The sequence below is a fragment of the Rattus norvegicus genome, chromosome 5, assembly GCF_036323735.1.
Source record: "Rattus norvegicus strain BN/NHsdMcwi chromosome 5, GRCr8, whole genome shotgun sequence".
Taxonomy (NCBI): domain Eukaryota; kingdom Metazoa; phylum Chordata; class Mammalia; order Rodentia; family Muridae; genus Rattus; species Rattus norvegicus.
The window spans coordinates 121,895,686-121,967,774 of record NC_086023.1 but is presented as its reverse complement, the minus strand read 5'-3'; the positions used below and the strand labels follow the sequence as shown (position 1 = coordinate 121,967,774).

The window sequence follows — 72,089 nt, the reverse complement described above, 5'->3', positions numbered from 1 at the left end:
TTGATGGAGAAACCAAGATATTCCATGACAAAACCAAATTTACACAATATCTTTCTACAAATCCAGCACTACAAAGGATAATAAATGGTAAAGCCCAACATAAGGAGGCAAGCTATACCCTAGAAGAAGCAAGAAACTAATCGTCTTGGCAACAAAACAAAGAGAATGAAAGCACACAAACATAACCTCACATCCAAATATGAATATAAAGGGAAGCAATAATCACTATTCCTTAATATCTCTCAATATCAATGGCCTCAACTCCCCAATAAAAAGACATAGATTAACAAACTGGATACGCAATGAGGACCCTGCATTCTGCTGCCTACAGGAAACACACCTCAGAGACAAAGACAGACACTACCTCAGAGTGAAAGGCTGGAAAACAACTTTCCAAGCAAATGGTCAGAAGAAGCAAGCTGGAGTAGCCATTCTAATATCAAATAAAATCAATTTCTAACTAAAAGTCATCAAAAAAGATAAGGAAGGACACTTCATATTCATCAAAGGAAAAATCCACCAAGATGAACTCTCAATCCTAAATATCTATGCCCCAAATACAAGGGCACCTACATACGTAAAAGAAACCTTACTAAAGCTCAAAACACACATTGCACCTCACACAATAATAGTGGGAGACTTCAACACCCCACTCTCATCAATGGACAGATCATGGAAACAGAAATTAAACAGTGATGTCGACAGACTAAGAGAAGTCATGAGCCAAATGGACTTAACGGATATTTATAGAACATTCTATCCTAAAGCAAAAGGATATACCTTCTTCTCAGCTCCTCATGGTACTTTCTCCAAAATTGACCATATAATTGGTCAAAAAACGGGCCTCAACAGGTACAGAAAGATAGAGATAATCCCATGCATGCTATCGGACCACCACGGCCTAAAACTGGTCTTCAATAACAATAAGGGAAGAATGCCCACATATACGTGGAAATTGAACAATGCTCTACTCAATGATAACCTGGTCAAGGAAGAAATAAAGAAAGAAATTAAAAACTTTTTAGAATTTAATGAAAATGAAGATACAACATACCCAAACTTATGGGACACAATGAAAGCTGTGCTAAGAGGAAAACTCATAGCGCTGAGTGCCTGCAGAAAGAAACAGGAAAGAGCATATGTCAGCAGCTTGACAGCACACCTAAAAGCTCTAGAACAAAAAGAAGCAAATACACCCAGGAGGAGTAGAAGGCAGGAAATAATCAAACTCAGAGCTGAAATCAACCAAGTAGAAACAAAAAGGACCATAGAAAGAATCAACAGAACCAAAAGTTGGTTCTTTGAGAAAATCAACAAGATAGATAAACCCTTAGCCAAACTAACGAGAGGACACAGAGAGTGCGTCCAAATTAACAAAATCAGAAATGAAAAGGGAGACATAACTACAGATTCAGAGGAAATTCAAAAAATCATCAGATCTTACTATAAAAACCTATATTCAACAAAATTTGAAAATCTTCAGGAAATGGACAATTTCCTAGACAGATACCAGGTATCGAAGTTAAATCAGGAATATAAACCAGTTAAACAACCCCATAACTCCTAAGGAAATAGAAGCAGTCATTAAAGGTCTTCCAACCAAAAAGAGCCCAGGTCCAGACGGGTTTAGTGCAGAATTCTATCAAACCTTCATAGAAGACCTCATACCAATATTATCCAAACTATTCCACAAAATTGAAACAGATGGAGCACTACCGAATTCCTTCTACGAAGCCACAATTACTCTTATACCTAAACCACACAAAGACACAACAAAGAAAGAGAACTTCAGACCAATTTCCCTTATGAATATCGACGCAAAAATACTCAATAAAATTCTGGCAAACCGAATTCAAGAGCACATCAAAACAATCATCCACCATGATCAAGTAGGCTTCATGCCAGGCATGCAGGGATGGTTTAATATACGGAAAACCATCAACGTGATCCATCATATAAACAAACTGAAAGAACAAAACCACATGATCATTTCATTAGATGCTGAGAAAGCATTTGACAAAATTCAACACCACTTCATGATAAAAGTCCTGGAAAGAATAGGAATTCAAGGCCCATACCTAAACATAGTAAAAGCCATATACAGCAAACCAGTTGCTAACATTAAACTAAATGGAGAGAAACTTGAAGCAATCCCACTAAAATCAGGGACTAGACAAGGCTGCCCACTCTCTCCCTACTTATTCAATATAGTTCTTGAAGTTCTAGCCAGAGCAATCAGACAACAAAAGGAGATCAAGGGGATACAGATCGGAAAAGAAGAAGTCAAAATATCACTATTTGCAGATGACATGATAGTATATTTAAGTGATCCCAAAAGTTCCACCAGAGAACTACTAAATCTGATAAACAACTTCAGCAAAGTGGCTGGGTATAAAATTAACTCAAATAAATCAGTTGCCTTCCTCTATACAAAAGAGAAACAAGCCGAGAAAGAAATTAGGGAAACGACACCCTTCATAATAGACCCAAATAATATAAAGTACCTCGGTGTGACTTTAACCAAGCAAGTAAAAGATCTGTACAATAAGAACTTCAAGACACTGAGGAAAGAAATTGAAGAAGACCTCAGAAGATGGAAAGATCTCCCATGCTCATGGATTGGCAGGATTAATATAGTAAAAATGGCCATTTTACCAAAAGCAATCTACAGATTCAATGCAATCCCCATCAAAATACCAATCCAATTCTTCAAAGAGTTAGACAGAACAATTTGCAAATTCATCTGGAATAACAAAAAACCCAGGATAGCTAAAGCTATCCTCAACAATAAAAGGACCTCAGGGGGAATCACTATCCCTGAACTCAAGCAGTATTACAGAGCAATAGTGATAAAAACTGCATGGTATTGGTACAGAGACAGACAGATAGACCAATGGAATAGAATTGAAGACCCAGAAATGAACCCACACACCTATGGTCACTTGATTTTTGACAAAGGAGCCAAAACCATCCAATGGAAAAAAGATAGCATTTTCAGCAAATGGTGCTGGTTCAACTGGAGGGCAACATGTAGAAGAATGCAGATCGATCCATGCTTATCACCCTGTACAAAGCTTAAGTCCAAGTGGATCAAGGACCTCCACATCAAACCAGACACACTCAAACTAATAGAAGAAAAACTAGGGAAGCATCTGGAACACATGAGCACTGGAAAAAATTTCCTGAACAAAACACCAATGGCTTATGCTCTAAGATCAAGAATCGACAAATGGGATCTCATAAAACTGCAAAGCTTCTGTAAGGCAAAGGACACTGTGGTTAGGACAAAACGACAACCAACAGATTGGGAAAAGATCTTTACCAATCCTACAACAGATAGAGGCCTTATATCCAAAATATACAAAGAACTCAAGAAGTTAGACCGCAGGGAAACAAATAACCCTATTAAAAAATGGGGTTCAAAAACACCAATGGCTTATGCTCTAAGATCAAGAATTGACAAATGGGATCTCATAAAACTGCAAAGCTTCTGTAAGGCAAAGGACACTGTGGTTAGGACAAAACGGCAACCAACAGATTGGGAAAAGATCTTTACCAACCCTACAACAGATAGAGGCCTTATATCCAAAATATACAAAGAACTCAAGAAGTTAGACCGCAGGGAAACAAATAACCCTATTAAAAAATGGGGTTCAGAGCTAAACAAAGAATTCACAGCTGAGGAATGCCGAATGGCTGAGAAACACCTAAAGAAATGTTCAACATCTTTAGTCATAAGGGAAATGCAAATCAAAACAACCCTGAGATTTCACCTCACACCAGTGCGATTGGCTAAGATCAAAAACTCAGGTGACAGCAGATGCTGGCGAGGTTGTGGAGAAAGAGGAACACTCCTCCATTGTTGGTGGGATTGCAGACTGGTAAAACCATTCTGGAAATCAGTCTGGAGGTTCCTCAGAAAATTGGACATTGAACTGCCTGAGGATCCAGCTATACCTCTCTTGGGCATATACCCAAAAGATGCCTCAACATATAAAAGAGACACGTGCTCCACTATGTTCATCGCAGCCTTATTTATAATAGCCAGAAAATGGAAAGAACCCAGATGCCCTTCAACAGAGGAATGGATACAGAAAATGTGGTACATCTACACAATGGAATACTACTCAGCTATCAAAAACAACGAGTTTATGAAATTCGTAGGCAAATGGTTGGAACTGGAAAATATCATCCTGAGTGAACTAACCCAATCACAGAAAGACATACATGGTATGCACTCATTGATAAGTGGCTATTAGCCCAAATGCTTGAATTACCCTAGATCCCTAGAACAAACGAAACTCAAGACGGATGATCAAAATGTGAATGCTTCACTCCTTCTTTAAATGAGGAAAAAGAATACCCTTGGCAGGGAAGGGAGAGGCAAAGATCAAAACAGAGACTGAAGGAACACCCATTCAGAGCCTGTCCCACATTTGGCCCATACATATACAGCCACCCAATTGGACTAGATGGATGAAGCAAAGAAGTGCAGACCGACAGGAGCCGGATGTAGATCGCTCCTGAGAGACACAGCCAGAATACAGCAAATATAGAGGCGAATGCCAGCAGCAAACCACTGAACTGAGAATAGGTCCCCTATTGAAGGAATCAGAGAAAGAACTGGAAGAGCTTGAAGGGGCTCGAGACCCCAAAAGTACAACAATGCCAAGCAACCAGAGCTTCCAGGGACTAAGCCACTACCTAAAGACTATACATGGACTGACCCTGGACTCTGACCCCATAGGTAGCAATGAATATCCTAGTAAGAGCACCAGTGGAAGGGGAAGCCCTGGGTCCTGCTAAGACTGAACCCCCAGTGAACTAGTCTATGGGGGGAGGGCGGCAATGGTGGGAGGGTTGGGAGGGGAACACCCATAAGGAAGGGGAGGTGGGAGGGGGATGTTTGCCCGGAAACCGGGAAAGGGAATAACACTCGAAATGTATATAAGAAATACTCAAGTTAATAAAAAAAAAAAAAAAATGGGGTTCAGAGCTAAACAAAGAATTCACAGCTGAGGAATGCCGAATGGCTGAGAAACACCTAAAGAAATGTTCCACATCTTTAGTCATAAGGGAAATGCAAATCAAAACAACCCTGAGATTTCACCTCACACCAGTGAGAATGGCTAAGATCAAAAACTCAGGTGACAGCAGATGCTGGCGAGGATGTGGAGAAAGAGGAACACTCCTCCATTGTTGGTGGGATTGCAGACTGGTAAAACCATTCTGGAAATCAGTCTGGAGGTTCCTCAGAAAATTGGACATTGAACTGCCTGAGGATCCAGCTATACCTCTCTTGGGCATATACCCAAAAGATGCCTCAACATATAAAAGAGACACGTGCTCCACTATGTTCATCGCAGCCTTATTTATAATAGCCAGAAAATGGAAAGAACCGAGATGCCCTTCAACAGAGGAATGGATACAGAAAATGTGGTACATCTACACAATGGAATATTACTCAGCTATCAAAAACAACGAGTTTATGAAATTCGTAGGCAAATGGTTGGAACTGGAAAATATCATCCTGAGTGAGCTAACCCAATCACAGAAAGACATACATGGTATGCACTCATTGATAAGTGGCTATTAGCCCAAATGCTTGAATTACCCTAGATCCCTAGAACAAATGAAACTCAAGACGGATGATCAAAATGTGAATGCTTCACTCCTTCTTTAAATGAGGAAAAAGAATACCCGTGGCTGGGAAGGGAGAGGCAAAGATTAAAACAGAGACTGAAGGAACACCCATTCAGAGCCTGCCCCACAGGTGGCCCATACATATACAGCCACCCAATTGGACAAGATGGATGAAGCAAAGAAGTGCAGACCGACAGGAGCCGGATGTAGATCGCTCCTGAGAGACACAGCCAGAATACAGCAAATACAGAGGCGAATGCCAGCAGCAAACCACTGAACTGAGAATAGGTCCCCCGTTGAAGGAATCAGAGAAAGAACTGGAAGAGCTTGAAGGGGCTCGAGACCCCAAAAGTACAACAATGTCAAGCAACCAGAGCTTCCAGGGACTAAGCCACTACCTAAAGACTATATATGGACTGACCCTGGATTCTGACCCCATAGGTAGCAATGAATATCCTAGTAAGAGCACCAGTGGAAGGGGAAGCCCTGGGTCCTGCTAAGACTGAACCCCCAGTGAACTAGACTATGGGGGGAGGGCGGCAATGGGGGGAGGGTTGGGAGGGGAACACCCATACGGAAGGGGAGGGGGGAGGGGGATTTTGCCCGGAAACCGGGAAAGGGAATAACACTTGAAATGTATATAAGAAATACTCAAGTTAATTAAAAAAAAAAAAAAAGAAAGCAAACTCCACTTCCCTCTTCTTCACAGTTCACACTTCCTGATGTGTAGACCTGTGTGTCTATGAACCAGAGTTAAAGCCACAACCAACTTTCTGGTCCCATACTTAGATTAGGTCACTTGCTTAACCATGGGAAGGACACCGTGACTTTGAGACATAAAAGACTGCAGTTGTCTGGTCTTCCTCCCTAGCTATAATGTTTAATGGTAAAACCCTTTTTGTAGAAGTAGTTTGGGCTACACTGCTTTGTGCTCCCTGGATGTGAATCTTGTATCACAAAAATGAAACACACACACACACACACACACACACACACACACACACACACACACATATTAGCTTATTTTTGAAATGTTTTGACTAGCTCTGGGCAGTTCTAATCTTCTACCCACCTATTATAGATTTCCCTTTGGTACTTGTGACTCAACACCCTCTAAATCTATGATCTATCTTTGCTGTCCTGTTCCTTCTGCGTGATCCCCTAGTCTTTGCTGCCTAAGATGCTTCTGGGCAGCCCTTCCCTTCTTCTTCTTCTTAAAGATTATTTACTGTATATAAATACACTGTAGCTATCAGACACACCAGAAGAGGGCATCAGATGGTTGTGAGCCACCATATGGTTGTGGGATTTGAACTCAGGACCTCTGGAAGAGTAGTTAGTTCTCTTAACCACTGAGCCATCGCTCCAGCACCTGGCCCTTCTGAGGGCCACATTCCTTCTCACCTACATTTCAGATGATTTTCCTTCTGCAGTTCTACATCTGATCTGTTTTCCTCTGAAATCTGGCAATTCTCTACCCTCCTTCTCTCTCCTGTGTCCTACCCTGTGAAAATTTAAGGGTGCTAACCTGTCTCCCCTTGCCCAACCATTGGATACTGGCATCTTTAGTGATCAATCTAAAAACAATTGGGGACAAGGACCTTCAGCATTTGGCATGCAGTTTTCTAATTAAATCAAAGCATTAGAATCAATCCCCAAAACCTTCTCAAGTTGATGGTAGCTGCCATACAGCATCAGCCAGGAAGCTACAAGCTGGAAGGACTTTTCCCTAAGGTTTGCTTTCTGCATACATCTCAGTCCTCTCACCTTAAACTAAATCATGTCTGATTATTGGAATCAGAGCTCATGGTGTTCTGTCTCTCCTTTGGAGATTTTACTCTTTCTGTATTGTATTAATTACTTTTCTGTTGATGTGATTAAACACCATGACAAAGGCAATATATAGAGAGAGCTTTATTTGGGCCTCCTAGATCTATAGTGATGGGAGCCTATCACCATCACAGTGGAAGCATGGCAGTAGGCAGGCATTACACCGAGAGAGAGAGCTAACACAAAATAACAGGAGTTTTTTGAAACCTCAAAGCCCACTCCCAGTTGCCCAGTGGCATATTTGCAGCTGGGCCATACCTCCCAATCTCCCTCAGAAAGGCACCAAGTGAGGATTGAGTTTTCAAATGCCTAGGACTTACAGAAGGCATTTCATTCCAACCACTACACCTACCACATGGCCAAGTGTCCAATGTTAGAACCCTTTGCTTCTGGACTGTGCCCATTGTTTTTCCTCTGCATTTCACCTCTCCCTAAAGTAATGCACCTACATGCTCTGTTTAGTTTGATTGAGCTGTAGGCAACCAGTGGACATTTTAAATCACATTATTTCTTGCTCTTTAAGCATGCCTTGGGCAGGGGTTATGGGTGGGGATGGTTGGTTTTGGTTTTTTGAGACAGGGTTTCTCGTATAATAATCCTGGCTGTCCTGGAACTCACTTTGTAAATCAGGCTGACCTTGAAGTCACAGAGATCACCTACCTCTGCCTCCTGAGTGCTGGAATTTAAAGGCATGTGCCACCACTCCCCAACTAGAGTATGTTTTTTATGAAAGAGTATTTCCCATTTGGATACTAACATCTTTGGGAGTTACTGTGATTTCTTATACATTATTCTTTCTTTAGGTGTTCTTTAGATGTCCATTCTTATCTCTGTGGAAACAAAAATAGACAAAAACAATGGTTTCTGAATTTGTTCATGGCCATTTTGTGCTATTGATTCTGGGTCTGTGAATTGAGAAGCAGGAAGCATGAAAGAAGAGAGAAAGAGACCCAGAGAGAGATGGAGAGACAGAGAGACAGAGACACAGAGAGATCTACTTCCTCCAAAAAGGCTGTATCTCATAGTCCCCACCATCTTCCAGTACTATCATCAAGTTATGAAAGAATAATAGGTCAACCTGTTGGTCATTCACCATCTTCATAATCCAACTTTATATGCGAGGAAGGAGCATGTCATATCAAAATCACAAGAGGTTTCACAAGAACCCATATTTTCTGTCTTTCATAGGTGACTTCTAGTATTCACGAACAGAAAGCAAGTTTAATTTCTCTGTCAGTCCTCTGTGGTAGAACATAGTCAGATTCCGTGTCTTCTCTCCCTTGGAGTCAACAGCAAACAAACAAACAAACAAACAAAGATTCTACCCAAGGCTGGCTTGAACCAATGAACTTTACTGGGGAAACATAGACATGTGGGTGAGGACTGACTTACAGGAAAATGAGTAACTTTTGGACAACTTATCACTGAAGAAGAATATTCTTCCTCTCAGCAATTGGTAGTTCTTTCACCTTGGAGAGGGGCCCTATGAGTCTTAAATGGTTTATGAGCTTCCTGGGTCTTGTGAACCTCTGTTCCTCTTTCAGGGGAGAATGTTTCAATTCAAAGCAAACATCTCCACAATCAAGAGAGGTGCTATGGATGTTCAACCTGATATTCTATTAGTCATTAAACAGCAGAAAGCATTTTTTAGGAGTTTTATTATAATGCTGTTAGAAGGTGGCACTTATGCAAAACTACATTCACCAAATAATGTTTGTAAAAAAAGTGTTTCTTTGAATTTTAGCAAACAGACTTTTAATCTCAAAATGCTTCGTTATCTCCTGGCAAAACAGTAGCTAAATCCCTAATTAGCAGTAACAAGTGGTCTCGTTATTTCTAATGAGAAGAAACACACACAACAAGGCACTGTAGAAACCAGTTAGAAAAGCATCCAGCAGTTTGGGTTTCTAGTTAATTGCAAGTGTTCAGGTGCAGTTATGGGAGTCCTACTGCCGCCTTAATGCCTCAGATCCCAAACTAAATGAAACAGAAAGTCATGGCCATTGGAATTGTGGTAATGTCATTTTTTTATTTTAGGTTGCCTTCTGAACTCTGTCACAGTCTGAAAATAATGATTTTTTAAAAACTAGAATATTTACTTAGATTCAGAATAAAGCAGGATAATAAGAAAACACTAATCCAGGGCCCAGAGAAATGGCTCAATGATAAAAACACTTGCTGCTCTTCCAATGGACCAGGGCTTTTGGCTCACAACAGTTCATAACTCTAGTTCCAGAGGGATCTGATGCCCTTTCCTAGTCTCTCTGGGCACTGCACATATCTGTTACACAAATATACATGCAAGCAAATACTTGTACATATAAAATAAAATAGTTTGTATATCCTATTACACCTAAGAACCTATTTTTATATATTTTTAAACCAATCATTTTATTTTCTTTTACACACTATTTAAGATTTGGCCTTTAAAATAAAATAAATGACAACTTCCTAGCTTGTCCTCTATAGTATTATAAAGACCAATTGTTTTGTTATTATTGATGATTATATACCTCTTAACAAGATATTACATGTTCCAAATACTATATGAATTACTCATTTCTGTATACCTACAATACTAATTAACTTACTTTCCTGTTCATCCACTACAACTTTACTATTGACCAAAGTGATCCCATTGCCCTAGCTGATCTTCACTCAACTAAGGTCATGTATCTAACTAACCCTTAAAACAGATTGATCATTGGTAGTCACAAAGGAACCAATTTTCAGGTTCCAAACTTCTACATTTACTTCTTCCTATCACTCTATATTAGTGATTCTCAACCTGTAGGTCATGATACCTTTTGGGAGATGTCTAACTATTTCACAGAAGTATATGTATAAAACATTACAATTCCTAACAGCAAAATTACAGTTGGGAAGTAGCAACAAAAGTAGTTGTTATGGTAGAGGGGGGTCAGCACAACATGAGGAAGTGTATTAAAGGGTTATAGCATTAGGCAGGTTGCTCTGTAGGTTCTCTTCCCATTTTTCTTTCCATGGTAACCTTACTTCCCCTCTTCCCTGAAAGGAGTATTAAACTACAACGTTCTTATTGATCCAAAATCCTACCTTGAAAATACTACCTATTAAAACTCAAGGGCAACTTCATTAATACAAAATCAGGGCACCATGAGTTGACAAGAGGAAGCAACATAAAAATCGCCTAGCACTATATATTTGCTAGGCACTCTTCTATGAGACCTGCTTTCTTAATGACTATGAAACAGTAATAGAAAGTTGCTGCAGAGTACATGCTGTAGAGGAAATTCACCTCTTTGAAACCATCTTCCTGTGACACTCATCAAAAGATTCCTTCTGACTGTAGGGCACATTTCCTCTCAGGCTCCCTGATCTATAAAGGACCTTTCTCCTCCATGGTTCTGAAAAGCATACCATCTAATCCATCGAGATGTAGAAGATAGCAATTCATACAAATAACAAATTCAAGATACTGACCCAGCACTCACCCATGATTTTCACTTATAGTACATTCATTCATTTTAATTAGAAGCTTTTTCTTGCTTGCATTTAAAAATGCTGTTTAAAATGAACATAATTATTAGCTAACCAGGATTCTACAGAAAGGTTTCTAAGAATTTAATCATAAATTGCAGTTAATTTACAGCTACTGTGCAATTGGACTTTAACAATGTTCCTCTAATTGCCTCACTAGTGTGTAATACATAAAACGTGGAAAAGCAAAAATGGATAATATATTTCACAATCAAAATGTAACTGATATAAATTGTGTTCTGCAGGATTTTATTTGTATAAATTTTTATAAATATGTCATAAAATTGATATATCCCATATATTTCTGTATCTTATTTTTCAAATTTAAGTACTTATGAAGAACTATTTCCCATGCCCAAAATACTCCTCCACAGTAAAATTTCAGCAATGGGATGATGCACAGGTGTGTACCACCTTTCTTGTAATCATACTGTGTAGTTGGGCAGTTGGCATGATTTTTTTTCTATATCAAGCAGAATAAACAGACATACCTAGGTGATCTTCTAGTGGCTATCCTTGCCTGGATTCATAGAAAATGATGTCCTGGGACAGAAAGCAGCATTATCACAGGACATTATGTCTGCCCTGGTGACAAGGAGCCTATGTTTCTCTCTTCTTGTGGTTTTTGGAGAAAGTGACACAGAATTCAAGTTATGGAATTTGGAAAGGTTCTTTTGATTGCTGGCTTTAAAAATATAAATTAGATGTATAGTCAACTGGCTTGCAAATAAACTGACTTCTAAACCAACCAAGGCCATAGACACCTCTGATACCACTGAGCTTTCATAGGCGTCCCAACCTTTCCTCCTCGTGAAGCAGTTTCATGGAAGAGCAGAGCTTGCTTTCATTAGGCAGGCCTGCTCAGGATTAGAACTGACTGAGCTTACAGGAATATGGCTACTGTCTTGCCAAGTCGTTCTTTCTATGAAAAGTTTTATGTGGTTGAAAAATAAAGTCTGGAGAGGGTATTATTTCAGCTAAAATCTGTCTCTGTGTAAAACAAAGAATAACTGTAAACCTAGTTTCTGCCAAAGCACTCGCCAGATTAGTACCGAATGGTTCAGGTTACAAAACCACTGGCTACATCGACAAGGAGAAATGGATCAAATGTTATTGTATTACTTTGATTTCTAGCAGGCTTGATTTTTTAAAAAAATTATTCTAGGTTTATTTACTTTATGCATATGAGTGTTTTGCATGCGTGTAGGTCTGTGTCCACAGAGGTTAGAAAAGGGCAGCAGATCTCCTGGAACTGGAGTGACAGGTGGTTGTGAGCCACTATGTGATGCTATGGACTAAACTTGGGTCCCCTGCAAAAACAGTCAGCGCCCTCAAGTACTGAGCCATTTCTCTAGCCCAAGCATGCTCAACAGTTTTTATTTTTAGTGACTCTTCTTTGTGACTCTGGACTGTGTTGAACTGAAGGTTCATCTTTTTTGAGATTGATTTATATAATGCAGAGAATAGAAGATTAACTTTTTTTATCTATTAGGGTTTTTTTTTACAGTTCCAATTGTCCCTCTGCCTTTTATTTCTAATGAAAGTAATGTTTACTTTAGATTTTGAAATTTTGGAACAATTTTATTAAAGTTTAAAAAGAAAAATCCTAGCTAGGGCAGGCAGACTGTAAATCTCAGCAGCTGCTGAGAAAGAAGGAAGATACAGAAATAGAAGAGAGACAGCTGTGCCACTTGAGTGAGGCATAGAGGTCAGTAACATGATAGATAAGCTGCCACATGGTCAAAAATGAGCAGGAGGAGTCAGAGAAAGAATGAGGAAGCCCAAAGCACCAGAAAAAAAATGCTTTGGTTTTGGCTAGCATCCAAAGAAAAATATAGACAAGAAAAAGAGAAAGTTGTGTCTTTCTAAATCAGGGCTCAGAAAGTTTAATAGACCTGCTAGGACCTCATGGTGGCCCTGTGCCAAGTGCACTTGGTGGCAGGAATACTGGGAAGAAAAATTATATCATTTCATTAATGTGATAATTATTTATCCTAGCTCTTTAGCACAGCTTACAGTAGATCTGTCTTCCTGAGCGGTGGTCTTACCTTAATTTTCCATTTGCCTCTTATTTCTAATAAAAATGTTGCTGGTATTGCTATTTATTATTATTATTATTATTATTATTATTATTATTATTATATTTACATTTCAAATGTTGTCCCCCTTCCCAGTCTTTCCTCTGCAAACCTTCTTCCCCTTTGCCTCTAAGAGGGTGCATGTGTGACTGTAGTACCAGAATCCCTTGGAGCTGGCTCTTGTGAACCGTCCAATGTGGGTGCTCAGAAGTTGAACGAACCTCTCTCAAAAAAACTTTAAAAAAATACATGTGTTATTCTTAAGCATTAAAAAATTAAAATAACAAGAAAAAGTAAAATCTCTGGTAATTTACCACTGGGATGCAACCACTGATTAGATTTTCTTCTCTCTGTCTTTGATTGATGGATAAACAGATGACTAGATAGATGTGTGCACACAGAATCTATCATGTTCCTGTCATTGCCATTGGCTGTTTTTTAGCTTGCAGTGTTTGCCTTACTTTCTTAAAAAATTGTCTTTATTCGTGATTCCAGCTTTTTTATATATCATATTCAGAGATAGCTTTTGTTTTTTGGTGGAAAGACATGGGCTCATATTTATCCGGACTGAGCGGTGTGTATGATTATCTGTGAGCATAACTTGAATATAGTGGCAAAATGTCAGGTAATTTAAACAGAAAGCTCTATCTGTACAAGTAAACAGAGGCCGCTACAACTGGACACAGTCATTTAGTCTGGGGAACAGTAAGTTACTGTTTTCATCTATTGAAACATCATATTAAAAAACTAAAGTGAGTAGGGAATACTAGGATGATGTCCCAGCAGTTAAGAGCACTTGCTCCTCTGGCAGAAGATCCAGGTTCAGTTCCCCTGACCCACATGGTGATTCACAACCATCCATACCTCTGGTATCCATTGGCATGTACACAGTACTTTTACATGTATGCAGAGAAAACACTCATATACATAAAATAAACAACTAAACTTGGATTTCAAAATATGAGAATTGTGTTTCTAGAAAACAAGAAATTTTGGATCTTGGGTTTTCTGTAGAATATATACATCTTCTCATTTTCTGCTTTGGCATATTCTTGTCTCTGGTTTTCCCTTCTTCCCTTTAGAGCTGTGACTGACAATCTTCTATAAATAGTAGTACTTATAGAATAGTAATATTCAGGGTTTGTAGACCTCATGGCTTCTGTCACAACTACTGAATTTTCCATGGTATAACATAAAGTATCTCTCACAGACAACATGGGAACAAATGAATGTTGGTGTTTGCACATAAAACTTTATAAAAAAAATAGTCTATAAGTAGATATAACCCATGAGATTCAACTAACAGACCCCTGTTCTAGATGAGCATTGAAATCACTTTGTTCAGTAGGTTGTGTGTGTTGTTGTTGTTGTTGAAATCCCATCGAGCTATCATGTTTTTCTAGATTTAGCCTTTTCATAACAATTAACTTCCCATCTTGGATCAAAATGTGCTGCTGATCAATTTAAATTTACCTCAACATTTTAGTAAAACTGGATGAACTTGTAATACCGGACTGCTTCCAGGTGTTTGTTTTGAGAATGCACAGTCCAGATCAGGATTCTTCAGCTTGCAACCAGAACTCACTGCTTTGGGTGGAATCCATCAGAAAGAGTGTGCTCCTTTCTTTCCCTGCTTTGACTTGTGGTGGTAGCCGCTATATGACTCAACTACTTTAACTACAGAGTTAGATATCTATCTGTGTCCTCTCTAAGACCAAGTCCTCAGCTCATCTACAAAGAGGACACTAAGAGAGTAAAAGGGTGAAAGGCAGAGGGTAGATTTAATAATCATAGCCTGAGAAGGCAATTTCACTTCAATGGATTAGCTTCCTCCCTTCCATTTTTGGCACAGACCTGCTAATATTTTCCATTTACCTCATGAAATTCTCTCTCTCTCTCTCTCTCTCTCTCTCTCTCTCTCTCTCTCTCTCTCTCTCTCTCGTGTGTGTGTGTGTGTGTGTGTGTGTGTGTGTGTGTGTGTGTGTGTGTACATCTGTGACTCTGGAATCATGATGGGCAGAAACTGGAAAACTAGTAGGGGCTTGATGGCCATCAGTCTACTTCCAGGTTCAGTGACAAAACCTGCCCCAAGGTATTAACGCTGAGAATGGTAGAGCAGGACACCCAGCATCCTCCTTTTGGCTCCACACCCATGCCACACAGACACAGACACACATACAAACACACACACACATTCAAACACACATACAAACATACATGTACACACACACACTCATGCATGCACTCATACAAGCAGAAAATTAAATAAATAAGTAATATGTAAAAACTACCTTCTTACATAAAGTTTAAATCACATAGGGAATTTACCTCTACATGGTCTTCAGTGCCTGTGTTCCTTTAAACACTTTCTATATCACTAAATGTAAAGTCATATCCTAATTTTAAAGAATTCCATAAAGTTCTACGAGACATGCAAACGATGACTTAGAAAAGCCTGCATTGTGGACCATTTCATTAGGGCAGATTTCTAAAACACATTTAAGGAGCTGCAGAATGTAGAATGTGAAAGCTCATGGTGTGTTTCATTGAGCTATTCTTCAGAAGGGATGTAAGAATCACAAATCTGCCTGAATTTTGTAAAACGTACCTGCCGCCCCACAGCTCATCAACACCAAAATCTCACATACACAAATATGCTTTAAGTGTCTTCTAATTAACCAGTGGTTGGCACTGATATTAAAGGGGTTAAAGGAAGGAAACAGTAGATGTCAAGATTCCTTTCTGGAAATGTCACATGGCCTTGCATTAAACTTATAGCCCCTATTAATATAAATCCATATTCTTAATTAGACTTGTAGTTAAAAGCACTAACACTTATTTGTTTTCAGCAAAGCCATTATTAAAGCTTGGAATGTCCCTTTCAAGACCCAGTAACTATCCATTTTTAAAGATTTAAAGCAAGCCAGAAAAGGCAGCCTTTCCCAGCAGTTAACTGAAACAATCATCAAGGAAAATAGGTTTAAACAGAGCTGGGATATTTAAAACAGAGAGATTGACAGAAATCTTTCTTCTGTAAAAGCATAAAGATAGAAAGAAGGAAACAAAATCAGGATTGAAATCTGTAGGTTTATTGCTTCCAGTCATGGTTCCAAAAAAACCAACCATGATCTTTAAATGTGATCTTTTCCACCTCTGTTTTGACTAATGTACTATACAGAGCAGATATGAAACTACAGCCAAAATGTGTAAAAAAAAAGAACTGCGATGGTTTAGAGATGCTGGGATTTGTGAAGAGATTTCCATGGTGAGAGAATGGCTTTGCTATGCAGCTCCATTCAGTTGGATCCACAGCAAGGGGATGATTTGCCTTGGTCTCCTGAACCTTACACACAGGTCATTCCCTGACCTTGGTGAAAACTTTATTTTCCAAAGCTGGAAGACCCTAGACAGTAAGCCTGGCAGCCCCTCATGTGAGAAAGATAATGTGAAGAATTAAAGTTGCTTCAATGAAGTGGCGCGGCACTCAAAGAGTTGGTCAGGGAAAAGGACAAGTGTCTTCTGTGGTCGTGACATGAGCCACTGGGTAATGAAAGCCATGTCAGCCCATAGAAAGCTGTCGAGAAGATTATATGTTTGGTTGGGAAACAACAATGAATGAGAATCTATTGGACAGAAAGCTGGAAACCCAGGGTCAGGGACTCAAGATGTAGTGAGTTTGCTACCCAAAATGTTGCCTTCTTCCAGGGAGATAACTGAAGGACAACAGAAGTGTGCATGAGGCCAGATTCATGGGAAGCACCAAGGGTAGAAGGCTATCTGACAAGAGTTAGAAGCAGTAATAAGCCTACTAGGGAAAACGGAAACATACTTACACCCTAGGACAACCTATCCTTCTATAGACGCATAAAGAAAACTGGAATCTTTGGCTGAACATTTGTATCTTATGAATCAAGGCTTATTTGAATCTTTAAAAAATCTATTAAAGTATGAGGTAACAATTTTATCTAGAACATTTGAAGTATTTCCTTATGAAAATTTAAAGCTTATTTTTATTGTGTGCATATGAGTGTTTTGCCAGTGTGTGTGTGTGTGTGTGTGTGTGTGTGTGTGTGTGTGTGTGTGTGTGTGTGTTACCCATGGAGGCCAAAAGAGGGTGTTACTGCTTCTAAACTGGAGCTGCAGATCCTTATAAGCCAGTACATGGGTGCTGAGAACTGAATCCCAGTCCTCTGCACTATCATGAACAGCTCCTAACCACTAAACTGTCTCTCCAACTCTTCCTCATTGAAATTTCAAAAGGATAAGAATGATTGACTTCATGACAGCTATCACATTGGCTCTAAAGGTCTAAAATTCTATTTTTCCTAAAGAATGATGTGTTTGCATGAATCAGAATCAACCAACTCTTGTAATCTTTAACCACACTTTAGGAGTTATTTTTCTTCCTATTTTACACCCAAGGATGATGAGGCACAAGGGTGAGGTACTTCAACGAAGGTCCTAACTGAGAGATGGAGTTAGTTACTATGCAGTCTAATTCTAGATTCCCCAAGCTCCAAAGTTAGATGCAACCAGTTAAGAACATATAGTGAAAAAAATCTGAATCTCCTTGTGGATGTTTTGGATGAAGTATCTCTGGGGAATCTGAAGAGCAAATTCATATCCTCCTCTGTTGACACATAGAACAGTAACATTGACAAATACCTGGGGACCTTACTTTGCAGTAGTACTTCATTTAGGAGATAAATTCATATCTTCCTGTAGCTCAGTGGTTAAGAACACAGAGCTCCCATGTTAGGTACCCAGCACCTGCATGATGACTCACAGTTATCAGTAAACCAAATTTCAGTGGACCTGATGCCCTCTTATGACCTCCATGAGCATCAGGTATGCACATGACACATTTACATACAGACAAAGTGTTCATACACATAAAACAAATAATTTATGTTTTATGTCAAAACATAAAACAATATTTATTAAAATAAATAATTTAAAAAATCATGTCTTCCAAGTTGAAATTGTAAACTATTTTTTAAAAAATAGTTTTTTAAGATATTTGTTTATTATTAGAGGGTGTCTTAGAGTTTTACTACTGTGAACAGACATCATGACCAAGGCAACTCTTATAAAGACAACATTTAATTGGGGCTGGCTTACAGATTGAGAGGTTCAGTCCATTATCATCATTAACATGGCAGTATCCAGGCAGGCATGGTGCAGGAGGAGCTGGAGTTCTATATCTTCATCTGAAGGCTGCTAGGAGAAGTTTGGATTCCAGGGAGCTAAGATGAAGGTCTTAAAGTCCATATTCACAGTGACACATTTCCTCCAACAAGGCCATACCTACTCTAACAGTACTCAAAACACCACAGAGGGGATAACACCTATAGAGATCAGAGGACCACCCACCTGCAATAACTGGTTCTCTCTTACCATGTGGGGTCTAGGAATGGAATACAACCACCAGCCTTGTTGTTCACTGGCCCTGAAACTGCAAGCTTTTTGGTAGCAGAAATAAGGCCTCAGTTTTTTGCATGAAAGCCTGTTTTATGCTAGATTATTTTATTATAGTGTACCACCCTGTATATTTCTCCCAGAAGACAATTAAGAGATAATTGTCATTAGTTTCATCTGGCCGATTTTAATAAGGCATTTATTGAAAGTTGTCTTATTCTTGAAACTATATTAATTTTTAATGAATTCATTCTTCTCAGCAATAGGTAATCTCATGAATTATTGCTTACCTCATTTTACAGATGAAAAAGCAAAGTGTGAAGAGGTTAAAAACTTCCCAAAGAAGAGATCTTTACCAATCCTACAACAGATAGAGGGCTTATATCCAAAATATACAAAGAACTCAAGAAGTTTGACCGCAGGGAGACAAATAACCCTATTAAAAATGGGGTTCAGAGCTAAACAAAGAATTCACAGCTGAGGAATGCCGAATGGCTGAGAAACACCTAAAGAAATGTTCAATATCTTTAGTCATAAGGGAAATGCAAATCAAAACAACTTTGAGATTTCACCTCACACCAGTCAGAACGGCTAAGATTAAAAACTCAGGGGACAACAGATGCTGGTGAGGATGTGGAGAAAGAGGAACACTCCTCCATTGTTGGGATTGCAGACTGGTACAACCATTCTGGAAATCAGTCTGGAGGTTCCTCAGAAAATTGGACATTGAACTACCTGAGGACCCAGCTATACCTCTCTTGGGCATATACCCAAAAGATGCCCCAACATATAAAAGAGACATGTGCTCCACTATGTTCATAGCAGCCTTATTTATAATAGCTGGAAAGAACCCAGATGCCCTTCAACAGAGGTACATCTACCTCTGTGGTACATCTACACAATGGAATATTACTCAGCTATCAAAAACAAAGACTTTATGAAATTCATAGGCAAATAGAGGGAACTGGAAAATATCATCCTGAGTGAGGTAACCCAATCACAGAAAAACACACATGGTATGCACTCATTGATAAGTGGGTATTAATCCAAATGCTTGAATTACCCTAGATGCCTAGAACACATGAAACTCAAGACGGATGATCAAAATGCAAATGCTTCACTCCTTCTTTAAAAGGGGAACAAGAATACCCTTGGCAGGGAATAGGGAGGCAAAGATTAAAACAGAGGCAGAAGGAACACCCATTCAGAGCCTGCCCCACATGTCGCCCATACATATACAGCCACCCAATTAGACAAGATGGATGAAGCAAAGAAGTGCAGACTGACAGGAGCCGGATGTAGATCGCTCCTGAGAGACACAGCCAGAATACAGCAAATACAGAGGCGAATGCCAGCAGCAAACCACTGAACTGAGAATAGAACCCCCGTTGAAGGAATCAGAGAAAGAACTGGAAGAGCTTGAAGGGGCTTGAGACCCCATATGTACAACAATGCCAAGCAACCAGATCTTCCAGGGACTAAGCCACTACCTAAAGACTATACATGGACTGACCCTGGACTCTGACCTCATAGGTAGCAATGAATATCCTAGTAAGAGCACCAGTGGAAAGGGAAGCCCTGGGTCCTGCTAAGACTGAACCCCCAGTGAACATGATTGTTGGGGGGAGGGTGGTAATGGGGGGAGAATGGGGAGGGCAACACCCATAGAGAAAGGGAAGGGGAAGGTTTAGGGGGATGTTGGCCCAGAAACCAGGAAAGGGAATAACAATAGAAATGTAAATAAGAAATACTCAAGTTAATAAAGAAAAAATAATAAATGAAAAAAATCTTCCCAAATAATGAATGTCTAAGCCTTGAATGAGTAGATGTTTGAACCTAAGAAATCTGTGATAAAGTCCCTATATTCATCCACTGTAAAACCTCACAGAGGAAGTAAGCTGGGATTTGGGGTGTTTAAATAACATATCTACAGGTCTTAGTAAAGGATGAAAAATTAGATTTGAAATCTAGTCGCCTTCTTGGATTCTTTCCCTTCCTGAGGGGGGGGATCATTCCAGCCCATGCTACTCTACCTCCCTTACAATAAACAGGTGGATCTACTTGGGGTCTCCATTTGGGACTTCTATTTCAGGCTCCCAGTCATTGCAAGAATATTTTGGACCATCTGTTTCTACATGCATACAGGTGTTAGTCAGAAAAGCTGACTAGGTGGTAGGGTTTAGGAAAAGCTCCTGCTGTTCTCTAGAGGTCCTAATAAAGAATGAAGAAAAAAAGTGAATTCGAGAGGAAGGCTGGAAGCTCTCTAGAAAGTGTATGTATGATCAGAATTTCACTTCTGCTGCAACCAGAACATTTAAATTAGCAATTGTTTCTGTTGATTATCATATTATATTGACTGTGCTAATGTTCACATGATATTCCCATCTCTCTTTATCATATTGGTCCAACATTCCTCCTTCAACGTTCAACTAAACTCTGAACTACTTATAAGAAATCTAGATCCACTCCCTCCCCCAGCACTGCCCTCCTCACCAATGGCCCACTGATGGCCCACATATGGCTCTGTCCCTGGCACCAGCTGGTGTGCTTTGTAGGTTACTTAAATCAGATATTACCTGTTGTGTTATCATTCAAGCCCATTGAATCAAGGATTGGGGTAATGTCTTTGCTTTCTTACCTACTGTGGCTGTGTAAGTTTAGTTGTGGGACTAGTTGAGACCCAAATCTACAACCAGGTAATTTTAGCTATAGAGAGAGACAGAGACTCAAGAATTTTCCTGACAATGCCCTGTCGCGAGAATTTTGGTTTCTTTTTTTTAAAAAAAATCAAAATATTACAGGAATGTTTTCATTTTAATCCCAGGTATGGGGATCGTATGGGGCTGCTTCACAGAAGGTGACTGATCTGCCTCGTGCTATGGCTGGAATGTAGTTTTTGTTAGTTGCAGATAGTTTCTGGGAGTGTGTAAAGTTTGGAACTCTGGGGGGAACTTTTCAGAGGGTATTTAAATGCTGGAGCCCTGATAAAAGGTGGGCTCGTTGGCCAGTGAGTGCTTTGTTGCTGTCTGCCAAGTAGCCATGCACAAAAAGATGAAAATAATTAGATATCCTGACTGTGAAGATCAAACGTGTCCCCCTCCCCCAAAAAAACTCAATACCCCTAACCAGCAGGAAGAGGTCTAAATATAATGTTACCATGTTTTCCTTCTTTCGTGTTTTTAGCCCAGCGATAGGGGGTTGATAGGGTGGAAAAAGTGGGTGAAGGATGGAAGAAAAAGAAACCCACAAAGTAGCCAAAAGTCTGGGTACAACGCTCCAGGGAAGAGCTGAAATATGAAGTATTTAACAGACGGAGCAGACTCTGAGCCACTCTACAGCCAGCATTAGCTCCCACCATTCTGGTTACTATTCTCCCTGCGTCCTGTGATAGTAATTGCAAACATACGACTTAGGATATGAATTCTTGAATTATGGGTTGGATTGAATCATGTTATAATTTAACCAGAGGGTAATTGTATTGCTTCTCTGTGTTCAGTCTCCTCCATGAGAATGGAAGCTCTTTCTCCACGTGCTTGCTATAAAGATTAAGTAGTGAGAGTGCTTAAGACATTTAGAGTAATGCCAAGTGCACAGATGCCCAAGAACGTGAGTACTGGTACTAACCAGCAGTGTAAATTACTCTCAACTACAGGGTCTACTCTGCATACATAGCAAGGTTGAGGTACCAGACTGTGTTGATATTTGCAATAGGGTTGTCCAAAATTATTTGTGTATGTATGTTTCTATGTATAGTGTAAGTATGTGTAAGCATGTGTGCATATGTGAGCTTGCTTATAAGGGTGCAGGTGGTGGATTTATGTTGGAACATTTCCCCTCAATTGCTTCTCTGCTTTATTTTATTTTATTATTTTATTTATTTTTTTTTATTGAGAAGGTCACTAACTGAATCTAAAGTTCCTCATTCCATCTAGACTGGCTGGCCAGTGTGACCCTTGTCTCTTTCCCAACAAGCACTGGCGTTACAGGTACACGTTGCCACTATGCCAGCTTTTACATGGGTTCTGGGGATACAAACTCAGATCCTCACATTTGAACACCAAGTGCTTTATTCATTGTATAATCTTCCCAACCCCAAGACCAGTTTTTCTAACATTATCAGGGAATTGGTAGCTCACTGATCTGAATGCTGAGGTTCAATAGCGTCTACACAGGAGCAGAACTGGATAAATGGGACTTCCTTAGTTTTCTACAGTGCAAATGCTACAGAGTATGACATTGATGCTGATGTTGAAAACCATCAACTAGTTACTCACCCTGTAACATTTTCTCAAAGGCATCCCATGGTATAGCCACTATGCTAGTCAGTAAGGCACAAGGCAAAACTTCTCACAGTGTAGACACTATGCTATTCAGAAAGGTACAGTGCAAGGCATCCCATGGCCCAATCACTATGCCATTGCCTAAAGAATAAGACATACCATGGCCTAATGGGTAAAATATCAGTTTATGTTACATTATAAATTTATTATCTTTGAAAACCTTTTCAACAATCTAAAGTTAGATGGGGAACATCTATCAAAAGCTGATTGGCTGGTATCCTGAATATGTCTAAGAAATACCTGGATAGTAAATTTTTTTTATCTAAACATCAGCATTAGGCAACAACTACCATTCTTTTTTTTTTCTAAACATTTATTTATTATGTATACATCATACAGCTTTCTGCCTGCATGTATGCCTGAAGGCCAGAAGAGGGCACCAGGTCTGATTATAGATGGTTGTGAGCCACCCTGTGGTTGCTGGGAATTGAACTCAGGACCTCTGAAAGAGCAGACAGTGCTCTTAACCTCTGAGCCATCTCTCCAGCCCCCACAACTAACATTCTAATACTATAATTTCAATCTTTTAAATAATTAATATTTTAAAGTAGGCATTATTATCAATTCTGTGAGAATTTGGTGCAATATAATTTTTAAACGTGTTTTGATAGTATTCACTCCCACAACTCCTCCCAGTTCCAAGCCCCTGCCACACCCACCCAATGTTGTGCTCTCTTTAAAAACAATTGGCTCCGTTTTGTGTAGCCCATGTATTCTTGAGTATGCAGCCATCAACTAGAGGTGAACATTCTAGATACACTCTTGAAGAAAATGGGTTCTTCCTCTCCCAGCAGCTATCAGTTGCCAATAGTTCCTCAGCAAGCAGTGAGATTGTTGTACCTCTTTCCACTCTCCATGCTGGGATTGTCTGGTTTGGGCTTGTGCAGGTTCTGTGTGTGTTGTCGTAAGTATTATGAGTCTGTATGTGTGTCTGCCCTACTGTATCCAGAAAACATTGTTTCCTTGTAGTAATCCTCAACCTCTGGCTCTTTCTACACTCTATGCCTCTTCTATGATGATCCCTGAACCTTGAGAAGAGGGAGTGTGATAGAGACTTCCCACTTACAGATAAACATTCTAGTCTCTTACTCTCTATACCTTTACCAGTTATGGGTCTCTGTGTTAATCTTCATCTTCTGCAAATATAAGGTTTTTTTTCTCTCCAAGACCATGCTAGTGATCCAGGACAAATACACTAATCATAAAGTGAACAGAAATACCCAACATAGAACCTTGCATTTCCCCTTAGGAATATAGTTACATTATCAAGATTTTCTTTTCTGTAGAGAACAAAACACCAGAAATAAACATTATTTACGCTAGTAAAGGAATACTCTGTTCTCTCCCTTCCCTTTAATGAGAAATTGTGCTTTTTAATTATGTGGTCTAAAAGAGAGTGCATGGTCTGCCCTTCTGTGCATGTGAGTGTCAATGACAAACAGATGTTTCCAGAGCATTAGGCTGGAGGTACAGGACCTACCATATCAAATGAGTTTGTCTACAGTGATGAATGCTTCAGAAAAGAACTCTCGACCAGCATTGATCAACACACACACACACACACACACACACACACACACACACACCTTTAGGTTCCTCACACTTTAGCTTGTCAGAAGGTAAAAGAAGTGCACTAACTAAAAATAAAATTTCTGGGGCTGGAGAGATGAGTCAGCAGTTAAGAGCACAGGCTGCTCTTCCAGAGGCCTCAGGATTAATTTCCAGGACCTATATGGCAGCTCACAACTGTCTGCAACTCCAGCTCCACAGGGATTGACATCCTCACCCAGGCAAAGTAAAAATAAATACATTATTAAAAAATAAAAATCCTTTTCTGACCTCTGTAGGCACCTATAATCATGTTCATAGACATATACATGAACATACATACATACGTATTCATATATACAATTAAAACCAAGTCTTTAAAAAATTATCAGAAAAGACATATGAAGAATAAGTTATGAAATTCTCATTCACTTTCCAAATGTGTTTCTTTTACTTTATCTTATTTTAGTGATTTAGTTTTGAATGTGATTTGAACTTAAAAAAAATGGGGGGTGGGGCTGGGGATTTAGCTCAGTGGTAGAGCGCTTACCTAGGAAGCGCAAGGCCCTGGGTTCGGTCCCCAGCTCCGAAAAAAAAGAACAACAACAAAAAAAAAGATGACAGATTTTCACAATAACCACGTGTAACATTTCTACTCACAAAGGCACACTTGTGATAAACATCCAGATGCAAACTACACCATTGACTTTCATATTGTTCTCAGAATCTTGATAGTTTCTCAGAGGTATCTCTCTCATGGGTGCCATGGGCGTGGGGGATTCCCTGCTTGTGTACTGCAAGCTACACCCACCCATGCCTCCCTCTGCTGTAACTGTCAGCCTTTGGTACAAAGCTTCACTTGAAAAGAAAATGTCTGTTGATTTTTCCAAGTGCCTGAAAATGACAGAATTGTGATTTATGAAAAATGGTGGGAGTGTTCTGCCAGTTGTGTGTCCCCAGAGCATCAAATACTTTTCTCCATAACCATATTGTGTTCTTCTTTTAGTCTTTGTTCTCCTCTTTTTTTACTCCTTTCCTCATTCCTCCTTATTCCCCTTGCCTTCTGTTTCTCATCCATAATAAAACATTTCATTGTTTGTTCTATGCATTTGACAAATACCATGGACGTTGGTTACAGAGGACAGATGATGGATGGAGTCCCTGCTGTTGGCAAGATCATGGTGCATGAAGAAGCAACCAGCAGAAAAACAAACCAACAATAGGCTACGTTAAGTGAAAGGCATTAGGAGAGGTGAAAGGTCCAAAGATGACAGCATCAGTTCTAGAGACCAATTATTCTCTTTTCTAACCTTCTCTCCTATTTACCAGCTTCATAATCTGGCACAAGTGGCTTGATCCATGAGCCTCGGTCATACTGTGTTTTAAGGTGGAAGCATATTGTTCTCTCCTTCATTGGGCTGTTGGGGAAAGTAAATAGGCTAATAATATGCAGAGACATTTTAGATCACTGCTTTACTTAGTCTGTGGTAATTATTAATGAGTGTGCATTTGTGGATCTTAAATGGAGTCTCTTCTAAAGCTAGAGAAGTGGCTCAGGGAGTAAAGATGCTGGCTGTGCAAACCTGATGACTTGAGATCAATCCACAGAATCCAGATAAAGGTGGAAAGAAAAAAAATCAACTCTTCAGAAATGCTTTCTGACATCCAAACATGTACACCGTAACCCTCATAGCACACGCACACGCACGCGTGCACACACACACACACACACACACACACACACACAATTGGAACAAGCAAGAAGACTTTTAAAGCTTTTCTAATGGACACAGCAAAGATCTTTGAGAATTAGTACTATCTAAGTGTGAATAACAATCAGATAATCATCTCTAACAGACAGGAGGAAAAATGTGATATTTCAGAAAGAAGACCCAGCATTCTAAACACCCAAACATCAAGAAAGCCTTAGTCACTGGATGAGAACAATGTCAATATTTTACTATTTTCTGTCAGAGGTGAAAGTTCAGGGTCCCCACTATACCTGCCCACAGTACATTGCCTGGGAAAGTGAAGCTTGATATCCTTTTTTTAATTGGATATTTTCTTTATTTACATTTCAAATTTTATTCCCTTTCCTGGTTTCCCCTCAGGAAAACCCCTATCCTATCCCCCCTCCCCAGGCTTCTATGAGGGTGCTCCTCCCACACATCCACTCCCTCCTGCCTCCTGTCCTGGCATTCCTCTACACTGGGGCATAAGCCTTCACAAGACCATGGGCCTCTCCTCCCAATGATGCCTGACAAGGCCATTTTCTGCTACATATGCCACTGGAGCCATGGGTCACTCCATGTGTGATCTTTGGCTGGTAGTTTAGTCCCTGGGAGCTCTGGGGTGTGGGGTCTGTATGTAAGTTAGTTGATATTGTTATTCTTCCTATGGGGTGGCAAGCCCCTTCGGTTCCTTCAGTTCTTTCTCTAACTCTTGCATTGGGGACCCTGTTCTCAGTCTAATGGTTGGCTGCAAGCATCTGCCTCTGTATTTGTCAGGGTCTGGCAGGACCTCTCAGGAGACAGCCATATCAGGCTTCTGTCATCATGTACTTCTTGGTATCTGGATAGTGTCTGGCTTAGGTGACTGTATATGGAATGAATTGCCAGGTGGGGCAGTCTCTGGATGGCCTTTCCTTCAACCTCTGAGAGAGAAAGCTATTCACTAAAATCCTTCAAATAAACCTAAATAAACATCTACCCCAACAATTGCATAAGTTGCAACATAGAAGTACAACAAATATGGAAAAACAGACAATATGACTCCTCCAGAAGTTCATAGTCTCCAATAAACAAATCTAAAGATATTAAAATATTTAAAACAAGAATTTCAAAAGTCTAATTTTAAAACTTATATATGATGCCAAATGAAAGATAAACAAACATATAAGCACATTAAAAATGACACTTAAAGAATTGGATAAAAACTTCACCAAAGCGCTCTCTCTCTCTCTCTCTCTCTCTCTCTCTCTCTCTCTCTCTCTCTCTCTCTCTCTCTTTTCTCCCCCACTCTCTCTCTCTGTGAGTGTGAGCTTTCTTTATCTCTCTTCCCCTTCTCCTCTCTCTCCCTTCCCATGACAACTTCCCTGGGCTTTTTCCTTGGGGCCAGTAAACTCACCCACAACTCCCCAATAAACTCACCCACAGCTCCCCAGAACCAAAGCAACAGGGAATCATGGGACATGGGAAAAACTAAAATTTGGAAGATGAGAAATTTAAAACTCATTGAAAACATCATCAATAAACTATCAAGCAAGACAAAAAATATTTGAGTGAAGTACTGTGGCATGCACCTATAATTTCAACACCAAGGTAGAGGAGGGGTAATTATGAGTTCTAGAATTAGCCTTAGCTACAAAATGAGACCCTGGAAGATGGGGGGGGTGCATTAGAGTTCAAGGCAACCTCAAGAAATCAGGATACCAATAAACAAACAGCAGTTAGGAAGGCAACTGTCAAAATTTCTTGAACACAATTAAGACCAAACTTGTGAATCTTTGGTGTTGAGCAAAGAGCTGAGATTTAAACTGAGGACGCAGAGAACCCATTGAATGGACTTACAGCAGAAATGTCCACAACTTGAAGGAAAGATATAGACATCTAAATATATGAATCATTTAGAACCACAAAATTCCATGTTGAGAAGACTTCTCCCTATTGGCAACTGATGCCTGCTGAGTGAAGCAGAGTCATCCCCTTCCTCAGGAATACAGCCCCTGTGAGAATACCCATGAGCCAGTAAATAGCTTTACACCCATCAGCACACAGGCAGCACTAAGTGGACTTAGTGGGTTGAGAAAAGAGAGAGAGAGAAAGCCTATAAGGTTGGGAAAGAAAGGGGAATGGGGAATTGGGAACACATTAGAGGAGAGGAAAAATTGGAAGATTTGATCAAAACACATTATACAGACTTGTAAAGTTCTCAAACAATTAAAACATGCCATTGGTCTAGAACATAGATATGCTGCTAAACCCACAAGGAGAAGCAATGACAGTTACTTACAAAGCAAAGTCACAATGCTTCCTCAGGTAAAGCCAGAAAGCATGGAATGATGTATGACAAACTCTGAGAGTAAATAACTGCCATATTACTATATGCAGCAAAATTAATCCTTACACATATGAAAAATAACTTATAAGATGCATATACACTGAAGTGATTCATAACCACTTAGCCAAAAATATATGTTATGTAAGGGAATCCTACCTATATAAGAGGAATAAACTTACAATTATGAATATGGCTCTCCACAGTCTTAGTTACCTGTGGATCTTTGTCTAGGGATACACAACATGATACCCTCCCCTTCCTTGTCAGCATGTCTACTATTGTTGTCCTTGTTCAGGTCTTGTATAGGCAACCATACTGTTAACATATCATGATCCTGTCACTTCTAGGAGACACAGTATCTCAGCAGATTTTTGACTCTCTGATTCTTACAATCTTTCTGCCCGCCATTAGGTGCAGTACTTGTATTAAAGATGTATCCCTTAGGGTTGGACACCACTCAAACAGTTGTCCTCTGCATTTTGACCAGTTGTGATTTCTGTAATGTCTCCTGTTGCAAAGGAGTCTATTAAGTAGAGGTTGGAAGTTACATGTACCTGTGGATAAATGGACAAATATTTAGGATGTAGTTTTAAGTTATGCTGTTTTTATGGTGAGATTAGATTCTCCTCTAAGGTCTATGAACTCCCTAAACCCCAGGTATTTAACTAGGAGTCTAGTGCTAGGCATAATCTCCTTCCTGTTTAGTGAGCCTTAAATCCACTTTTAGAGCTGTTGGTTACCACTAAGGTATGTGTCACTATTGCACCTTGGGTGATACCGTTGCACACTGGTCATTGTGGTTCACAAGCTTCACAGGGTTTGGTTACCTCCCTGCCTTGATAATTTTCCCGTAACATTTCAGGACTATGAACGTTCTCAGGGAGGAAGTGTTCAGTTCAGACCCAGCTTGGATTATCCAGGCCCTGTGACTGAAGTGCATAGTGTCTTCAGTAACAGGAGCTTACTTCAAACACCTGGAAGGTAGCCAAGGCAACATCCACAGCCTATATTGTTTTTGGAGTCTCTTAGACTCCCATGTGCAGCAACCAAACCTGGGCATTTTATGGCTGATACTGGGGTTTTTAATTAGTCTATGTCATGAGGGAGCATTATTATTCAAGATGGTATAACTTAACTTAAATTGAATGAATATATGTACACACATATAATTGTGTGTGTTATATGTAAATCTTAGGTAAATAAAAAAGTAATACGGACTGGAGAGATATCTCAGCATTTAAGAGTACTGTCTATGGGCTGGAGAGATGGCTCAGCTGTTAAGAGCACTGACTGCTCTTCTAGAGGTCCTGAGTTCAATTCCCATCAACCACATGGTGGCTCACAACCATCTGTAATGAGATCTGATGCCCTCCTCTGGTGTGTCTGATGTACAGTGTACTTATATATAAAATAAAAAAAAAAAGAGTACTGTCTATTCTTCTTGAGGTTCTGAGTTCAAATCCTAGTAACCACATGAGCATCTCTTCTTCTGTGTCTGAAGACACTGACAGTTACTCATATACATACAATAAATAAATCTTAAAAAAACTAAATAAAGTAGTTTTTTAAAAAATATGTGGCTGAATGGTGGTGGCGCATACCTTTAATCCCAGCACTTACAAGGCAGAGGCAGGTGGGTCTTTGCTAATTGGAGGCCAGCCTGATCTATAGAGTGAGTTTCAGGATAGCGAGAGACACACAGAGAAACCCTGTCTCAAAAACACAAATGATGATGATGACAACGATGACGACGACGACGACGATGACGACGACGACGGCAACAATGACCATGATGATGATTCTTTGTTTTTGTTTTTTGTATTTTTTAAAAAATCCTTAATGTCATTTTTTCACTCTTCCCTTCCTGTCCTTCTGTACTGACCTTCCTCTCTATTGACCTCCCTCTTCTCTCTCCAATGAACTCCATCTTTCTCGTTTCCCCTTCATATTATTTTTACTTGTTATTTTCCTCTCGAGAACCCCCTCACATTATATACTTTATACTTTCTTGGTTTCTATGGTGACTCCATCTAAAGGTATAGAACCATGAGTCACAGATGAGAGAAAACATGCACTGATTGTCTTTCTGTGCTTCGGTTACATCACTCAATCTAATCTTTTCTAGTTCCGTCCATTTACTGAAATTTTTCTTTACGCAATTTTCTTCACAGCAGTATAGTACTTATTATCCCTCCATCAACTGAAGGACATTAGGGTTTTGCCATTGCCTATCTATTGTGACTAGAAGAGTAATGAATAGGGGTTGTCTTAAGTTCCAGCATACAGCAACAACTAAAATATCATGTTTCCTTCTAGAGCCTTTGTAAAGCCTTGACTTTAAATGTATACATTCATTTCTTAAAAGAAAAAATGAAGGGTAGAAAGATGGCTCAGTGAGTAGATGTGTGCCATTAATTTTATAAACATTGTTATAAAGATCTTGCAAATAAACAAAAATACCACACATTGAAATTAACCAGACTCAAAGTATATACAAATCAGTGACCTTCTATATAGTTAAGATAGGCATTCAGAATGGAAGCCATGGAATTCCGCACTCAAGTACTGAATGTGTTTTATATACTTATCCGTCACCAAAATCAAAAATCCCATGAGAGAATTGGAAACAGAATAACAATGAGGCTTATGTCCTCTTTCCTAACATATAATGTGGTCACTAATTATGAACATTTGTCTAGCCATTGTTCTTCTGCGACATAATTTGCCATAACTATATTGCATTCCCAAATATCTTTAGACTTTAAGGATACTTCAGCTTGTAAACAGCTTGCGATTTCACACATTTTGACCAAGTTCTAATGATTGAATCATGTCCTGAAGCCAGAATTGCTTGCTAAGTCAAAGCATGTGTCCATTCCAGGACTTTTGGTATTTATTACTGTGAAGATAGACTTCAGGAAGATCATTATGAAGGGGAAATGTTCCAATTGTCCTTATTAATAACCATAATAATGTAGGCACTCACTGGAAGGCCGACCAGTATGTGCCCAAAAGCAAAGGAGACTATGAGTAAGGACAAAGTGAGTACAACAGTGATAATCATATTTTCTCATATTTTCCACATCAATGTCAACAATAGACAAGTTATGGGATCAACCCTGGTCCCTATCAGTAGATGAATGAAGAAAGAAAATGTGATGCACACATACACATGCACACACACACACATATACATATATGCACATATACACATGCACACACACATATACATATGTGCACATACACACATGCACACACTGGAATTTTATTCAGCCATCTATGAAGTTTTATTCAGCCCCTGTACAAAATTACTACATGGCAATTAATAGTGGAGATAGAGCAGTTAATCCAATATTTAAACAATAAAAACACCAAGAGGAATAAGCTTATTACGTTGTTGTTTGGCATTCTGCCAGGAGACAACCAGAACAAAACAATTGTGTCCCCAGACATCTGTGGTTGCATTGCTGTAATGGATTTCTTTTATAAGAAGGCACACCTCCCATGTTTGAATTAATTCACGTTACTTTGCAGTCCACTCCCATTAGTGATTGCAGTACCTGTAGTATACTTCTGCCCACTTCCCACTGGGAGTATGTACTGAAATGATTTTCATCTTTGCTCTTGTATATTATATAATGTATATTGTATATCGTGTATTGTATATTGTATATTGTACGAGTGAAATCAGTTTGGCTTTTTAAATGAAGAACACTTTCCAGCCCATGGTGACTGTGTCCTCACAGGGGGAAGACAATCTTGGGGGTTGGAGGCATTGCTGAGTAGAAGTCAGCATGTTTATGCTGACCCCATGTGTCTATCATCTATCTAACTCAGTGCAACTGTCTGGACAGTTATAACCATTTATAAAAGACACAGCTTTTACTCAAAAAGAGTTAAGGAGTTAACACACTGAAAAATAAGCAGCAGTGTATGGATTTTTACCTTTGTGGGATCCCAAAACTTCAAAGAAATGGAGAATGTGAACCCCATATAAGCTCATTTTGAGGGCTCTACAGTATAAAGGCCAAGGTATATCAACCAAGGACCTGTACAGAGAGCAGATTGGGTTACTCCCCATGAAAGAAACATCATCAGGTTGCTGCATTCCTCTTCTTTCTCCACAATCCAGCTAGCTCACATTTCAGGTTTCAAGTCCTGGGCTGCAAACTTCTGGGTAGAGTTCTGTGTAGAAAGAATTTGCCATCTTAGCAAAGACAAGTGCTCTGATTTGAAATCCAAAGCTCCTTGGATTGCCTGTCAGTATGAGGCGGGGAGCTTAGGTGATGAGGAGATTTTCTTTCTGTCTTGATTCTGAAGAATGAGGAGACTTTTGCTCTGAATTGCCTTCATGATCTGACCTTAAAACTGCACACAGCTTCAGCCTTCTGGAACCCCATGTTCCTTTTAAATGCAGCCTACATATTAGAGTACAAAAAGAGATAATGATAAAAACTCAGGACCAAGTTAAATCCTCCTTTTGACGTTGCTGTCAAGGCAGTTACCCTAATGGTTCATTTTGTGATCTATGTTCACCCCAAAGTGAAGTTTTCAGCACCTCTATAAACTTAAGATCACTTCCCTTATAGAGCCTGGGCTTTTACATTTGAAGGTCCCGCATCACACTGTATCAAATATAATAAATCTACCCATGCTCCCACTTTCCATTTAATATATGTGTACTGTTTCAGCCATGAAAGGCTTTTGTTTTGGAAACACTATTTAACATTGTTTCTTTTCAGCCTTGCAGTTTTATTTTCGTGAAGCCAGTGTTTTTTCCCCTCCAGGCCTTAAGCATTTCCATAAGCTCTGGAAAAGCCGATGAGCTTCCAGCTTTAGGAGTGACCTAGAATACGTGATGCCTGAGAGAATAGGATTTAAAAAATATCTCTTCTGTGTGTACAAATAACAAGGAACTCCTTTACTGGATGAAATGCAGGACTTCTGTGTATCCAGCTTTGCCCAGCCAGATGCTGAGAAGAATGGGGGAGGGGCACTTTGGCTCTCAGAAACTGATGAGCAGTGGGGACTGTGGAGTTGCTAGTGGTGGTAAAAGTCTGGACCAGGCGTTTCTTGGATTTAGTCAGGAATGAGATAAAGGTTTGCACAAATTTGCAAAGAAGCAGGAATACTTTGTTTAAAGCAAAGTAAAGCAATGGTTGGAAAGGAAGGGCACACTCTCAAGATGAGAGCAGCCACCAAAGTGAAGATACTGAAGGATAGTATTAGTGTTTGAGGCTTTCTTTTGTGGGGTCAAGAAAAGGGGGAGCTTGTTTGCTAAGGGGAATGGCAAGGATAGTACTTGATTTTGATTAACAGATTAAATTATATAACTATTTCTCTATAGCTCATGCCCCTTCCCAAAACACACTTGATTTTTAATCATGTGCATGCTCAATTATCCATGAGTGTAAGATGCCGACAAGAAGATATTCCCTAAAAATTCACTTTGGGAACCTAATTACCCTTATTATGCAGGAATCCTAAACCAGTTCAGGCCGGATCATTAAAGACAAGATATGCCTGCAACTTGATGGAGGTAGGGTAGGTGTCCTGGACTGCTAAAAGGCTGCCAGGTCCATGGATAGGAAAGGAATAAAGAGTATATACCATAAATGTAGGTAAAGGCTACCCTGTGCATTATTATGAGAGGGATGTGTACAGAGCTCAATTCAAATAGGGATCCAGATGGCTAAGCTATTCTTCATGCTTGCTTGCCTGGGGAGTGGTGAAGGCTCATTGTAGGTAAGCTTCAACCAGACTCACCCATCTACCGAAACAGACAATTTTTCTAAAGGACACTTGAAGATGATATACTCAGTCCAGTATACATTTCTCGTTGTCTTTTCTGGCATTGCACAAAAATTCTAGGTTTGTGCAACAGCATTTGGTATGTTTTGAACTCAGAGCACGGGTCTGAAATCAAAGGCATGCCTTCTTCATCACAGGTCCTGAAAACTTACTAGCCCATAAAACTCCATGGACAGAGGTTCCCAGATTTGTTTGCCATAGCTAAGTAATGTGGGACATCAGGAGACGAAGCAGGTAAGTAAGGTAGTGTCATCCCAGGTAGTTGTCATCACACGTCTCGGGCAAGTCCTCAAAGTTGATATTTGGCACAGCTCTTCACAAAACCATTCAAGGTACAGTATATGTGGCAAATGTGACCAATCTTAAAAAAAAAAAAAAGAAAATGAACATTTCAGCTGTGACATCTTTCACTGAAAAAGAAATTAGGAAAGAAGGCGGGTGTGAGCATTCTCTCATGTGCTGATTTATACCTGGCACACATACCTCAGGAGTAAGGAATCTGGTAGAAAATACAGATTGCTACAACCACCTATCCAAAGGCTTATATCCATTAGACACTGGGTTTTAGAATAAGTGATAAAGTTGTGCAGTTTTATAGTTGAGTGAAGAAGGTTTTATTAGATGAACATTCAAATAGTAAAAGGACAACATAGTTGAGACAGTGGGCTGGAAACATCACCAAATTTTTCGTTGGCTTTGCTATATTTCACATGTTTCATTTTGAAATTGTTTTTCAAAAGCACAGAAAATAATAAAGCGAAACCTCAGTGCCTAAGAATCAATACCTGCCTTCATTTTTCATCCATCACATCTATCTCTTTCCACCATTCTATCACTCTTGTCAATATTGTATTAGACCATACTAAATCAAACCCAAGAAATAGGACTGTTTCCTTCCAAGTGACTTCTAGCAGGTGTAAAGCAGAGCTCAGGCTGTGGCTTTTGATTTTCCAACAATACTATTATCATACCCAGCAGATGCTTTACTCCTAAAAACACTCAACCTATGTAATATTCTCAACCTATGTTCAACCTTCCTTGATAAGGTAGTTTTTTATCTATTTCAGCAGTCATCATAGCTCTAGGTATGGACCTGATCTAAGATGGCAAGGAAATGAAGAAAAGACAAACACAGACAGATACACAGAAAGCAAAGCTGGGATTAGGACTGGGTCTCTGGTGGAGAAATTACAGGACGCTAGAAGCTCAATATGTTTACTACACATAGTTGACCAGAGACGCAAGGTTATTACTGAATGGGGAGGTGGGGTTACTACATACTGCTAAGCAGGGAGGTAAGATTATTGCCCACAATACAACAAGGAGACAGGGTTTTTATATACAGCCAAGCAGAGAAAAGGTTTAGCTAAACATAATAGAAGTAATCACTATAGGGGATAAATCTTCAGACCATAAGTATCCAGCTAGGAGAAAGCTATAATGAATGATTTTTATGCATACCATTAATACGGAGAAAGCCTTTGCCATTCACACTTCAGCTGAGTCTCATCTCAGGTCAGGGAGAAGAGGCTTTGCCATTTGTCCATGGCTCTGAGGCTTTGGAGTCCTTGATGTGGCTTTGTTTATGTCAGACACTAAGGACTTCATACACTCAGGGCTTCTCATACTTCCCATAGTACATATTGAATTTCTTTTTTTTTTCAATTTTTTTTATTAACTTGAGTATTTCTTTTTTTTTTTATTATCTTGAGTATTTCTTATATACATTTCAAGTGTTATTCCCTTTCCTGGTTTCCGGACAGACATCACCCTCCCCCCTCCCCTTCCTTGTGGGTATTCCCCTCCCAAACCTCCCCCCATTGCCACCCTCCCCGCATAGTCTAGTTCACTGGGGGTTCAGTCTTAGCAGGACCCAGGGCTTCCCCTTCCACTGGTGCTCTTACTAGGATATTCATTGCTACCTATGGGGACAGAGTCCAGGGTCAGTCCATGTATAGTCTTTAGATAGTGGCTTAGTCCCTGGAAGCTCTGGTTGCTTGACATTGTTGTACTTTTGGGGTCTCGAGCCCCTTCAAGCTCTTCCAGTTCTTTCTCTGATTCCTTCAACGGGGGACCTATTCTCAGTTCAGTGGTTTGCTGCTGGCATTCGCCTCTGTATTTGCTGTATTCTGGCTGTGTCTCTCAGGAGCGATCTACATCCGGCTCCTGTCGGTCTGCACTTCTTTGCTTCATCCATCTTGTCTAATTGGGTGGCTGTATATGTATGGGCCACCTGTGGGGCAGGCTCTGAATGGGTGTTCCTTCAGTCTCTGTTTTAATCTTTGCCTCTCCCTTCCCTGCCAAGGGTATTCTTTTTCCTCATTTAAAGAAGGAGTGAAGCATTCACATTTTGATCATCCGTCTTGAGTTTCCTTTGTTCTAGGGATCTAGGGTAATTCAAGCATTTGGGCTAATAGCCACTTATCAATGAGTGCATACCATGTATGTCTTTCTGTGAGTGGGTTAGCTCACTCAGGATGATATTTTCCAGTTCCAACCATTTGCCTACGAATTTCATAAACTCGTTGTTTTTGATAGCTGAGTAATATTCCATTGTGTAGATGTACCACATTTTCTGTATCCATTCCTCTGTTGAAGGGCATCTGGGTTCTTTCCAGTTTCTGGCTATTATAAATAAGGCTGCGATGAACATAGCGGAGCACGTGTCTCTTTTATATGTTGAGGCATCTTTTGGGTATATGCCCAAGAGAGGTATGGCTGGATCCTCAGGCAGTTAAATGTCCAATTTTCTGAGGAACCTCCAGACTGATTTCCAGAATGGTTTTACCAGTCTGCAATCCCACCAACAATGGAGGAGTGTTCCTCTTTCTCCACATCCTCGCCAGCATCTGCTGTCACCTGAGTTTTTGATCTTAGCCATTCTCACTGGTGTGAGGTGAAATCTCAGGGTTGTTTTGATTTGCATTTCCCTTATGACTAAAGATGTTCCTTATCTTTTTTGATGACTTTTAGTTGAAAATTGATTTTATTTGATATTAGAATGGCTACTCCAGCTTGCTTCTTCTGACCATTTGCTTGGAAAATTGTTTTCCAGCCTTTCACTCTGAGGTAATGTCTGTCTTTGTCTCTGAGGTGTGTTTCCTGTAGGCAGCAGAATGCAGGGTCCTCGTTGCGTATCCAGTTTGTTAATCTATGTCTTTTTATTGGGGAGTTGAGGCCATTGATATTGAGAGATATTAAGGAATAGTGATTATTGCTTCCCGTTATATTCATATTTGTATGTGAGGTTATGTTTGTGTGCTTTCATTCTCTTTGTTTTGTTGCCAAGATGATTAGTTTCTTGCTTCTAGGGTATAGCTTGCCTCCTTATGTTGGGCTTTACCCTTCATTATCCTTTGTAGTGCTGGACTTGTAGAAAGATATTGTGTAAATTTGGTTTTCTCATGGAATATCTTGGTTTCTCCATCTATGTTAATTGAGAGTTTTGCTGGATACAGTAACCTGGGCTGGCATTTGTGTTCTCTTAGGGTCTGTATGACATCTGTCCAGGATCTTCTGGCCTTCATAGTTTCTGGCGAAAAGTCTGGTGTGATTCTGATAGGTCTGCCTTTATATGTTACTTGACCTTTTTCCCTTACTGCTTTTAATATTCTTTCTTTATTTTGTGCGTTTGGTGTTTTGACAATTATGTGATGGGAGGTGTTTCTTTTCTGGTCCAATCTATTTGGAGTTCTGTAGGCTTCTTGTATGCCTATGGGTATCTCTTTTTTTAGGTTAGGGAAGTTTTCTTCTATGATTTTGTTGAAGATATTTACTGGTCCTTTGAGCTGGGAGTCTTCACTCTCTTCTATACCTATTATCCTTAGGTTTGATCTTCTCATTGAGTCCTGGATTTCCTATATGTTTTGGACCAGTAGCTTTTTCTGCTTTACATTATCTTTGACAGTTGAGTCAATGATTTCTATGGAATCTTCTGCTCCTGAGATTCTCTCTTCTATCTCTTGAATTCTGTTGGTGAAGCTTAAATCTACAGCTCCTTGTCTTTTCTTTTGATTTTCTATGTCCAGGGTTGTTTCCATGTGTTCTTTCTTGATTGCTTCTATTTCCATTTTTAATTCCTTCAACTGTTTGATTGTGTTTTCCTGGAATTCTTTCAGGGATTTTTGCGATTCCTCTCTGTAGGCTTCTACTTGTTCTCTAAGGGAGTTCTTTATGTCTTTCCTGAAGTCCTCCAGCATCATGATCAAATATGATTTTGAAACTAGGTCTTGCTTTTTTGGTGTGTTTGGATATTGCGTGTTTGCTTTGGTGGGAGAATTGGGCTCCGATGATGCCATGTAGTCTTGGTTTCTGTTGCTTGGGTTCCTGCGCTTGCCTCTCGCCATCAGATTATCTCTAGTGTTACTTTGTTCTGCTATTTCTGACAGTGGCTAGACTGTCCTATAACCTGTGTGTCAGGAGTGCTGTAGACCTGTTTTCCTGTTTTCTTTCAGCCAGTTATGGGGACAGAGTGTTCTGCTTTCGGGCGTGTAGTTTTTCCTCTCTACAGGTCTTCAGCTGTTCCTGTGGGCCTGTGTCTTGAGTTCACCAGGCAGGTTTCTTGCAGGGGAAAAGTTGGTCCTACCTGTGGTTCCAAGGCTCAAGTTTGCTCGTGGGGTACTGCCTAAGTCCTCTCCGCTGTGGCAGCAACCGGGAAAATCTGTGCCGCTCCTTCCGGGAGCCTCCGTGCACCAGGGTTTCAGATGACGTTTGGTGTTTTCCTCTGGCGCCTGGATGTGCACAGAGTGCAGTCTCTTCTGGTTTCCCAGGCGTGTCCGCCTGTCTGAAGGTTCAGCTCTCCCTCCCACGGGATTTGGGTGCAGAGAACTGTTTATCCGGTCTGTTTCCTTCAGGTTCCGGCAGTGTCTCAGACGCAGGGGTCCTGCCGCTCCCAGGCCCTCCCCTATGGGAACCCAGAGGCCTTATACAGTTGCCTCTTGGGCCAGGGATGTGGGCAGGGGTGGGCAGTGTTGGTGGTCTCCTCCGCTCTGCAGCCTCAGGAGTGCCCACTTGATCAGGCGGTGAGGTCTCTCTCCCACGGGGTTTGGGAGCAGAGAGCTGCTGCGGTCCGGGGAACTTGAGTATTTCTTATTTACATTTCGAGTGTTATTCCCTTTCCCGGTTTACGGGCCAACATCCCCCTAGCCCCTCCCCCTCCTTCTCCCCTTCTTTACGTGTGTTCCCCTCCCCATCCTCCCCCCATTGCCGCCCTCCCCTCAACAATCATGTTCACTGGGGGTTCAGTCTTGGCAGGACCAAGGGCTTCCCCTTCCACTGGTGATCTTACTAGAATATTCAATGCTACCTATGAGGTCAGAGTCCAGGGTCAGTCCATGTACAGTCTTTAGGTAGTGGCTTAGTCCCTGGAAGCTCTGGTTGCTTGGCATTGTTGTACATATGGGGTCTCGAGCTCCTTCAAGCTCTTCCAGTTCTTTCTCTGATTTCTTCAACGGGGGTCCTGTTCTCAGTTCAGTGGATTGCTGCTGGCATTCGCCTTTGTGTTTGCTGTATTCTGGCTGTGTCTCTCAGGAGCGATCTACATCCGGCTCCTGTCGGCCTGCACTTCTTTGCTTCATCCATCTTGTCTAATTGGGTGGCTGTATATGTATGGGCCACATGTGGGGCAGGCTCTGAATGGGTTTTCCTTCTGTCTCTGTTTTAATCTTTGCCTCTCTATTCCCTGCCAAGGGTATTCTTGTTCCTCTTTTAAAGAAGGAGTGAAGCATTCACATTTTGATCATCCTTCTTGAGTTTCATGTGTTCTGTGCATCTAGGGTAATTCAAGCATTTGGGCTAATAGCCACTTATCAATGAGTGCATACCATGTATGTTTTTCTGTGATTGGGTTACCTCACTCAGGATGATATTTTCCAGTTCCAACCATTTGCTACGAATTTCATAAAGTCATTGTTTTTGATAGCTGAGTAATATTCCATTGTGTAGATGTACCACATTTTCTGTATACATTCCTCTGTTGAAGGCCATCTGGGTTCTTTCCAGCTTCTGGCTATTATAAATAAGGCTGCTATGAACATAGTGGAGCATGTGTCTTTTTTATATGTTGGGGCATCTTTTGGGTATATGCCCAAGAGAGGTATAGCTGGATCCTCAGGCAGTTCAATGTCCACATATTGAATTTCTTAACAAGCTTCTTAAATATCCTTTTAATACATAGCCATACTTTGTTCTCATACTTTATGTAGGGGAATATTTAATTAGCATAAAATTAAGCATATAAAATAATGGATCGTGGGAAACGGCGATGCAGATCTTCCTGGTTGCTGCCACTGCAGAGAGCTCGTAGGCAGCACCCTGCGAGCAAACTTGAGCCTTGGGACCACAGATAAGACCAACTTTTCTGCTGCAAGTGACCTGCCTGGTGAACTCGGGACACACAGAGGCAGAATTCCTCTAGGACCGGGCACTCCCTGTGTTTACCGGGAGTCCCACACCCGCGGATCCCGGCCCGCAGCAGCTCTCTGCTCCCAGACCCCGTGGGAGAGAGACCTCACTGCCTGGTCAGGTGGGCACTCCTGAGGCTGCAGAGTGGAAGAGACCACCAACACTGCCCACCCATGCCCACATCCCTGGCACAAGAGGAAACTGTATAAGGCCTCTGGGTTCCCGTGGGGGAGGGCCCAGGAGCGGCAGGACCCCTGCGCCTGATACACCGCCAGAACCCGAAGGAACAGACCGGATAAACAGTTCTCTGCACCGAAATCCCGTGGGAGGGAGAGCTAAACCTTCAGAGAAGCAGACACGCCTGGGAAACCAGAAGAGACTGCACGCTGCACACATTACTGATTCCAGAGGAAAACACCAAACACCATCTGGAACGCTGGTGCACTGAAGCTCCCGGAAACAGCGGCGCAGATCTTCCTGGTTGCTGCCACCACAGAGAGCTCTTGGGCAGTACCCCGCGAACAAACTTGAACCTTAGGACCACAGGTAAGACCAACTTTTCTGCTGCAAGTGACCTCCCTGGTGAACTCAAGACACAGGCCCACAGGAACAGCTGAAGACCTGTAGAGAGGAAAAACTACACGCCTGAAAGCAGAACACTCTGTCCCCATAACAGGCTGAAAGAAAACAGGAAAACAGGTCTACAGCACTCCTGACACACAGGCTTATAGGACAGTCTAGCCACTGTCAGAAATAGCAGAACAAGGCAACACTAGAGATAATCTGATGGCGAGAGACAAGCGCAGGAACCCAAGCAACAGAAACCAAGACTACATGGCACCATCGAAGCCCAATTCTCCCATCAAAACAAACATGGAATATCCAAACACATCAGAAAAGCAAGATCTAGTTTCAAAATCATATTTGATCATGATGCTGGAGGACTTCAAGAAAGACGTGAAGAACTCCCTTAGAGAACAAGTAGAAGCCTACAGAGAGGAATCACAAAAATCCCTGAAAGAATTCCAGGAAATCATAAATAAACAAGTAGAAGCCCATAGAGAGGAGTCACAAAAATCCCTGAAAGAATTCCAGAAAATCATAAATGAACAAGTAGAAGCCAATAGAGAGGAGTCACAAAAATCCCTGAAAGAATTCCAGGAAAACACAATCAAACAGCTGAAGGAATTAAAAATGGAAATAGAAGCAATCAAGAAAGAACACATGGAAACAACCCTGGATATAGAAAACCAAAAGAAGAGACAAGGAGCAGTAGATACGAGCTTCACCAACAGAATACAAGAGATGGAAGAGAGAATATCAGGAGGAGAAGATTCCATAGAAATCATTGACTCAACTGTCAAAGATAATGTAAAGCAGAAAAAGCTACTGGTCCAAAACATACAGGAAATCCAGGACTCAATGAGAAGATCAAACTTAAGGATGATAGGTATAGAAGAGAGTGAAGACTCCCAGCTCAAAGGACCAGTAAATATCTTCAACAAAATCATAGAAGAAAACTTCCCTAACCTAAAAAAAGAGATACCCATAGGCATACAAGAAGCCTACAGAACTCCAAATAGATTGGACCAGAAAAGAAACACCTTCCGTCACATAATAGTCAAAACACCAAATGCACAAAATAAAGAAAGAATATTAAAAGCAGTAAGGGAAAAAGTCAAGTAACATATAAAAGCAGACCTATCAGAATCACACCAGACTTTTCGCCAGAAACTATGAAGGCCAGAAGATCCTGGACTGATGTCATACAGACCCTAAGAGAACACAAATACCAGCCCAGGTTACTGTATTCTGCAAAACTCTCAATTAACATAGATGGAGAAACCAAGATATTCCATGACAAAACCAAATTTACACAATATCTTTCTACAAATCCAGCACTACAGAGGATAATAAATGGTAAAGCCCAACATAAGGAGGCAAGCTATACCGTAGAAGAAGCAAGAAACTAATCGTCTTGGCAACAAAACAATGACAAGAAAAGCACACAAACATAACCTCACATCCAAATATTAATATAACAGGAAGCAATAATCACTATTCCTTAATATCTCTCAACATCAATGGCCTCAACTCCCCAATAAAAAGACATAGATTAACAAACTGGATATGCAACGAGGACCCTGCATTCTGCTGCCTACAGAAACACACCTCAGAGACAAAGACAGACATTACCTCAGAGTGAAAGGCTGGAAAACAACTTTCCAAGCAAATGGTCGGAAGAAGCAAGCTGGAGTAGCCATTCTAATATCAAATAAAATCAATTTTCAACTTAAAGTCATCAAAAAAGATAAGGAAGGACACTTCATATTCATCAAAGGAAAAATCCACCAAGATGAACTCTCAATCCTAAATATCTATGCCCCAAATACAAGGGCATCTACATACGTAAAAGAAACCTTACTAAAGCTCAAAACACACATTGCATCTCATACAATAATAGTAGGAGATTTCAACACCCCACTCTCGTCAATGGACAGATCATGGAAAGAGAAATTAAACAGAGACGTAGACAGAATAAGAGAAGTCATGAGCCAAATGGACTTAACAGATATTTATAGAACATTCTTTCCTAAAGCAAAAGGATATACCTTCTTCCTTCTCAGCTCCTCGTAGGACTTTCTCCAAAATTGACCATATAATTGGTCAAAAAACGGGCCTCAACAGGTACAGAAAGATAGAAATAATCCCATGCATGCTATCAGACAACCACGGCCTAAAACTGGTCTTCAATAAAAATAAGGGAAGAATGCCCACATATACATGGAAATTGAACAATGCTCTACTCAATGATAACCTGGTCAAGGAAGAAATAAAGAAAGAAATTTAAAACTTTTTAGAATTTAATGAAAATGAAGGGACAACATACCCAAACTTATGGGACACAATGAAAGCTGTGCTAAGAGGAAAACTCATAGCGCTGAGTGCCTGCAGAAAGAAACAGGAAAGAGCATATGTCACCAGCTTGACAGCACACCTAAAAGCTCTAGAACAAAAAGAAGCAAATACACCCAGGAGGAGTAGAAGGCAGGAAATAATCAAACTCAGAGCTGAAATCAACCAAGTAGAAACAAAAAGGACCATAGAAAGAATCAACAGAACCAAAAGTTGGTTCTTTGAGAAAATCAACAATATAGATAAACCCTTAGCCAGACTAACGAGAGGACACAGAGAATGCATCCAAATTAACAAAATCAGAAATGAAAAGGGAGACATAACTACAGATTCAGAGTAAATTCAAAAAATCATCAGATCTTACTATAAAAACCTATATTCAACAAAACTTGAAAATCTGCAGGAAATGGACAATTTCCTAGACAGATACCAGGTACCGAAGTTAAATCAGGAACAGATAAACCAGTTAAACAACCCCATAACTCCTAAGGAAATAGAAGCAGTCATTAAAGGTCTCCCAACCAAAAAGAGCCCAGGTCCAGATGGGTTTAGTGCAGAATTCTATCAGACGTTCATAGAAGACCTCATACCAATATTATCCAAACTATTCCACAACTTGAAACAGATGGAGCACTCCCGAATTCCTTCTATGAAGCCACAATTACTTTTATACCTAAACCACACAAAGACCCAACAAAGAAAGAGAACTTCAAACCAATTTCCCTTATGAATATCGACGCAAAAATACTCAATAAAATTCTGGCAAACCGAATCCAAAAGCACATCAAAACAATCATCCACCATGATCAAGTAGGCTTTATCCCAGGCACGCAGGGATGGTTTAATATACTGAAAACCATCAACGTGATCCATTATATAGACAAACTGAAAGAACAAAACCACATGATCATTTCATTAGATGCTGAGAAAGCATTTGACAAAATTCAACACCCCTTCATGATAAAAGTCCTGGAAAGAATAGGAATTCAAGGCCCATACCTAAACATAGTAAAAGCCATATAGAGCAAACCAGTTGCTAACATTAAACTAAATGTAGAGAAACTTGAAGCAATCCCACTAAAATCAGGGACTAGACAAGGCTGCCCACTCTCTCCCTACTTATTCAATATAGTTCTTGAAGTTCTAGCCAGAGCAATCAGACAACAAAAGGAGGTCAAGGGGATACAGATCGGAAAAGAAGAAGTCAAAATATCACTATTTGCAGATGATATGATAGTATATTTAAGTGATCCCAAAAGTTCCACCAGAGAACTACTAAAGCTGATAAACAACTTCAGCAAAGTGGCTGGGTATAAAATTAACTCAAATAAATCAGTAGACTTCCTCTACACAAAAGAGAAACTAGCCGAGAAAGAAATTAGGGAAAGGACACCCTTCATAATAGACCCAAATAATATAAAGTACCTCGGTGTGACTTTAACCAAGCAAGTAAAAGATTTGTACAATAAGAACTTCAAGACACTGAAGAAAGAAATTGAAGAAGACCTCAGAAGATGGAAAGATCTCCCATGCTCATGGATTGGCAGGATTAATATAGTAAAAATGGCCATTTTACCAAAAGCGATCTACAGATTCAATGCAATCCCCATCAAAATACCAATCCAATTCTTCAAAGAGTTAGACAGAACAATTTGCAAATTCATCTGGAATAACAAAAAACCCAGGATAGCTAAAACTATCCTCAACAATAAAAGGACTTCAGGGGGAATCACTATCCCTGAACTCAAGCAGTATTACAGAGCAATAGTGATAAAAACTGCATGGTATTGGTACAGAGACAGACAGATAGACCAATGGAATAGAATTGAAGACCCAGAAATGAACCCACATACTTATGGTCACTTGATTTTTGACAAAGGAGTCAAAACCATCCAATGGAAAAAAGATAGCATTTTCAGCAAATGGTGCTGGTTCAACTGGAGGTCAATATGTAGAAGAATGCAGATCGATCCATGCTTATCACCCTGTACAAAGCTTAAGTCCAAGTGGATAAAGGACCTCCACATCAAACCAGACACACTCAAACTAATAGAAGAAAAACTAGGGAAGCATCTGGAACACATGGGCACTGGAAAAAATTTCCTGAGCAAAACACCAATGGCTTATGCTCTGAGATCAAGAATCGACAAATGGGATCTCATAAAACTGCAAAGCTTCTGTAAGGCAAAGGACACTGTGGTTAGGACAAAACAGCAACCAACAGATTGGGAAAAGATCTTTACCAATCCTACAATAGATAGAGGCCTTATATCCAAAATATACAAAGAACTCAAGAAGTTAGACTGCGGGGAGACAAATAACCCTATTAAAAAATGGGGTTCAGAGCTAAACAAACAATTCACAACTGAGGAATGGCGAATGGCTGAGAAACACCTAAAGAAATGTTCAACATCTTTAGTAATAAGGGAAATGCAAATCAAAACAACCCTGAGATTTCACCTCATGCCAGTGAGAATGGCTAAGATCAAAAACTCAGGTGACAGCAAATGCTGGCGAGGATGTAAAGAAAGAGGAACACTCCTCCATTGTTGGTGGGGTTGCAGACTGGTACAACCATTCTGGAAATCAGTCTGGAGGTTCCTCAGAAAATTAGACATTGAACTGCCTGAGGATCCAGCTATACCTCTCTTGGGCATATACCCAAAAATGCCCCAACCTATAAAAAAGACATGTGCTCCACTATGTTCATTGCAGCCTTATTTATAATAGCCAGAAGCTGGAAAGAACCCAGATGCCCTTCAACAGAGGAATGGATACAGAAATGTGGTACATCTCCACAATGGAATATTACTCAGCTATCAAAAACAATGACTTTATGAAATTCATGGGCAAATGGTTGGAACTGATAAATATCATCCTGAGTGAGCTAACCCAATCACAGAAAGACATACATGGTATGCACTCATTGATAAGTGGCTATTAGCCCAAATGCTTGAATTACCCTAGATGCCTAGAACAAATGAAACTCAAGACAGATGATCAAATGTGAATGCTTCACTCCTTCTTTAAAAGGGAAACAAGAATACCCTTGGCAGGGAATAGAGAGGCAAAGATTAAAACAGAGACTGAAGGAACACCCATTCAGAGCCTGCCCCACATGTGGCCCATACATATACAGCCACCCATATAGACAAGATGGATGAAGAAAAGAAGTGCAGACTGACAGGAGCTGGATTTAGATCGCTCCTGAGAGACACAGCCAGAATACAGCAAATACAGAGGCGAATGCCAGCAGCAGTCCACTGAACTGAGAACAGGACCCCCGTTGAAGGAATCAGAGAAAGAACTGGAAGAGCTTGAAGGGGCTCGAGACCCCATATGTACAACAATGCCAAGCAACCAGAGCTTCGAGGGACTAAGCCACTACCTAAAGACTATACATGGACTGACCCTGGACTCTGACCTCATAGGTAGCAATGAATATCCTAGTAAGAGCACCAGTGGAAGGGGAAGCCCTGGGTCCTGCTAAGACTGAACCCCCAGTGAACTAGACTGTTGGGGGGAGGGCGGCAATGGGGGGAGGGTTGGGAGGGGAACACCCATAAGGAAGGGGCGGGGGAAGGGTGATGTTTGCCCGGAAACCGGGAAAGGGAATAACACTCGAAATGTATATAAGAAATACTCAAGTTAATAAAAAGTAATGGGTCGTACTGTGACAAAATAATGGGTTCTTTTGTGACTTTCCATACAAGTGTGCAACATATCATTTGTCTTTTTGTAAGGAACAGGTTTTTTTATTAATGGTCTCTATTAGTCTGATTGCATGTTCATCAAACATTTTATGGTTCCCTCTGTATTCTGTAATCCCTGATTTCTTGAATGTGAATCAAGAGCTGAGGTCACATGTAATACTGTGAGCAAGCCACCCAGTTTCACACATAATACATTTTTGGAATACAGCCACATTTCTCTACTTATATATTGTCTACTCTGTTTTCACAGCACTTTGAGAAAAGCTGATATGAACAGTTGTGACAGAGACCAGGTTGTGTAGAAAACAGAAAACACTCACAACATGACCCTTTAAGAGAAAGCTTATGGGCTTCTCATGCACAAGCTGGAATAGACTCTGTGAGTGTAATCACATTTCATTTCCTCATTATGTAGGAGCTATCCAAACATTTCACAGTCCTTTGCTTATTGGTCACATGTCTGGAAAGCACAAAATAACCAGGCAGCAGTGCCAGCTTCTATCTCAGAATAGGGCACAGGGGCACCAGGAAGAGGCACCCCCTCTCCTCTAAGAACAAGGACATCTGACCAAAAGGCTTAAGGTTGTGAGGACAGGGACAGATTCCCCAATGAAGTCGGTGGCAATGGTAGATCAGCTCCTCTCTTCTCTTGTTGCCCATGGTTTACAGTTCATGGTTATTTGGCTCCCTGTTTCTGAGCTGATTGTAAGACAGTATTAGAATGTTGGCCAGGAAGCAGAGAGAGAGGGTGGGCAAGAAGCATGCCTCAATGGTCTGCTTCTGATCTCCAGCCAGGATTCATCTCTTAGTATCCCAATTCAGCAGGAACTGGTCAGTGGCTCAACCCATGAATGAAACACTCACTTCTAGCCTAATTACCTTCTTCATAGTGCTATCAGTTGGGAACCAAGCCTCCAACACATCAGCCTTCAGGAGGCAGTAGGAAAGGAGGGATAATTCATAGGCAAATGGCAATGCATAATGGAAGGAAAGGTTGTCAGCAGAATCACATGGTATCAAATGATGAAATACGGTAAGAGTCAACCAAAACCATTTTCTGGTTTAATGCCACCAAGGATTTGATTTGTCCTGCCTCAAACACCAATAGTTAAGACCATGATATACCAGTTAGGGTCTGATCTAGGAAAAAGAACACTTTAGATTGCCTTAAAGAGAAAGTTTTTGTTTCAAATGACTGGTTCTGCATAGCTTTGAAGATTGGAAGAGGAAAACTTGGCCACTGCAACAATCCAAAGAATAAGCTTCACCACGGGCATGATGGGACATCTGTAGAATTGCAGCCAAGCAGGAAGAGATGGGGCTTGTTTCCAGGACTGAACACCTAAATATTAGTTTCAGCTAATGTTGGAAATAGGGATTGCAAAGCTGTGCTCAGATTACTACTGAAGGACAAGACTCCATCCAAGGCCTTGATTACCAAGAGACTTCAAGGTCTATCTGGTGAGGAGCTAAAGCTTTCAAAGCCTCCACTCTCTCCAGCACTTTTTCCTTTTCTTCCTCTTGCTTGAGAATCAAGAAGTGAGCTCTCAGCTGGTCCTGTTGCTATGTTTTGCTCCACCACCATGAACTCTAAACCTTAGAAATTTGAATCCCATAAATGATTCCGTTTATAATTTGTCTTGGTCATGGTATTTTGTCACAGCTACAGAAAAATAATTATGACTGAGGACAAGAGAGTGGGAGTGGGTATGCCTAGAGACCATTCAGAAACTGCCAGCAGGTAGTTATGGTCTCCCTTTTTTTATTCTACTTTTGAGGGATTTGAGGTGCCAAATAATCCTCCAACTTCCTGCAAAATTGGACCATCAATTATCTTAGAAGACCAATCCTTATTACTAGACAAATAAAGAAATAGGAGACCTTATATAAACAGCGAAATTCCCTGCATGTAGAACCTGCTGCTTGCATTTCATAGTACATTGTGAGCAAACAGAATATGAAAACAAGTCAGGCAACTCAAAGAACACACATTCCAGAGCAAGTACATAAGCACTGCCTTTAAAGAAGCTAGGGTATCAAAGACACTTAGAGACATCATGGGGTCCTCTTGTTTATGGTCTGTAGCAATATGGCCTTCGGGATGATCCTGCTTTATAGAATTTTTACTGTACCTGAAATAATTGTAACTATACATGTTCCTCCTTTCTATTTCTAGCAGGTGGTCAAAAACAGTCCCGAGTTCAATAGCTACATGGGAAAAAATTGTAGGACATAAAACCATGCCAGGAAGTTTGGTAAAGTAGAGCAGGTTGAGGCCTGGAGATTCAGTGGGCACACAATTATGGCTTAGGTAACTCCCCAGCTTCCTATCAGACTCCTAACTTGAAACACATGCCATGTTTCTCACACAAAAGACATGATCACAGGTCATATAGGTTCAAGACAGATGTCTCCATGCTAATGAGGTAGCTAGAGTCCTGGATGGTGTAGCCAATGAGATTTCCTTCCCAGACATTCCTCTCTGTAAAAGGTATTTTGTCAGGATCCATAATGGGACAAGCTAATAACTAGCAAGTGAGCATCCTGAGATGGCCTGCCTTGGAGTATTAATGTGACCAGCTTGCCCTTATTAAGCAAGGCTGTAAAGGATTCATTTTAGGAAAGATTCCTGCTATTAAAATGTCTTTCCTGTTATTATTAAACACGTTATAACAATCATTAGCTAATAGCACACCCTTTTGTAGCAGATCTCTGCAGATCTATGAAGATGTACTATTTTGTAGTGATACTATAGAGACAACTAGATGGTTTCTTAAGTCTTAATAATGATCCTGTAAGAATTCCTAAAATTACAACAGCAATTATTAAGTTCTTTTATAGTGGGACTGATATTAAGTCTTTTACTGATAGTCAAAACTGCAGTGAGAACTCTGCCAGTCTCTCAAGTGCTACCAGTTAAATGGTTTTACATGGTAAGTAGACTTTCTCCTACTCAGAGCACATTCCAAGAGGTTGTAAAGCAATTAAACAAAGGTCATAACCAAAGGGAACTAACAATAGGTGCTAGGACAGAGGATAAAATATTGACTTGGTTTATTTATACAAAACATCACTAATAACTTAGTTATGGTTTTAAGCCTTCAGTGAACCTGTGGAGCTGAGACAGATGATGGACGTTTAGCCAGATAGTTACTCATAATGGATATACATAAACATTCTCTGTTGTAAACTTCTATTTCAACTTATGATTTGATTTTTTGTGTTAACTTGTGATGAACTTTGTAACATGTGATTATGTATTCTGAATGATGTTTAAGTGCTGAGGACAAAGAGAAGCATCAGAACTGACTGAAGAGAACTGAGCTAAGAACTGACCTAAAAGAGATCTGAGTTAAGAAGTACTGAGCTGAGAAGGAACTGAGCTGAGAGAGGAACTGAGTTGAGGAGATGTTTTTAGACAGAACACTCTTTAGACGAAACTGAACTCAAGAAGAACTTAGAAATATAGGCATAACATTGGAAGAAAAGGCATTGAGAGTAAGAGCATTATTGGGACATCAGAATAGGAAGAGAGAGCAAGATTAGGAGAATGCAGAGTGGAATAACTTAGAGACTATAGGTAACGTAAGAGAGAAATATGCAGAATGCAGTAGGAAAGAGGAAAAAAGAAGAAGCTGCAGAGGGCAAAAGGAGCAGACAGGTTTCTCCTTACCATGGGACAGAACAGGTCCTTTCTTAATAACAAGGCAGTCTTAGTCTTACTAAAACAAGCAAGCCTTTTGTTCTTACAAACTTGCGTTTAATTCATTTAGCATTAAAAGGGTAGAAGCTTTTTCTTTCTCCATGCAATAAAGATTGGAGCTCATTTTTCATACAGAAGGAGTAAATTCTTTCTGCACTTGTGCTTGATCTTTTACTCTATATGCATATGTAAGTATGGAAGCGTGTGTAAGTATGCAATTGTAAGACTGTATGCATGTGTATGTGTAAGAATGTAATTGCAGACCACCAGAACCTGAAGGGACCGGATCAACAGGTCTCTGCACACAAATTCCGTGGGAGGGAGAGCTAAACCTTCAGAGGGGCAGACACGCCTGGGAAGCCAGAAGAGACTACATTCTGCCCACATTTCTGACTCCAGAGGAAAACACCAAATGCCATCTGGGACCCTGGTACATGGGGGCCCCAGAAAGGGCAGCGCAGGTCCTCCTGGTTGCTGCCCTCGCAGACAGCTCATAAGCAACGCCCCACTAGCAAACTTGAGCCTCAGGACCATAGATAAGACCGACTTTTCTGCTCCAAGTGACCTCACTGGTGGTCTCAGGACACAAAGAGGCAAAATTCCTCTAGGACCGGACACTTCTGGTTTTTAGCTCGATTCCCAACCTTGCTGATCCCCACCCGCAGCTCGCTGCTCCCAAACCCCGTGGAAGAGAGAGCTCACCACCCAGACAGGTGGGCACTCCTGAGACTGCAGATCGGAAGAGACCACAAATACTGCTCACACCTGCCCACATCCCTGGCGCAAGAGAAAACTGTATATGACCTCTGGGAACCGGTAGATAGGGGCACTGGAGCTGCAGATCCCCTGCACCCGAGACACCACCAGAATCTGAAGGGACCAGATCAACAGTTCGCTGCACCCAAATCCCGTGGGAGGAAGAACTAAATCATCTGAGAGGCAGACACTCCTGGGAAGCCAGAAGAGACTACACTCTGCCCACATTTCTGACTCCAAAGGAAAAAAACCAAATGCCATCTGGGACCCTGGTACATGGGGGCCCCGGAAAGGGCAGCGCAGGTCCTCCTGGTTGCTGCCCTCGCAGACAGCTCATAAGCAACGCCCCACTAGCAAACTTGAGCCTCGGGACCATAGATAAGACCAACTTTTCTGCTCCAAGTGACCTGCCTAGTGAACTAAGGACACAGGCCCACAGGAACAGCTGAAGACCTGTACACAGGAAAAAGTACACGCCCGAAAGCAGAACACGCTGTTCCCATAACTGGCTGAAAGAAAACAGGAAAACAGGTCTACAGCATTCCTGACACACAGACTTATAGGACAGTCTAGCCAATGTCAGAAATAGCAGAACAAAGTAACACCAGAGATAATCTGATGGCGAGAGGCAAGCGCAGGAACCCAAGCAACAGAAACCAAGACTACATGGCATCATTGGAGCCCAATTCTCCCACCAAGGCAAACACTGAATATCCAAACACACCAGAAAAGCAAGATCTAGATTTAAAATCATATTTGATCATGATGCTGGAGGACTTCAAGAAGGACATGAAGAACTCCAGAAACGTAGGAAAACAGAAATAAACAAGTAGAAGCCTATAGAGAGGAATCACAAAAATCCCTGAAAGAATTCCAGGAAAACACAATCAAACAGTTGAAGGAAATGAAAATGGAAATAGAAGCAATCAAGAAAGAACACAGGGAAATAACTCTGGATATAGAAAACCAAAGGAAGAGACAAGGAGCCATAGATACAAGCATCACCAACAGAATACGAGAGATAGAAGAGAGAATCTCAGGAGCAGAAGATTCCATAGAAATCATCAACACTACTGTCAAAGATAATGTAAAACAGAAAAAGCTCCTGGTCCAAAACATACAGGATATCCAGGACTCAATGAGAAGATCAAACCTAAGGATAATAGATATAGAAGAGAGTGAATACTCCCAGCTCAAAGGACCAGTAAATATCTTCAACAAAATCATAGAAGAAAACTTTCCTAACCTAAAGAAAGAGATGCCCATAAGCATACAAGAAGCCTACAGAACTCCAAATAGATTGGACCAAAGAAACTCCTCCCGTCACATAATAGACAAAACACCAGATGCACAAAATAAAGAAAGAATATTAAAAGCAGTAAGGGAAAAAGGTCAAGAAACATATAAAGTCAGACAGAATTACATCAGACTTCTCGCCAAAGACTATGAAAGTCAGAAGATCCTGGAGAGATGTCATACAGACCCTAAGAGAACACAAATCTCAGCCCAGGTTACTGTATCTTGCAAAACCCTCAATTAACATAGATGGAGAAACCAAGATATTCCATGACAAAACCAAATTTACACAATATATTTCTACAAATCCAGCGCTACAAAGGATAATAAATGGTAAAGCCCAACACAAGGAGGCAAGCTACCCCCTAGAAAAAGCAAGAAACTAATTGTCTTGGCAACAAAACAAAGAGAAGACAAGCACACAAACATAACCTCACATACAAATATGAATATAACAGGAAGCAATAATCACTATTCCTTAATATCTCTCAACATCAATGGTCTCAACTCCCCAATAAAAAGACATAGATTAACAAATTGGATACGCAATGAGGACCCTGCATTCTGCTGCCTACAGGAAACAAACCTCAGAGACAAAGACAGACATTACCTCAGAGTGAAAGGCTGGAAAACAACTTTCCAAGCATATGGTCAGAAGAAGCAAGCTGGAGTAGCCATTCTAATATCAAATAAAATCAATTTTCAACTAAAAGTGTTCAAAAAAGATAAGGAAGGACACTTCATATTCATCAAAGAAAAAATCCACCAAGATGAACTCTCATTCCTAAATATCTATGCTCCAAATACAAGGGCACCTACATACGTAAAAGAAACTTTACTAAAGCTCAAAACACATATTGCACCTCACACAATAATAGTAGGAGATTTCAACACCCCATTCTCATCAATGGACAGGTCATGGAAACAGAAATTAAACAGAGATGTAGACAGACTAAGAGAAGTCATTAACCAAATGGACTTAACAGATTTTCTAGAACATTCTATCCTAAAGCAAAAGGATATACATTCTTCTCAGCACCTCACATTACTTTCTCCAAAATTGACCATATAATTGGTCAAAAAACAGGCCTCAACAGATACAGAGAGATAGAAATAATCCCATGCATCCTTTCAGACCACCACGGCCTAAAGCTGGTCTTCAATAACAATAAGGGAAGAATGCCCACATATACATGGAAGTTGAACAATGCTCTACTCAACGATAAACTGGTCAAGGAAGAAATAAAGAAATACATTAAAGACTTCTTAAAATTTAATGAAAATGAAGGTACAACATACCCAAACTTATGGGACACAATGAAAGCTGTGCTAAGAGGAAAACTCATAGCTCTGAGTGCCTGCAGAAAGAAACAAGGAGAGAGCATATGTCACCAGCTTGACAGAACACCTAAAAACTCTAGAACAAAAAGAAGCAAATACACCCAGGGGGAGTAGAAGGCAGGAAATAATCAAACTCAGAGCTGAAATCAACCAAGTAGAAACAAAAAGGACCATAGAAAGAATCAACAGAACCAAAAGTTGGTTCTTTGAGAAAATCAACAAGATAGATAAAACCTTAGCCAGATTAACGAGAGGACACAGAGAGTGTGTCCAAATTAACAAAATCAGAAATGAAAAGGGAGAGATAACAACAGAATCAGAGGAAATTCAAAAAATCATCAGATCCTACTACAGAAGTCTATCTTCAACAAAACTTGAAAATCTGGAGGAAAAGGACAATTTCCTAGAGAGATACCAGGTATCAAACTTAAATCAGGAACAGATAAACCATTTAAAAAACCCCATAACTCCTAAAGAAATAGAAGCAAAAAAAGAAAGAAAGAAAGAAAGAAAGAAAGGAAGGAAGGAAGGAAGGAAGGAAGGAAGAAAGAAAGAAATAGAAGCAGTCATTAAAGGTCTCCCAACCAAAAAGAGCCCAGGTCCAGGCAGATTTAGTGCAGAATTCTATCAGACCTTCATAGAAAACCTCATACCAATACTATCCAAACTATTCCACAAAATTGAAACAGATGGAGCACTACCGAATTCCTTCTATGAAACCACAATTACTCCTATACCTAAACCACACAAAGACCCAACAAAGAAAGAGAACTTCAGACCAATTTCCCTTATGAATATTGATGCAAAAATACTCAATAAAATTCTGGCAAACCTTCACTCCTTCTTTAAAAGGGGAACAAGAATACCCTTGACAGGGAATAGAGAGGCAAAGATTAAAACAGAGACAGAAGGAACACCCATTCAGAGCCTACCCCACATGTGGCCCATACATATACAGCCACTCAGTTAGACAAGATGGATGAAGCAAAGAAGTGCAGTCTGACAGGAACCAGATGTAGATCTCTCCTGAGAGACACAGCCAAATACAGCAAATACAGAGGCAAATGCCAGCAGCAAACCACTGAACTGAGAACAGGACCCCCGTTGAAGGAATCAGAGAAAGGACTGGAAGAGCTTGAAAGGGCTTGAGACCCCATATGTACAACAATGTCAAGCAACCAGAGCTTCCAGGGACTAAGCCACTACCCAAAGACTATACATGGACTGACCGTGGACTCTAACCGCATAGGTAGCATTGAATATCCTAGTAAGATCACCAGTGTAAGGGGAAGCCCTGGGTCCTGCTAAGACTGAACCCCCAGTGAACGTGATTGTTGGGGGAAGGGCGGCAATGGGGGGAGGATGGGGAGGGGAACACCCATAAAGAAGGGGAGGGGGAGGGGCTAGGGGGATGTTGGCCCGTAAACCAGGAAAGGGAGTAACACTCGAAATGTAAATAAGAAATACACAAGTTAATAAAAAAAAATTCTGGCAAACCAAATCCAACAGCACATCAAAACAATCATCCATCACGATCAAGTAGGCTACATCCCAGGCATGCAGGGATGGTTTAATATACTGAAAACCATCAACGTGATCCATTATATAAACAAACTGAAAGAACAAAACCACATGATCATTTCATTAGATGCTAAGAAAGCATTTGACAAAATTCAACACCCCTTCATGATAAAAGTCCTGGAAAGAATAGGAATTCAAGGCCCATACCTAAACATAGTAAAAGCCATATACAGCAAACTAGTTGTTAACATTAAACTAAATGTAGAGAAACTTGAAGCAATCCCACTAAAATCAGGGTCTAGACAAGGCTGCGCACTCTCTCCCTACTTATTCAATATAGTTCTTGAAGTTCTAGCCAGAGCAATCAGACAAGGGGATACAGATTGGAAAAGAAGAAGTCAAAATATCACTATTTGCAGATGATATGACAGTATATTTAAGTGATCACAAAATTTCCACCAGAGAACTACTAAAGCTGATAATTTCAGCAAAGTAGCTGGGTATAAAATTAACTCAAATAAATCAGTAGCCATCCTCTACACAAAATAAAGAAAAACAAGCTGAGAAAGAAAATAGGGAAATGACACCCTTCATAATAGTCCCAAATAGTATATAAGGTACCTCAGTGTGACTCTAACCAAGCAAGTAAAAGATCTGTACAATAAGAACTTCAAACCTCTGAAGAAAGAAATTGAAGACCTCAGAAGATGGAAAGATCTCCCATGCTCATGGATTGGCAGGATTAATATAGTAAAAATGGCCATTTTACCAAAAGCGATCTACAGATTCAATGGAATCCCCATTAAAATACCAATCCAATTCTTCAAAGAGTTAGACAGAACAATTTGCAAATTCATCTGGAATAACAAAAAACTCAGGATATCTAAAAGGATCCTCAAAAATAAAAGGACTTCAGGGGGAATCACTATCCCTGAACTCAAGCAGTATTACAGAGCAATAGTGATAAAAACTGCATGGTATTGGTACAGAGACAGACAGATAGACCAATGGAATAGAATCGAAGACCCAGAAATGAACCCACATACCTATGGTCACTTGATTTTTGACAAAGGGGCCAAAACCATCAAAGGGAAAAAAGATAGCATTTTCAGCAAATGGTGCTGGTTCAACTGGAGGTCAACATGTAGAAGAATGCAGATCAATCCATGCTTATCACCCTGTACAAAGCTTAAGTCCAAGTGGGTCAAGGACCTCCACAACAAACCAGATACAATCAAACTAATAAAAGAAAAAGGGGGGAAGCATCTCGAACACATGGGCACTGGAAAAAATTTCCTGAACAAAACACCAATGGCTTATGCTCTAAGATCAAGAATCGACAAATGGGATCTCATAAAACTGCAAAGCTTCTGTAAGGCAAAGGACACTGTGGTTAGGACAAAACGGCAACCAACAGATTGGGGAAAGATCTTTACCAATCCTACAAAAGATAGAGGGCTTATATCCAAAATATACAAAGAACTCAATAAATTAGACCGCAAGGAGACAAATAACTCTATTAAAAATTGGGGTTCAGAGCTAAACAAAGAATTCACAGCTGAGGAATGCCAAATGGCTGAGAAACACCTAAAGAAATGTTCAACATCTTTAGTCATAAGGGAAATGCAAATCAAAACAACCCTGAGATTTCACCTCACATCAGTGTGAATGGCTAAGATCAAAAACTCAGGTGACAGCAAATGCTGGTATGGATGTGGAGAAAGAGGAACACTCCTCCATTGTTGGTGGGAATGCAGTCAGGTACAATCATTCTGGAAATCAGCCTGGAGGTTCCTCAGAAAATTGGACATTGAACTACCTGAGGACCCAGCTATACCTCTCTTGGGCATATACCCAAAAGATACCCCAACATATAAAAAAGACATGTGCTCCACTATGTTCAGAGCAGCCTTCTTTATAATAGCCAGAAGCTGGAACGATCTCAGATGCCCTTCAACAGAGTAATGGATACAGAAAATGTCGTACATCTACACAATGGAATATTACTCAGCTATCAAAAACAATGACTTTATGAAATTCATAGGCAAATGGAGGGAACTGGAAAATATCATCCTGAGTGATGTAACCTAATCACAGAAAAACACACATGGTATGCATGCACTCATTGATAAGTGGATATTAGCCAAAATGCTCAAATTACCCTAGATGCACAGAACACATGAAACTCAAGAAGGATGATCAAAATACGAATGCTTCACTCCTTCTTTGAAAGGGAAACAAGAATACCCTTGGCAGGGAATAACAGCCAAAGATTAAAACAGAGACTGAAGGAACACCCATTCAGAACCTGCCCCACATATGACCCATACATATATAGCCACCCAATTAGACAAGATGGATGAAGCAAAGAAGTGCAGGCCGACAGGAACCGGATGTGAATCTCTCCTGAGAGACACAGCCAGAATACAGCAAATACATAGGCAAATGCCAGCAGCAAACCACTGAACTGAGAACGGGACCCCCGTTGAAGGAATCAGAGAAAGGACTGGAAGAACTTGAAGGGGCTTGAGACCCCATATGAACAATGCCAAGCAACCAGAGCTTCCAGGGACTAAGCCACTACCCAAAGACTATACATGGACTGACCCTGGATTCTAACCTCATATGTAGCAATGAATATCCTAGTAAGATCACCTGTGTAAGGGGAAGCCCTTGGTCCTGCTAAGACTAACCCCCAGTGAACGTGATTGTTGGGGGGAGGGTGGTAATGGGGGGAGGATGGGGAGGGGAACATCCACTAAGAAGGGGAGGGGCAGGGGTTAGGGGTATGTTGGCCCGGAGACTGGGAAAGGGAATAACATTGGAAATGTAAATAAGAAATACTCATGTTCATAATGAAAAAATGGAGAAAAAAAGAAATGTAAATAAGAAATACCCAAGTTAATAAAGATGGAGGGAAAAAATGTAATTGCATTGTGAGAATGCATGTGAGTTGGGCCCCACTTGGTGAAGGGGCAATGTACTATGCACATTCATGAACCTGTATATGAATTTATATAATCTTATACATATTTGCCTGTGTAAAAGTTTTTCCTTCTGCAAGCACTATTCACTTCTCTTGGTTCAATAGAAGTTTATTGCTCCAAACTTCCCCCTAGCCTGACAAGCAAGAGGCACAGGGACAAAAGGGGAAAGGCTCTAGCAATTAATCCTTTTTTTTATCTCCTGCTGTTTTAGAATGAAGTGCTAAGTGCCAGAGACTGCAGTTTCTGGCCTCAAATAAACACAGAAGGCAGGTCAGTTACAGTTGCAGACATAGATAGTAAATCAGCTACAGTAACATATTAACTTAGATTTAAGTAAATCGATGTTTTATTATCATACAACAACCCTAAATATCCCATAAGAGAAAGTCTTACCCTCTGCCAATGCTCTTCCCTCTGCTGCCTCAAGAAGAAGCAACAAGAAAGAAGCCCCCCCCCGCAGCATTTAATCTCAGGCCCACTCTGAGAAAGGGGGAATGGTTTTATGCATCTACTTTCCACCAGGGCAATAAATGATACTGCCTCTTTTCATTGAGATCCACAGTTGGGAACCACAAAGAAGGCCTTTGCCTAGAGAGCCACTGTCTAGTCTCCCACTGAAAGCCTCTCAGCACTCCCAAACACCTCACCAAGCCAGTAGCTGTCCAGCTGAGGACTCTCTCTCCCTGTAACTCCCCTCTCTGCCTCCCACCCCCCACCCCAGGGTAGACTCAGCCCTTGAGCCCTGACTCAGTTCTCTGCTCTTCCATGACTCCCAGTTGTGCCTGAATATCCAAGGGTTTGAGAACCCCATGGCCCTACTTTGTCATAAGCCCAAGACCCTCAACCCAATTCTGTCTTTCCCAAGTCTTAGAAAGTGCTTTCCCACCCTGAGCCTCCGACTTCCCTAAGGCGCAGCACATGCCCAGGGCAGTGTGGGATAAATGCAGTCAAACTCCCTGGGTTCCACCTCCCCAGGTAACTGTGTCATGTGGAACCCACAACCTTACAAAAAATTTCAAGAATGATAAGCAGGGAGGGCTGAGACAGACAAGTATAAGGAATAGTTTAGAAACCTGGGACTCTACTTGGTTAGGTTTATGTAACCCCCTTCTGATAATGCAAGTGGAAGCCCAGCTTTAACACCCCTCTCTGGAACAATGCATCTAATAGGCTCAGATCCCCATTTACATCAGGCTACATATATACCCCTCTCTGAACATTAGGATACATTTCTCCACCACCCCCCGACAATAATCGGATGTAGACAAATTTTATTCAATCATATTTCCCTTATAGAAAAGAAATACCTGAACTAGTTTGGGGTATATGCATAATCCTACCAATGTGTGTCTCAAGTAAAATTTTAAGGAAACTCTCTGCTGACTATCTTATGCCTATAAATAATGGGGACTTTTGGTTTCTAGCTGGCGCCCAAACTTCGCTGATCCTGGGCCACAACTCCCTGCTCCCAAACACCATGGGAGAGAGAGCTCATTGCCCAGAAGTGTGGGCAATCCTGAGACATTGCCCAGAAGTGTGGGCAATCCTGAGACTGCAGGGAAGGAGAGACCGCCACTTCTGCCCACCTTTGCCCACATCCCTGAGCCAAGAGGAAACTTTATAGGGCCTCTGGGCACAGGAATATAGGGGCAGTCAAGCTGCAGGAGCCCTGCGATCCAGATTGCACCCGGATCTGAACAGACCCAGTCAAACAGCTCGTTGCACCCAAATCACATGGGAGGGAGAGCTAGACCTTCAGAGGGGCAGACCCGCCTGGGAAACTAGAGGAGACTACCCTTTGCCCACATTTCTGACTCTAGAGGAAAACGCCTAGCACCATCTGGGTCCCCTGTGCACAGGGACCCAGAAGAAAGAGGGGCAGGCCCTTCTGGTTGCTGCCCTCATGGAGAGCTGAAACCTAGCCCTGAGGAGCGACTTCAGGCTCAATACCAGAGCTAAGACCAACTTTTCTGCTGCAAGTGACCTGCCTGGTGGACTCAGGACACACAAAGGCAAAATTCCTCTGGGACCAGACACTTCTGGTTTCTAGCTGGTGCCTGAACCTTGCTGATCTCAGCCCACAGCTCCCTGCTCCCAAACCCCATGGGAGAGAGAGCTCACCGCCCAGACCTGTGGGTAATCCTGAGACTGCAGGGAAGGAGAGACCACCACTTCTACCCAACTTTGCCCACATCCCTGGCCCAAAAAGAAACTGTATAGGGCCTCTGGGCACAGGAAGATAGGGGAAGTGAAGCAGCAGGAGCCCTGCAGTCCAGACTATGCCCGGATCTGACCGGACCCAGTCAAACAGCTCCCTGCACCCAAATCCCATGGGAGGGAGAGCTAGACCTTCAGAGGGACAGACCCACCTGGGAAACCAGAGGAGACTGCTTTCTGCCCACATTTCTGATTCTAGAGGAAAACGCCTAGCACCATCAGGGGCCTCTGTGCACAGGGACCCAGAAGTAGGGGCAGGCCCTTCTGGTTGCTACCCTCACAGGGAGCTGAAACCCAGCCCTGAGGAGCAACTTGAGGCCCGAGACCAGAGGTAAGACCAACATTTCTGCTCCAAGTGACCTACCTGGTGGACTCAGGACACATGCCCAGAGGAACAACTGAAAGGCAGTGGACAGGAATGAGTACACGCCTGAAAGTAGAACACTCTGTTCTAAAAACTGGCTGAAAGAAAACAGGAAAACAGGTCTACAGCACTCCTGACACACAGGCCTATAGGACAGTCAAGTCACTGTCAGAAATAGCAGAACAAGCTAACACCAGAGACAACCTGATGGTGAGAGGCAAGTGCAGGAACCCAAGCAACAGAAATATAGACTGCATGGCATCATCAGAGCCCAATTCTACCACCAAAGCAAACACTGAATATCCAAACACACCAGAAAAGCAAGATCTAGCTTTAAAATCACATTTGATCATGATGATGGAGGACTTTAAGAAAGACATAAAGAACTGCCTTAGAGAAATGCAGGAAAACACAAGTCAACAAGTAGAAGCCCTTACAGAGGAAACACAAAAATCCCTGAAAGAATTATAGGAAAACACAATCAAACAGGTGAAGGAATTGAAAATGGAAATAGAAACAATAAAGAAAGCACAAAGTGAGACAACCCTGGATATAGAAAACCAAAGGAAAAGACAAGAAGCCATAGATACAAGCATTAGCAAATAGAAGAGAGAATCTCAGGAGCAGAAAACTCAACAGAAATCATCGCCACACTGTAAAAGATAACATAAAAGAGAAAAGCTACTGGCCCAAAACATACAGGAAATCCAGGACACAATGAGAAGATCAAAGCTAAGTATAACAGGTATAGAAGAGAGTGAAGACTCTCAACTCAAAGGACCAGTAAATATCTTCAACAAAATCATAGAAAAAAAACTTTCCTAACCTAAAGAAAGAGATGCCCATAAATATACAAGAAGCCTACAGAACTCCAAATAGATTGGACCAGAAAAGAAACTCCTCCTGTCACATAATAGTCAAAATACCAAATGCACAACACAAAGAATATTAAAAGCAGTAAGGGAAAAAGATCAAGTAACATATAAAGGCAGACCTATTAGAATTACACCAGATTTCTCACCAAAGACTATGAAAGCCAGAAGATCCTGGACAGATGTCATACAGACCCTAAGAGAACATAAATGCTAGCACGGGTTACTGTATCCAGCAAAACTCTCAATTAACATAGATGGAGAAACCAAGATATTCCATGACAAAACCAAATTTACACAATATCTTTCTACAAATCCAGTCCTAGAAAGGATAATAAATGGTAAAGCTCAACACAAGGAGGCAAGCTACACCCTAGAAAAAGCAACAAACTAATAGTTTTGCAACAAAACAAAGAGAAGACAAGCCCACATAATCTCACATCCAAATACAAAGATAACAGGAAGCAACAATCACTATTCCTTAATATCTCTCAATATCAATGGACTCAATTCCCCAATAAAAAGAGACAGAAAAACAAACTGGATGCGTAATGAGGACCCAGCATTTTGCTGCCTACAGGAAACAAACCTCAGAGACAAAGACAGACACTACCTCAGAGTAAAAGGCTGGAAAACAACTTTACAAGCAAATGATCTGAAGAACCAAGCTGGAGTAGCCATTCTAATATCAAATAAAATCAATTTTCAACCAAAAGTCATCAAAAAAGATAAGGAAGGACACTTCATATTCACGAAAGAAAATCCACCAAGATGAACTCTCAATCCTAAATATCTATCCTCCAAATAAAAGGGCACCTACATACATAAAAGAAACCTTACTAAAGCTCAAAGCACACATTGCACCTAACACAAAAATAGTAGGAGATTTCAACACCCAACTCTCATCAATGTGTTAACAGATCATGGAAACAGATATTAAACAGAGACTTAGACAGACTAACAGAAGTCATGAGCCAAATGGACTTAACAGATTTTTATAGAACATTCCATCCTAAAACAAAAGGATACACCTTCTTCTCACGACCTCATGGTACTTTCCCCAAAATTTACAATATAATTGGGCACAAAACAGGCCTCAACAAATACAGAAAGATAGAAATAATTGCATGTGTCCTATCAGACCACCACGGGCTAAAGCTGGTCTTCAATAACAATAACAAAAGAACGCCCACATATACATGGAAGTTGAACAATGCTCTACTCAATGATAACCTGGTCAAGGGAGAAATAGAGAAAGAAATTAAAGAATTCATAGAATTTAATGAAAATGAAGGTACAACATACCCAAACTTATGGGACACAATGAAAGCTGTGCTAAGAAGAAAACTCATAGCTATGAGTGCCTGCAGAAAGAAACAGGAAAGAGCATATGTCAGCAGCTTGACAGCACACCTAAAAGCTCTAGAACAAAAAGAAGCAAATACACCCAGGAGGAGTAGAAGGCAGGAAATAATCAAACTCAGAGCTGAAATCAACCAAGTAGAAACAAAAAGGACCATAGAAAGAATCAACAGAACCAAAAGTTGGTTCTTTGAGAAAATCAACAATATAGATAAACCCTTAGCCAGACTAACCGGAGGACACAGACAGTGTGTCCAAATTAACAAAATCAGAAATGAAAAGGGAGACATAACAACAGAATCAGAGGAAATTCAAAAAATCATCAGATCCTACGACAAAACTCTATATTCAACAAAACTTGAAAATCTGGAGGAAATGGACAGTTTCCTAGACAGATACCAGGTACTGAAGTTAAGTCAGGAATAGATAAACCATTTAAACAACCCCATAACTCCTAAAGAAATAAAAGCAGTCATTAAAAGTCTCCTAGCCAGGGGTTGGGGATTTAGCTCAGTGGTAGAGCGCTTGCCTGGCAAACGCAAGGCCCTGGTTTCGGTCCCCAGCTCCGAAAAAAAAAAAAAAAGTCTCCTAGCCAAAAAGAGCCCAGGTCCAGATGGGTTCAGTGCAGAATTCTATCATATCTTCATAGAAGACCTCCTATCAATACTATCCAAACTATTCCACAAAATTGAAGCAGACGGAGAGCTACCACATTCCTTCTGTGAAGCCACAATTACTCTTATACCTAAACCACACAAAGATCCAACAAAGAAAGAGAACTTCAGACCAATTTCCCTTATGAATATTGATGCAAAAATACTCAATAAACTTCTTGCAAACTGAATCCAAGAACATATCAAAACAATTATCCATCATGATCAAGTAGACTTCATCCAAGGTATGCAGAGATGATTTAATATATGGAAAACCATCAATGTAATCACTATATAAATAAACTGAAAGATAAAAACCACACGATCATTTCATTAGATGCTGAGAAAGCATTTGACAAAATTCAACAGCCTTTCATGATAAAAGTCCTGGAAAGAACAGGAATTCAAGGCCCATAGGTAAACATAGTAAAAGCCATATATGGTAAACCAGTTGGTAACATTAAATTAAATGTAGAGAAACTTGAAGCAATCCCACTAAAATCAGGGTCTAGACAAGGCTGCTCACTCTCTCCTTACTTATTCAATATAGTTCTCGAAGTTCTAGCCAGAGCAATCAGACAAGAAAAGGAGATCAAAGGGATACATATTGGAAAGGAAGAAGTCAAAATATCGCTATTTGCAGATGATATGATAGTATATTTAAGTGATCCCAAAAGTTCCACCAGAGAATTACTAAACCTGATAAACACCTTCAGCAAAGTAGCTGGGTATAAAATTAACTCAAATAAATCAGTAGCCATACTCTACACAAAATAAAGAAAAACAAGCTGAAAAAGAAAATAGGGAAATGACACCTTTCATAATAGTCCCAAATAATATAAAATACCTCGGAGTGACTTTAACCAAGCAAGGGAAAGATCTGTACAATAAGAACTTCAAACCTCTGAAGAAAGAAATTGAAGATCTCAGAAGATGGAAAGATCTCCCATGCTCATGGATTGGCAGGATTAATATAGTAAAAATGGCTATTTTACCAAAAGCAATCTCAAGATTCAATGCAATCCCCATCACCATTCCAATCCAATTCTTCATAGAGCTAGACAGAACAATTTGCAAATTCATTTGGAATAGCAATAAACCCAGGATAACTAAAACTATACTCAAAAATAAAAGGACTTCCATGGGAATCACTATCCCTGAACTCAAGCAGTATTACAAAGCAATAGTGATAAAAACTATATGGTATTGGTACAGAGACAGACAGATAGACCAGTGGAATAGAATTGAAGATCCAGAAATGAACCCACATACTTATGGTCACTTGATTTTTGACAAAGGAAACAGAACCATCCAATGGAAAAAAGATAGCATTTTCAGCAAATGGTGCTGGTTCAACTGGAGGTCAGCAGGTATAAGAATGAAGATTGATCCATTCTTACCACCCTGTACAAGGCTTAAGTCCAAATGGATCATGGGCCTCCACATCAAACCAGATACACTCAAACTAATAGAAGAAAAAGTGGAGAATAATCTTGAACACACGGGCACTGGAGAAAATTTCCTGAACAAAACACGAATGACTTATGCTCTAAGATCAAGAATCGACAAATGGGATCTCATAAAACTACAAAGCTTCTGTAAGGCAAAGGACACGGTTGTTAGGACAAAACGGCAACCAACAGATTGGGAAAAGATCTTTACCAATCCTACAACTGATAGAGGGCTAATATCCAAAATATACAAAGAACTCAAGAAGTTAGACTGCAGGGAGACAAATAACCCTATTAAAAAATGGGGTTCAGAGCTAAACAAAGAATTAACAGCTGAGGAATGCCGAATGGCTGAGAAACACCTAAAGAAATGTTCAACATCTTTAGTCATAAGGGAAATGCAAATCAAAACAACCCTGAGATTCCACCACACAACAGGCAGAATGGCTAAGATCAAAAACTCAGGTGACAGCAGATGCTAGCAAGGATGTGGAGAAAGAGGAACACTCCTCCATTGTTGGTGGGATTGCAGACTGGTACAACCATTCTGGAAATCAGTCTGGAGGTTCCTCAGAAAATTGGACATTGCACTACCTGAGGACCAAGCTATACCTCTCTTAGATATATACCCAAAAGATGCTCCAACATATAACAAAGACACTTGGTCCACTATGTACGCAGCAGGCTTATTTATAATAGCCAGAAGCTGGAAAGATCCCAGATGCCCTTCAACAGAGTAATGGATACAGAAAATGTGGTACATCTACACAATGGAATATTACTCAGCTATCAAAAACAATGACTTTATGAAATTCATAGGCAAATGGAAAATATCATCCTGAGTGATGTAACCTAATCACAGAAAAACACACATGGTATGCATGCACTCATTGATAAGTGGATATTAGCCCAAATGCTTGAATTACCTTAGATGCACAGAACTCATGAAACTCAAGAAGGATGACCAAAATGTGGATGCTTCACTCCTTCTTTGAAAGGGGAACAAGAATACCATTGGCAGGGAATAGAGAGGCAAAGTGTAGAACAGAGGCAGAAGGAACACCCATTCAGAGCCTGCCCCACATGTGGCCCATGCATATACAGCCACCCAATTAGACAAGATGGATGAAGCAAAGAAGTGCAGGGCGACAGGAACCAGATGTAGATCTCTCCTGAGAGACACAACCAGAATATGGCAAATACATAGGTGAATGCCAGCAGCAATCCACTGAACTGAGAACGGGACCTGTTGAAGAAATCAGAGAAAGGACTGAAGGGGCTCGAGACCCTATATGAACAACAATGCCAACCAACCTAGAGCTTCCAGGGACTAAGCTACTATCCAAAGACTATACATGGACTGACCCTGGGCTCCAACTGCATAGGTAGCAATGAATAACCTAGTAAGAGCACCAGTGGAAGAGGAAGCCCTTGGTCCTGCCAAGGCTGGAACCCCAGTGAATGAGAGTCTTGGGGGGAGGGTGGTAATGGGGGAGAATGGGGAGAGGTTCACCCATGTAGAAGTGGGGGAGGGCTTAGGAGGATGTCAGCCTAAAAACTGGGAAAGGGAATAACATTTGAAATGTAAATAAGAAATACCCAATTTAATTAAGATGGAAAAATATTTATCATACAATATTTTATATAGATGTTTGCTGGTCCTGACACAGTATAATTTTTATACGTCCCCACTCTAAATTAAATTAATCAATGCAGCAGAATCTATTTATTTATTTAGGCACTGATATAAGTCTAGTTTGTACAATTAATTTATGAATAGTATTTGTTTAATCAGAATTTACCTTTTCTCCTTTTATACCACTGCAGTCACATTTTGATCCAGAAGAGCACCCATGACATGCCTGTAAGAGTAAAAAGGGAAAATCATTAAATATAAACTTATCAGCTGGGGTTGGGGACTTAGCTCAGCGGTAGAGCGCTAAGTTCAGTCCCCAGCTCCGAAAAAAAAAAAAAAAAAGAAAGAAAGAAAAGAAAAAACACACAAATAAACTTATCAGCTACTCTCTGACATAGAAACCAACTTAAAGCAGCAATTCAAACATGAAAGGTTGAATACAAATGGCAATGGCTTTTATATTTAAGATCTTGTTGTATGGGGTTGGGGATTTAGCTCAGTGGTAGAGCGCTTGCCTATGAAGCGCAAGGTCCTGGGTTCGGTCCCCAGCTCCAGAAAAAAAAAAAAAAAGATCTTGTTGTATGCATTTCTTTTTCAACTTCTCACAATAAGCAAATATTAGGTTTAAATTTGAAGCTAAAAAAATAATGGGGTATGCATATCATCAAACCCAGATGCATTATGGGAAGAGACCAACGAATAAAAGCAGAGAATCACCCTCTTTATGTTCCTTAGTAAGCAAACTCCTCTTTCTCTTGAATCCTGTATTATCCATAATATAAATATAAAAAATAAATTAATCAGGCAGGTGTATTTCTTTATCTTATACCTTTCTGCAATAATAACACACAGAAAAAATAAGATGATCTATCTTTACTGCCCATGCTAATCTAGCTAACCCCCAGCCCCATCCCATGTTACTTGCATATTATCATTGGTTTGGCTCTTCAAACCCCTTCTCCATAGCTCCAACTCTTCCTTCTTACCCCTGTTTGATCTTTCCCCTCTCTCTTTCCTCTGGTTGGTGGATGTCCTGCCCTCTGATCAATTCTGCCAATGTGTCTGGATTGAAACAATGTCTGAGGGCAGAGAATCAGCATTTAAGTAACACAATGGTAATTTACAGTGTATAAAAACATTATGCCTACAGAATCCCCATGAAAGGAAGCTCCACGCAGCAGCCAGGGCCCTTCAGTGTGTCTTCACCCTTCTGGTCCACTGCTCACTTGCAGTGGATTCTGACCTGTTCTATGTCCTTACTCCAATCCATTGTTTGAATACAAGTTATTGCTACTTTTGTCAGTCCGTGTCAACCTTGATCTCAGTTCCCAGAATAAGAGGCCTTGTAAACATCTGGGCCAGACTCCAACCCCACAAACAGAACCATGTTCCAAGAGTGGTTGAACAGACAGCTTCTTTCCAGTGTCTTTGTGGATGGGTTTGTTGTAAGGCTCTGGTGGTCTCCAGATTACAGCTCCACTGTATTATTATTATTAGGGGAAAATCATCCCAGCTTTACTCACAGTTGGTGGAGGCTTGAAACCAGAAACTCCATTCTAATTCATTCCTTTTACATTTCTCCTTTCTGAGTACCAATAACTAACCATCCCACAGGTAGGTTTGGATTGATCTATGTTGCTAAGATGGACATGTCTGATCTGATCGACTGAAGTCAAGTTGAATGGCCAGTGACACTTGAGCAACAAAGATGTTCAAAGCCACTGTTAGGCTTAGTACCCTGTGTGCCATTGTAAAGTTCTAACCTATCTGTTTTGTCTTGGGCCAGCACTGTGTGGTTAGGAGTTTTATTTATTTGTTTTTTAAAAGATTTATTTATTATACATAAGTACACTGTAGCTGTCTTCAGACACACCAGAAGAGGGCATCAGATCTCATTACAGATGGTTGTGAGCCACCATATGGTTGCTGGGAATTGAACCAGGTCCTCTGGAAGAGCAGTCAGTGCTCTTAACCGCTGAGACATCTCTCCAGTCCCAAGAGTTGTATTTCTATAAAATCTTTGCAGGCAGTGGGTAAAAAGTTTAAGATCCCAAACTAACAGAAGTGAAAGAATTGAGTTTTGTAATCAAATTACGCATTTTTTCTGTCAGGTGTAGTGACACACACTTTTGATCCCAGTAGAGGCAAGGGAAGTGGATCTCTGTGAGTTCAAAGTCAGCCTGGTGTACAAAGCAAGTTTCAGGACAATTAGGGTTGTTACAGAGAGAAACTGTGTCTTAAAACACACACACACACACACACACACACACACACACACACACACACACACACACACACACACCCCAAAGCAAAATAAACAAAATTGTTTATAGTCACACCATTTTTTTGTGAATAATCAGAAAACTGTTTCACAAAAAAACAGGAGGGGATGAATTTGCTTCATCCCCTCCTTGGACTGGACGATCCGGGTGTGGCCTGCACTGTCACAGGTGACCAAAACCTTTGCCAAAGAGCAGATCCCTGGGAATCTTACACAATAATAGTAATGCTAAATTGCATGTGTTTCAAACTTCCTGGGTCTTCAGTAGATCAAGAGGAAAGAATTTGTTACACACAATGGAGGTTTAAGATGCTCAGAAAAAGACAACATTTTTGTTTTGTTTATAATTTAAATGTTCAAATCACAGATAGGGTAAAAATCATTGTTTTCTAGGCTGACTACTTAAAGATGAAGGTAAACTTCACAATTTACTATTAAAAGTTGGTAAATGATCCAAGAAAATCATCAGTTACCAGAGATCAAATGCCAGTACAACATTCTAGAAAAGTCTTATCTTTTTTTGTTTTGCCAACTTTACTGTGATTGCTTTTCAAAATCCTTTATGACCTTCCTCATCCTTTCATTTGTTCTGTCCCTAAGTTTACCGTAAAGCCAGCTGCAACAACATCCTTATGGTCTATAATTTCCTTTATTTAAAGGTATGTTTTATTCTCTTCCCCATAGTGATCTGAATTACTTATGGAAGTTTGAAACATTAAGCAAAGTCAACCAGCCATCACCTCAAGTCATTTTCCTGTCACTTCATGTTAAATGCATGAACAATATTTTGCTCATGGAAAAACAGTTGCAGTGGTGTGGTGGGGTGCATGCCTTTAATTTCATCACTTAGGAGGCAGAGGCAGGTGGATCTATGAGTTCAAGGCCAGCCTGGCCTACAGAGTTTGAGACAGTCAAGGCCACACAGAGAAACATTGTCAGAAAGGGGGGTGTAGGCAGAGACAGAGACAGACAAACAAAGGCAGAGAGAGACAGACAGACAGAGGCAGAAGTTATCCTGGAGATGATAAAAGACACAATTCAAAAATAGCCAAGGATCTGGGAACGGACTGGTAAATCCTGGACACAAAGACTGTCTAGACTTGCCACCTCTGTGACTATTAAATTACTCAAACAGACTCACCTTTTCTTTAAAGCCTATCAGTCGCTGACATGATTCAAAAGGACAAGGAGGAGGTAATAGTTTCGAAAAGCTGCAAACCAAGTTGGTGAGGTATAGAGTGCCAGTGTTTTATTCAGGGGTTCAGGTAGTCAGGCTATACGAAGCTTTCGTCTATTTTCCTGGATGACCAGAAGGTGGCAGCAGAGCCCAATGAATAATTAGGACCTCCTCGTAGCCCTGGATCAGTAACATTCGAGGAACCCAGGTTACCACGTGTCTTCTTGATTTTTCTACTTTTAACGGTATGAAAACAATACCATTTAGCAAACCACACTTAAGGTTCTGGATTTCAATCTTCTTCCAAGCTACAGAAATGCTGTGCTACCTGTGGCAGAGAGCTAACCTGCTCACGCAGCCATAATATGAAAGGAAAATAACCCACCTTTACAGTGCAGAATTGCAGGGCTACAGCTTTGGTAATTGCATATTCAGCTTTTTGTATGCCCAAGTTCGTAATCCTGGGAGGCATAGTGTGTAACTGATGATCTCCTGGGTGTTTTAGAGTTCCCTAGAGATCTGGAACCATAACCCCTCTGCTCTCTTCTATCGTTCATTCCGTTTTTTTGAGAGAAGTGAGTGACCTGGTTGACTTGTAGCCACTTGACAAAAACAAGAGTCTCCCAAGGGGAAGAAACCTCAATTGAAGAACAGCCACCATTAAATCTATCTATAGAGCATCATATTTGATGGTTGATGTGGTACAGTCCAGTTCACTGTGGGTAGTGCCACACCCCTAGGCTGGTGGCTCTGCATTATTTAAAAATCAAGCTAAGCAACCACAGGGAGCAAGTCAGTAAACAGCAGTCCTCTGTGGCTTCTGCTTCAGTCCCTGCTTCATATTCCCTCAATGGTGAACTGTGATCAGGATGTGGAAAGTCAAACTCTTTCATCCCCGGTTACTCTGTTATGGTCTTTCATAGCAATATAAAGCAAAAAGGGCTGGCAAGTGGACTTTAGTACTTAAATGTGCTTCAGCCTCTGTCCTCTGGCTCTACTGCCTTCCAATTCTGAGTTGTGAGAGAGCTTCTAACTGCCATTCCCGGACGCACATACATACACATATATGCACATACACGTACATGCACACTTACCCATTATGAGGTTACGACAATTTAACATACAGTTAATCAGTACAGCACTTGCCATGTGGGAAATCTCTCATAAGTGTCAATTATCTTGACCAGCCTAAGAC

The 72,089-nt window shown here is 40.6% G+C and overlaps 1 long non-coding RNA gene across 1 annotated transcript; it reads right to left on the bottom strand.

The window, feature by feature from the left end:
- Nucleotides 1-31,587: 31,587 nt before the first annotated feature.
- On the bottom strand, nt 31,588-67,663 carry LOC120103168 (uncharacterized). Its single transcript, XR_005505268.2, has 3 exons — nt 67,603-67,663; nt 34,399-34,607; nt 31,588-32,853 (listed from the first exon to the last, which is right to left on the bottom strand). It is a non-coding gene; the product is annotated as an uncharacterized LOC120103168 (long non-coding RNA).
- Between the last annotated feature and the right edge of the window lie 4,426 nt (nt 67,664-72,089).